Source organism: Diabrotica virgifera, chromosome 8 (assembly GCF_917563875.1).
Source record: "Diabrotica virgifera virgifera chromosome 8, PGI_DIABVI_V3a".
In the NCBI taxonomy this organism is placed as follows: domain Eukaryota; kingdom Metazoa; phylum Arthropoda; class Insecta; order Coleoptera; family Chrysomelidae; genus Diabrotica; species Diabrotica virgifera.
In genome coordinates this window covers 151,022,822-151,094,910 of record NC_065450.1, presented here as the reverse complement: position 1 = coordinate 151,094,910, position 72,089 = coordinate 151,022,822, and the positions used below count along the sequence as shown (strand labels likewise).

The following is a 72,089-nucleotide window of genomic DNA, read 5'->3' as shown; positions in this document are numbered from 1 at the left end:
GTGGCTTTCAAGACGTACGATGTATTTTGCACTTAACTCCACAATCACTTCACTGACGGTTTTGGTTTCCAGATCAATGTAAATATCCCAGTTAGTAACAAACCACGGAGCATCGATTATTGAACGTAACACCTTGGACTGGAATCTCTCAATTATGGATACATTCGACTTGGATGCTGTTCCCCAGAGCTGCAGACCATATGCCCAGACTGATTTGAATATTGTGTTGTAGACTAGCAGTTTATTTCTTATCGTGAGCTTAGACTTACGCCCTACAAGCCAATAATGCTTACTAAATTTTATGTCCAGTTGTTTCCGTTTGTTCCATATATGGGTTCTCCAGGTTAATCCCCTGTCCAAGTGCATACCCAGATATTTTACAGAGGTAACTGAGGGAATTACCTTATTATTTATTGTTACTGTAGGTGATTCACCGTGACATTTTGTAAAAACAATATGGTTTGATTTTTGTTCATTCAATTTAATTCTCCAATTTTGTGCCCATGTATTTATTTGATTTAATACTCTCTGGAGTTTTGCAGCAGCTTCGACGGGATTTTTGTGTACTGCTAGGATTGCAGTATCGTCTGCAAAGGTGGTAGTCGTTATATCACGATTTGTGGGTAAGTAGGCTGTGTAAATCAGATACAGTTGTGGTCCCAGAACACTTCCTTGCGGTACCCCTGATCTGATGGGATATAGTTTTGTATAGGCTGACTCAAACTTCACTCGAAAGTATCTTTCTGATAAATACGACAGGAGTGTATATAGTTCCTCTGGTAAGTTCTTTTTCAGTTTATACAACAGTCCTTGATGCCAAACTTTATCAAAAGCCTGGCTAACATCGAGGAATGCTGCTGAACAGTAACTTTTTTCTTCAAATGTTTTATTTATAACGTTGACCACTCTGTGAACTTGTTCATTTGTGCCATGCTCTTTCCTAAAGCCAAATTGGTGGTCGGGTATCATATTTCTGTCTGTTAGTATTTGTAGACGTATTTTTTGTATTATTTTTTCCATTATCTTAGACATTATTGGCATTAAACTAATTGGTCGATATGAAGTGGGCTCATTTGGAGGTTTTCCTGATTTTTGTATAAGGATAATTTCCGCAATTTTCCATTGCATTGGGAAGTGTTTTAGCCTTAGTACGGCATTACACAATTGAGTTAGCATTTTAATTGCTTTGGTAGGTAGATTTTTAATTACCTCGCCTGTGATTAAGTCATAGCCAGGTGCTTTCTTTTTTATTAGATTATTGTTTTCAACTTCTTTGGGCGAAGCGTGTAGTTTGTTTTCTCCTGTCGGGGTTTGGTTCTGTAGCAAATTGTAGATTTCTTGATCGTTATTTGTTGCAGCAGCTGGTATAGGTTTGAGAACTTCTTCTAGGTATTCGCCGAAAGGTTCTGCCTTTTCATTGTTTGTTCTGGCCCATGTTCCGTTGGATTTTCTAATTGGTGGGATATGACGATGTTGCTGTTTTAATTTTTTTGTAGCCTTCCATAGCGCATAATCTCTGGCATCTGACGGCGTTAAATTTTCTAGGTATTGTTGAACGCTGTTATTTTTTAGTTGTTTTAGTATTTCCTTCAATTGTCGTGCTGCTCTATTGAGCCTTAACTTGTCATCTGGATGTCTAGTTTGCTTCCAAGTTCTACTCAGATACCTTTTTTCAATTATTTTTTCTCTGACATTTATTGGACAATTAATTTTTTGTTTTGCTTTTGTTGGTGGAGGTGTTGATTTCCATGCAGCTTCCTAAATCGTTGTTGTGTAATTTTGGATTTCTTTTTCTAGTTCTTCTGGTGACTTTAGTGATACGTTTAGTTCAATATTTGCTTCAACCCTTTCTCTGAAAGCTTGCCAGTTGGTTTTGTAATTGTGCAACTTGGGCAGAGGCTCTTTTTCTTTAATTCCTGAATGTACAGTTGCTACTACAGGAGTATGATCAGATATGTGATATCAAAATTTGATTCGATACTTAGATATCCCCTTGAGAACCCTTTTGTAACAGAGAAATCTAAACAGTCGGGAACTTTCTGCTGGTCTGATGGCCAGTATGTAGGCTGATACGTAGACAAATGGTCCAAGTGTTGTTCTGATATGATTTGATGTAGTACCCTGCCTCTTCCAGGAGCGCACAGTCTTGAACCCCAACTAGTATGTTTGGCGTTATAGTCTCCACCTGCCAGGAAACGGTTACCAAGTTGGTTAAAGAGATTACTTAAAGAATTTTTGTTAGCTCTATAATTTGGTGGGCAGTATACAGCAGCTATCGAGATTGGTCCGATCCAATCTTCTATTTCAATGGAGACTGCTTGTAGATCTGGTTCTTCAATCTTGTGTAAAATATGGTGTTTTATACCCTTTCTAATGATTATAGCTGCTCCAGCACTGGCTCTTCTTGCTGCGTCTGGACGGGCAGCATTGTACATTAAATAGTTGGATATTCTAAAACTATTTTCTGATGTTAAGTGAGATTCAGATATTAGAATTATATCTAGATTGTGAAATTTTAAAAATGCCTCAATTTCATTCTTCCGATTTATGACCCCATTGGCGTTCCATAAAGCTATTTTAAATATTTGAGCCATTAATTGTTGGATTTAGTGTTTTGCTGTACTAGATCTCTCAAATGTCTTATTTCCTTGGTTAGTTCAAGGATTGCTTGCTGTTGCTTTTCTATTTGTTGTTGAAGTTGAACGTTTTGTTGCAGGAGATAATTATTTTGCTGTTGAAGAAACGTGGTGAATTGATTGTTTGTTGACTGCGGTAATAACTCTACCCTGTTTATATTTTGAACTTGATTTTGATTTGAAGCTGCTTGTGCATATGTTTTTACCTCTGCTGGAGCGTGTGAGCTGCTTATAGTGTTTTGTGATTCTTTTTCTTGTACTTTTGGTCTTGTCACTTGATTTTGTACAGCCACACCATTACTGGAGGGATTCTATTTAAAATTTCAAGGTATACCTGACAACCTTTATAATTTGCAGGATGTGCTCCTCCACATAATGCACATTTTGCTGGATTGCCATCCTCTTTTTTCTTTTTGCAGGTACGGTAGTCGTGATACTCAGCACATTTCACGCAGCGAAATTGTTGAGTGCATTGGTTTCTTGTGTGTCCATAACTTTGGCATCGTTTACATTGCACTATAATTTGCTTTTTGTGGGGTGTTTCGAATCTAACAACTGCATTTAACAGTTTTGAGATTTTAAAGATATCACCGTTATTTCGATTTCTCTCAATGTCAATAAAGAACAAGTTTTTGGGTGATTTTGTTTGTTTGTCATGGACATTCATTATTTGTTTTACCTTGTGACCTTCTTCTGCTAATGCTGCTGTTATGTCTTTTGTGTCTGTGCTGTGGTGTATGTTACGTAAAACTACTCTGTACGATTTTTCTTCTGGTAGTTTATAGGTATGCCTGACGATTTTATTGTCGTCCAGCAGCTTTTTGATTGTTTTGTAATTGTCGATAGTAGTTGTCTGTATTTTTATTTTGTTTTCTGATAACAATTTGTAAGCAAAATCTGACGTAGATGAGCGAATTAATGTTAGAAGACCTGCTCTGTATCATCTTCATTTGATAGTGAAGAAAAACGATTTTGTGTGCTAATAGAATTTTGAACTTCACTTACCTTTAAGGATTTCTTTTTCATTTGTGGGCTGTTGCTATTTCTTCTCCGCTTCTTATATTCAATTTTTTGGAACTCATTTGGTTGAAATACTTCATTATCTGAATTTTCTTGATCCATTTTTTCGTTTTCTGACAGTGAGACATTTCTTATTTGGTTTTGATTACTTGTAGCTGGCTTTACTGCATCATAATAATAATTTAGTCGGTCTTGACGGTCCAGTTAGCTGGGGCTCAGTCGATCGACAAGTTTAGTGGATTTGCGATTTGCGGTCGCTGGTTCGAGCCTCAGCTAGGTCATGAAATTTATAAAAGGCCAACGCCGTAGTATAAAACTCAATAGAGTCTACGGCTTGGTCTGGAATAAACTGGCGTCTGATCGGCCTATGGAGGAGCGGTACGGGAAGGGATAAGGGCTTCCGGCTTGGTGATACTCCTACTTTATTTTGGTGGCTTTGATCGGGAATGGCCTGTGTTGACATCGTGAATGGTGTACATTGCATTTGTTGTTGAGTGAGAAACATCCCCTGTTCGTAGTTGTTATGAGCCGCATAATTTTGTGGTACCATTGAGATGGATTGATTTGCATCAAATGCAGTTGGATACTGAACATTTTGCGTGCCGAAAATGTTTGGGATGGGTTGCATTTGTATATATGGTGTCATTTCCCCTATATTCGTATTTTGATACATTTTTGGTTTAATAATTTTTTCACCTAATTTATTAAGTTACGCCACTGATTAAAATAGTCATACCGATTATTGTGTTTAACTTTTTCACAGTATTAGGTATTAATTGTTATTTGTTTTGTTTCTTAATGATGGTAATTAATAAATAAATAAATACCTTTATACGATCACTGATAACAGCTATCACAAATCCATAAGACACCTGCACCGGTTTTCGCCTTCAGATGCAGGTAACTTCTTTTTATGTAGCGTAAGTTGTTGTTAAGTTTTATTTTTAAAACACAGCACAGTTTAAAACGAAACTATGTGATAAACCAAGACCTCAATGTGCCATCCATAAAAACAGTAATAACAGAATATTACAAAAAATATTCCAAGAGACTAGAATCTCATCCATACGAGTTATCCAGCAACCTCACTGATGACCATAATGGTGTACGACGCCTGAAGCAAGAAGATTCGAATAATCTGTGATAACTAAACTTATGTTAACTTGTTTTAATTTAATTTATGTAAAGAGGGTGATCACTGGATCTCGCTCTACCTGTAAAATTTTCAATGTTTGTCAAATGATTTACCTATTGTTCTTAATTAAGGACAAATTGTAAGCAAAACATTTTCAAAATAAAAAAAAATATCTGTTTTATCGGAAAAGCCGCCGTGAATAATGTTTTCAGGGCTATATGATGTATACTAAATATATATAAATAATCATAAACATTTTACCATTCATTTTCAGTACAATTGATTTTATCTAACAATAAAACACGAAAACGTTTGTTTTCTATACTTCCACAAAATTTATTATATCTAAGTGACTACAGCTGTTTCGGCGGAGTGCCTTTCTCAAGTAATATAGTTTACAATGTGTTTGCCTTTTTAATCTTCAACTGAAGAGGTTGAGGAGTGGGGAGCTGTTTGTCTCGAGTTGGTCATTCAGAATTATATCTGTATTTTTCAGTTTATTAATTTCCATAGATTCTAAAAAAGATAGCTTAAGGCCTTTATTTTGAATATGTAGAATTTGAAACTCTTCATTGAAAGAATGATTATGATCTAGAAGGTGAAGTGCGTATGTAGAAGTGTCTGTTTTTCTATTGTTGAATGCCCTTTTGTGTTCTGCTATCCGTTTGTCAAAAGTTCTGCCAGTTTGACCGATGTACGTTTTCGGACAGTCACCACAAGTTAGTTTGTACACACCACTCTGTAGTTGCTTTCTCTTTCGGCTTTTATTGTTCTTAATATATTTGCTTAAGTTGTTGTTAGTTCTGAAAGCTGGTGTTATTCCTTTCTTTTTTATGTATCTGGCTATTGTTGTTGTTATCTTGCCAGTATATGTGAGAGAGCAGAAGGTACTGGGTTCTTTCTGTGGTGGTGGATACACTAATTTCAGGGCTTTCTTATGGAGTTTTTGGTTTAAAATTTTGTTAACTGTTTGTTCGTTATAGCCGTTGTTTACTGCTATTTGTTTAATGATGTTTAGTTCTATTTCGAAGTTATTTTTTGTCATGGGAATTTCTGTCAGTCTATGTATCATGCTATGGTAGGCTGCTAATTTGTGTTGTGTAGGATGGGATGATGAATTGTGTATAGTTGTGTCAGTATGGGTAGGTTTATGATATATGGAGAACTCATGTTTGTTGTGTAGTCTGGAAATCGTTACATCTAGAAAGTTTATAGAGTTATTCTGTTCTGTTTCTACTGTAAACTCAATATTATTATGAAGTGAATTAATATATGATAGAAATTGGTCAAGTTGTCTGTTAGTTCCTGTAAAGCATACTAGTATATCATCCACGTATCTCCACCAATATAAGAACTGTTTAAATACGGGATGTTTAGAAATTGCTCTCTCACATATACTGGCAAGATAACAACAACAATAGCCAGATACATAAAAAAGAAAGGAATAACACCAGCTTTCAGAACTAACAACAACTTAAGCAAATATATTAAGAACAATAAAAGCCGAAAGAGAAAGCAACTACAGAGTGGTGTGTACAAACTAACTTGTGGTGACTGTCCGAAAACGTACATCGGTCAAACTGGCAGAACTTTTGACAAACGGATAGCAGAACACAAAAGGGCATTCAACAATAGAAAAACAGACACTTCTACATACGCACTTCACCTTCTAGATCATAATCATTCTTTCAATGAAGAGTTTCAAATTCTACATATTCAAAATAAAGGCCTTAAGCTATCTTTTTTAGAATCTATGGAAATTAATAAACTGAAAAATACAGATATAATTCTGAATGATCAACTCGAGACAAACAGCTCCCCACTCCTCAACCTCTTCAGTTGAAGATTAAAAAGGCAAACACATTGTAAACTATATTACTTGAGAAAGGCACTCCGCCGAAACAGCTGTAGTCACTTAGATATAATAAATTTTGTGGAAGTATAGAAAACAAACGTTTTCGTGTTTTATTGTTAGATAAAATGAACTTCCATCAAGTAACGGTCGAATCCATCAACAATTGATTTTGCTTGTATTTGTTTTTTAAATGTTAGTACTTAGTATTAAACCATAACAAGGGCAAATTTGTATACATAATAATGAGATGTATAAAGTAAAAGAACCATTTTGTTTATTGCTTCTAATGAAATGCTTATCAGGCAACAAATTATTTTTGATTAGAAAAGTTTAGAATATTCGATATACTTATAAAACAATGATCAGTAGGAACATACAATAGGTATAACCGTTTAACTTTTTGCTCGTGAAATGCATGAGAACGTTCTTATCCAAAATGCGCCTTAAAATGAATTTAAAGAAGTTGGGAAAACTTTTGTTTGGAGAAATACAATCTTATGAAGGTAAATATATTATGCGTAGAGATATTTAATAAATTAATAAATAATAATTTAAAGTAGGTATAGGTAAACTAAATTGTTCATTCTATAACTTTATAGCTGATAGCATGATATAGCATTATAACGTTAACAAACGGCGTATTTATGTTTTGTAAACCTTATGGGTCTAAGGAAGAAAATGTCATGGCTCCGTAATGTCAAACAATGGACAGTTCTAAGAAACATAGGAGACCTAATACATACTGCAAGGGATAGAGAAAAATTGTCAAACGTGATCGCGAACATGCATTAGTGGATTGCATAAGAAGAAGAAGAAGAAGAAGAAGAACCTTAAGGAAGCATTTGACAGGGTATAATTTAAGGTCGTTATCCATTTGTTATACTCAAGAGAGGTACCTCTAGGAAAAATTAAAACGACTGAAAACATCTTGCAGAACAACACAATAACAGTAAAAGTAGAAGATGAACTAACTTTCCCAATTAAAGTTGGCAATGGGATAAGACAAGGGGATTCTTTGAGTCCTTTATTGTTCAACCTGATTATGGATGAAATAATAAAAATGTTAAGAACTAAAAAGGATACCAAATGGGAGAAAAACAACTTAAAATAATCTGCTATGCAGACGATGCAATACTAATCTCTCAAAGTGAAGATAATTTACAACGTATGCTGCACCAACTTAACATAACCGCCAGAAAATTTAACATGTTTATTTCCCCAAAAAAGACAACATGCATGGTTATAATAGCAAATCCAATAAGATGTAAATTGGAGCTGGAGGGTCAGATAATAGAACAAGTGACGGTGTTTAAATTAGTGTTGCCCAAATGCAAGACCAAGACGAGACTTAGACAGTCTTGGTCTTGGTCTTGCAACAGTACACCTGGTCTTGGTCTTGGTATTACGCTCCAGGTCTTGATCTTGGTCTTGGTCTTGCAGCAAGAGTCTTGCATGTCTCGCAGTTACCCATTAGCCTATTACATATCTTAGAACAACGTAACAGAGTAGGTAAATTTTAAGCTTGAATTATTTATTCGTTAACAATATTGCTGTAATAATATTGTTGCTAGAAGGTAAACTGTCGTTGTACCTATAGGTACCGGATACTGTACCGGTACCAATGAGTGTACCAATCAAACTGTGTTTTTCTCTCAAAGTTCGCATCATCCTGTGGAATATTCTAGCCTTTATAAAATATTGAAATTAAAACCCTACTACGGTCTGATATTTTCTTAACATTCTGTTTTTTTATTCATTCTCTTGGATAACAACAAAGTTAGGTATTATAATAATTAGCCATGTTTTTCATCAATACAGGCTGTTTTGAAATAAGTATGACAAATTTTAAGGGGTAATTCTAAACAATCCGGTTACACGGAGGTATGCGTGCCATTGGTGAATATTAAAATCTTAATTGTATGTCAAACATGCGTAATAACTACCTCTTAAAACCTTCCAAATTTCATTCGCATATCTCAACCGGTTTTAGAGCAATAAATAAATCTTCAGTTTGCAAGAACAATTTTAACATCCTCTATGTCGGAAACGAAGCATTTGTGAACATACTCTTAAAAGCAAACTGTCATTACTTTTTTGTGAAGAGTAATTACTTCTTAAAGTTTGCCATACTTATTTTTTAAAAACACCCTGTATTTATGAAAAACATGGCTAGCTAAAAAGGTATGTACGTAAATATTTATTCTCCAACATATAAGCGAATGAATCAAAAAACAAAATGTTAAGAAACTATGAGGCTATAGTTGGGTTTTAATTTTAATATTTTATAAGCTAGAATATTCCACTACTCCATTTCTTGGAGTAGTGTATATCACCAAACACAAAGAATATTAACAAAAGAACAGCCGATTGATAAAACAAATGACCAATTTAATTTAACTACAGAAAAAACTGCTATAAATGTGCTTTTGTCTTGCATGAATTTCACTGTAAATAATATTTATTTGTTCATTGCCTCACTAGACAGTATCTCGTTATTAATACTTTTAAGTATTAGACTCATTCTTTCAGCAAATTTTGTCTAATAACTGAATGAGGTCATTGCAAAATCAACAGAAAAAATATGCATAATAGTCTTACTATTCTATATACCGATAAGATGTAATAGGTATATTTGTTATCAGCTACATAATTTTAACGACATTATTGTCGGCATCGCAAGGTCGTAACGCAAGAATATTAATTTATGAATAAAGGCCGGCTATTCTCAAAACCTGGACAATTAATTTCAGAGCGAAAGTGGGAAAGAATGTAAAAATATTTTATTTTTGCATTGTAATAATGATCTCTGAGTACCTGTCAAATGTGTCAAGTGTTATTTTAATAGATATTTTGATTCGCTATGTATGTTTGTGGTATTGTTCGTAATGTGCATAAGTCAAATTTTCCAAATTTTTGTTAAAATTTTTTTTGCCCCTCATAGAGTATCTAAGAATATACCCGAACTAATATACTCTCTAAAACGACCCTCAGTTCTAACTGCAAGACGCAAGAGTCTTGCAGGCTTAGTCTTGTTCTAGCTCAAATCTTGCACGGTAAGTCTTGGTCTTGGTCTTGCTCAAATTAGGCGGTCTTGGTCTTGGTCTTGCAAAAACGCAAGAACAAGACCAAGACTGCAAGACCAAGACCGATTTTGGGCAACACTAGTTTAAATATTTAGGCATCACACTATCTAGCTACGGAAGGCTCGAAACAGAAGCAGAAGATCATGTGAATGGAGCAAACAGAGCCGCAGGTTGTCTGAATGACAGAATATGGAGAAATAAAGATATAGGTAAAGAAATATAGACATATACGTCAGAAAAGCGAGACATATGATACAGACAAGACAAAAAGAATGCTGGAAACAGCAGAGATGGAAACTCTTCGAAAAATCGATGTTAAAACTTTATGGGACGGAGCTAGAAGTACAAATATACGACGGAGATGCAAGGTGGACATTAATAACTGGGTAAGAAACAGAAGAATATAATGGAATGACCACATACGCTGAATGACAATAAACAGAGTAGTAACGACATCGAAAGACGGTTCCCCAATAGAAAAACGATCAGTGGAAAGACCACGAAAACGATGGAACGAAAACTTACCAGAGGTACATTGAAAAAACAGACAGTCATGTCTATACAAAAAGAAGAAGAAGAGAAGTTTAGCGTTTATGCTGAAGATAAATATTTATCCCACAAAATTCAGTCATACGTAGTTTTTAGTTTTTTCTTGAAAGTGTAGTGGTAATATTTTTATCTAATTTACACTATTTGCTTTTTACTTACTTACTTACTTAGTCCTAAGCCTTTCTACCTTTAGGTGTAAGGCTTTTTTCTCATTTAACGCGACTTGTTACGATATTTCCGTTATTTTGTTATTCCAAGTCCCTCTTAATCTACCCCTTACTCATATTGTTTTTGCTGCCCTAAATATTTTCCTATTACGTTTGATTTGTCTTTTATTTTAATATATTTGAAGTGAGTACTTCTTATCGTTAGGTATTTTGGCGAGTGTAAAATCGTATTGGGCGTACCTCGAAAATCGTGACGCGAGAGATTACTCCTCGCTATATAGGCACTACTTGACACTAAACTTACATAGGTCTTCTTCTTCTTTTAGTGCCTATTCGTTTCGAATATTGGCGATCATTCTGGATATAATTATTTTATTAACTGATGCTTTAAATTACATAGGTATTTAAACAAATTATATAGGCACGTTATATTAAAATAATATTAGTCCAGGGCGGATCTGTTTTGAGATGGACGTTGAGAGGCGACTCTAATTTTTTTGCAGAAATTGCTTGGAATTAACCCATATAATAATAAATGAGTTATCCTCCCACTCAAAAAGGTCCGAAACATTGTTTAAATAATCAAAATGTCAAAAATGAAGGAAAAATTCGATTTTTTTCTTCGTTTTTTGATTATAACTTTAAAAGTATTCAGTTCCGAGAAAAGTTGCACAAAAATAAAAGTTGCCTAATTAAATTTCCAATAATATTAGATTAGTTAAAAATTTTTAAAATTGTTACCCTTGTTGCAAAATAGCAATAATTGCGAAAAAAACATAAAAAAAAGTATTCGCATTTTACGTTTTTCAACCATTTCTGCTAAACTTAGACCTTCATACTTCACCTAGAAAAACTTTATGATATGATAAAATAACACCGTAAATATTTGGTTAAGATCGGTTCAATAGATTTTGCAAAATAAATTTTGAAATCCAGCTTTGGCAAAAAAATTAATTTTTTCAAAATGTTGCAGGACTGAAAATAAAGCAGATAGCAAGTTAAATTTTTTTTCACAAATAGAAGAATACTGTACCTTTGATTTGCAATTTGCAAAATTAAAATCGGTTAACTACCACGGCGTCAGGAATTTTTTTAATAAACGTTAATTTTTGGTGCTACACGCAGGACAGCGGTGTTCGATTCACACAAGTTGATTTCCAGCAAAATTTCTTCCAATCTTTATCTAATATATTATTTTCTTAGTCTATATTTTGTTGTATGTTCATATTTTAATTCCACAAAAATCGAACTAATTTGATTATTGTTTGTGAAAAATTGTTTAAACAATTGCATATTATGTTTAAAAATAAAACTTTCTTATTTTCTAAGTTAAAATATACGAACAAAGAAAGTTTTTGCTAAAAAAGTGTTATTTCAAAGGACAGAGTATGTGCTTTTATTTTGCAATAAACAAATTTATTTATTTATTTCGAAATGTACTAAAAATTAAAATTTGTGCGTAGCACCAAAAATTAATGTTTATTTAAAAAATTTCAAGATTTTAATCTTGAAAATTGCAAATGAAATCAACAGTATTGTTTTATATGTAAAAAAAATTCAACTTGCTGTCTGTTTTATTTTCAGTGCTGCAACATTTTGAAAAAATGAATTTTTTTGCGAAAGCTGGATTTTAAAATTTATTTTGCAAAATCTATTAAACCGATCTTAATGAAATTTACGGTATTGTTTTATCATATCATATAATTTTTCTGGGTGAAATATGAAGGTCCTAAGTATAGCATAAATGGTTAAAAAACGTAAAATGCGAATACTTGTTTTTTTATGGTTTTTTCGAAATTATTGCTATTTTGCTACAAGGGTGACAATTTTTAAAATTTTCAGTTACTCCTATATTGTAGGAAATTTAATTATGCAACTTTTATGTTAATGCAACTTTTCTCGAAAATGAATACTTTTAAAGTTATAATCAAAAAACCAAGAAAAAAATCGAATTGTTCCTTCATTTTTTGACATTTTGATTATTTAAACAATGTTTCGGACCTTTTTGAGTGGGAGAATAACTCAATTATTTTTATATGTGTTAATTCCAAGCAATTTCTGCAAAAAAAATTAGAGTCACCTATCAACGTCCATCTCAAAAGAGATCCGCCCTGGAATAATATTATTTTAATATAACGTGCCTATATAATTTGTTTAAATACCTATGTAATTTAAAGCATCAGTTAATAAAATAATTATATTTAGGACCTTTTCGGACGTTTTTGAGTGGGAGGATAACTCAAATATTATTATATGAGTTATTTTCAAGCAATTTCTGCAAAAAAATATGAGTCACCTCTCAACATCCAAATGTACTTATATTTTTACAGATGCGCCCATGGTCTATGCGTTTAAAATTGAATAAATTAATTATGTTGTTTTTCTACAACCGATTAATAACATGTTAATTATTCACTATTTTTGAATATATAATAACACCCATTACTTTACCCGTGAGTAATAGTTCATTCCTCACGGGCTGAAGTTACTCATGGGTCATTACTCATGGGCTGAAGTTAGGTTCAAGTGATGAATGCCACTTTTAATAAATAAAATTACTTAAACTTGTTTATTTTATACAATAATTATTGTAATGTATATCAATAATTAACTTCGAAAAATTTTTAATGGATTTTTAACTGTAACAATAGGTCAGTATATTGTTTTACTTTTATACCTTGTTGATTATGAATTTTGACGTTTCATCGTTTTCAATGACAGTGACATTAGCGTATTTGCTGTGTTTATTGGAATTTATTTATAACTTATATTGTATTAAATATATTATAACATATATTATACAGAGTTTTATTATTATATTATAATATACAGTGATGAGCGCGCTAATAACCGGCAAAATAGCATAAAAGATGGAAAACGTATTAAGTTTTGAGATAAAAAGAAATAAAACTAGTTGAGCTGGAAAATTTAGCGATATTAACCTATTAATTTACATCATATTGATTGTTTCCCACCTTTAGACGTATCGGAAGAGTTTGGCAAATACCACTGTCACAGTGACAGCTTTAGTTGACATACTCCTCTGATAGGTGTAAAGCTGGGAAACAATCAATATAATGTAAATAAAATGGTTACTATCGCTAAATTTCCCAGCTCGACTAGTTTCATTTCATTTTATCTCACAACTTATACGTTTTCCATCTTTTGTGCTATTTTGCCGGTTATTAGCGCGCTCATCACTGTATAGTTAAATATAAATGTACATTATAAATTTATAAAATACGCCCACCGACAATAGCCATTTCCTATTTATTAGCTACAGTTGGTTCCTAAAAAACCTTATACGACTCTTAGGGCACGTTGTTCGAAGGCTAATCAAAAATGATCATTATCAAATATTTAATTACTGTCACCAACTGTCAGTGTCAACTTTGATTGGGTTGGTGAAAACATAATTATGGAGTATAATTATGAAATTAGTTCATCAATTGTTATTAATTGTTATGTTAATTGATTAACTTATCTCATATAATTATAATCAATTATGTTTTCAGCAACCCAATCAAAGTTGACATTGACAGTTGGTGACAGTAATTCAATATTTGATATTGATCATCGTTGATTAGCGTTCGAACAACCGGCCCTTAGTAAGATTTGATCATTTTGAGCGGTGTATGTGATTGGTTTGACATTATATTATATTTATTATGACAGACAAATAATAAAATAAACTATCTAACAATAAAACACTGAAAACGTTTGTTTTCTATACTTCCACAAAATTTATTATAACTAACTGACTACAGCTGTTTCGGCAATTTCTAAATATCCCGTATTTAAACAGTTCTTATATTGGTGGAGATACGTGGATGATATACTAGTATGCTTTACAGGAACTAACAGACAACTTGACCAATTTCTATCATATATTAATTCACTTCATAATAATATTGAGTTTACAATAGAAACAGAACAGAATAACTCCATAAACTTTCTAGATGTAACGATTTCCAGACTACACAACAAACATGAGTTCTCCGTATATCATAAACCTACCCATACTGACACAACTATACACAATTCATCATCCCATCCTACACAACACAAATTAGCAGCCTACCATAGCATGATACATAGACTGACAGAAATTCCCATGACAAAAAATAACTTCGAGATAGAACTAAACATCATTAAACAAATAGCAGTAAACAACGGCTATAACGAACAAACAGTTAACAAAATTTTAAACCAAAAACTCCATAAGAAAGCCCTGAAATTAGTGTATCCACCACCACAGAAAGAACCCAGTACCTTCTGCTCTCTCACATATACTGGCAAGATAACAACAAAAATAGCCAGATACATAAAAAAGAAAGGAATAACACGAGCTTTCAGAACTAACAACAACTTAAGCAAATATATTAAGAACAATAAAAGACGAAAGAGAAATCAACTACAGAGTGGTGTGTACAAACTAACTTCTGGTGACTGCCCGAAAACGTACATCGGTCAAACTGGCAGAACTTTTGACAAACGGATAGCAGAACACAAAAGGGCATTCAACAATAGAAAAACAGACACTTCTACATACGCACTTCACCTTCTAGATCATAATCATTCTTTCAATGAAGAGTTTCAAATTCTACATATTCAAAATAAAGGCCTTAAGCTATCTTTTTTAGAAATTAATAAACTGAAAAATACAGATATAATTCTGAATGACAAACTCGAGACAAACAGTTCCCCACTCCTCAACCTCTTCAGTTGAAGACTTAAAAAGGCCAACACATTGTAAACTATATCACTTGAGAAAGACACTCCGCCGAAACAGCTGTAGTCAGTTAGTTATAATAAATTTTGTGGAAGTATAGAAAACAAACGTTTTCAGTGTTTTATTGTTAGATAAAATGAACTTCCATCAAGTAACGGTCGAATCCATCAATTATAATAAAATAAACAAACAAACAACTGATTACATTCTGTTAACTCATAAATTGTAATAATTATTAAGGTCTAAATTTTGATATTATTTTGAATTCTTGCAGTTTTCGCATCTTGAAAAGGATTCTTTTCTAATCTCTCCAAAAGCGCACGATCTTCATGAGCGGTAGATATTTTAGGTCTTCCAGAACCTTGCTTTCTTTCGAGATTTTCTTGTTCTCTCTATCTTTTATTAAAAACTCTTGTTCTGCTTACGTTAATTTCTAATTTATAATCTTCTAATTTCTTTACATTTCTTGCTTTTAGCTCTTTGCTAGAATGTGGAACCATTTTCTGAGGTTGAACAGAATTAGTTATCTGACAAATTTTAAGATTTGGCACATAGAGTTATATATTATCATAGAGAGAGTGTCATTCAGAGCAAAGTGAAGACACCATCTTTTTTATTTGGATTAATGCTGTTTCACTCTTACGATTAGTAAAGCTGCGACAGTTGTCCTCCTCTTCCTTACCTATACTCACACTTAATGTCATCTTAGTTTCTGGATACAATGTGTTAGAAAGAGATGCCGCTAACCAATCCATGACATCTTGTCGTCAGGAAGCGCGGAAGGTAGGCTCACTCTATGTTAATATATACCTCTATGATTTGGCACTGACAGTGACAGTATGTAAATAATATCTAAGTTTTTAGCCTTCACAACACACTGCTCAATTTTCTACAAAATACGCTTTAAAAGTCGTATCAGTTTTTTTAGGAACCAGCTGTACATTGACAGTACGTACCTACAAATTTGTGCTTATAATTTTTTCGGAAACAAATATAACTTGAACTGCCTATTTCTTACAGTATATTTTACAATAGGTACATAAGACAGCATTCGCTAATAGTAGACAACCATTTTCTCTGCCGTGTACTACTGGTAAACACAATTTTTTTTTTCTAAATGGTAATTTTAATCTCCTTCTTCTTCTTTAAGTACCGTGCCCAAATTTTTAGGCGTAGGTAGCTTCCATAACAATTTGCCGATATCGTTCTCGATCTTGTGCGGCATGTAACAATTGATCTGCTGATAAGCCAGTCCATTGACGATGGTTTCGGAGCCATGAATATTTCTTTCGACCAATTCCTCTTTTTCCGTCGATCTTTCCATTGAGTATTAACTGCAGCATCCTGTATCTGCTACCTCTCATTATATGCCCCAGATATTCAAGTTTTCTCTTTTTTATCATCTTCATTAAGTCACCTTCGCCTTGACCTACTCTGTTTAAGACTTCTCTGTTTGAAATGCGTTGAACCCAAGATATTCTGAGCATTCTACGATACGACCACATCTCAAAGGCTTCTAATTTGTTCATCATGTTAACCTTCATGATCCAGGTTTCACATCCATATAGTAATACAGGATACACATAACATTTTAGGAACTTGATTCTTAGTTGTAAGTTCAGCTGAGAGTTGCTCAGAATAGATCTAAGTTTCATAAATGCTCCTCTTGCAATTTCTATACGAGTTTTAATTTCTTCATCCGGATTTAGTGTCTCGTTTATCCAACATCCTAGGTATTTAAAATGGTTAACTTTTGTTATTGATTCATCATTGACAATTAGTTGCATAGGGCCGACGTCTTGTTTACTAACCACAAGTAACTTTGTCTTTGTTGCATTTATGTTAAGTCCGTTATTGGAGCATTATCTAGTGACTCGATCTATAAGGAATTGAAGATCTTCGATATTTTCAGCCATGATCGCGGTGTCGTCTGCATATCTGATGTTGTTAATAGTTTCTCCCCCGATTCGAACTCCACATTGTCCTTCCAAGGCTTCATTAAAAATTATTTCTGAGTATACGTTAAACAAAGTTGGGGATAACACACAACCCTGTCTGACACCTCTTTGAATGCAAATTTTGTCTGTTTATTTGCCGTCTACCAGAATAGAAGCTTCTTGATTCCAATATAGATGTTGTAAAAGTCTCAGATCTTTATCGTCTATTCCAATCATTTCTAGATATTCAAACAACCTATCATGTTGAACTCTATCAAACGCCTTCTCAAAATCTATAAAGCAGACGTAAATTGGTTTCTGTACTTCCCATGATCTTTGAAGTAATGTTAACATTGAGAACAAAGCTTCCCTTGTTCCCAATCCTTCTCTGAAACCGAATTGTTTGTTTCCCATTGTCTCTTCACATTTCTGCTTGATTCTATTAAGAATTATCTTAAGAAGTAGCTTGAGAGAGTGGCTCATGAGACTAATTAGTCTAAAGTCTTTACATGATGATGTATTAGGCTTTTTTGGGAGTGGAATAAATGTAGACTCTAACCATATCTGTGGCATCATGTCAGTCTCGTATATATGGTTATAAATGTTTGTTAGTTGTGAGACATTGTCGTCATCCAGAAGTTTGAGCCAGTCTGATGGTATTTGGTCAGGGCCTGGAGATTTCCCATTTTTGCTCTGTTTGATGGCTTTCTCTACTTCCGCTTTTAAAATACTAGGACCAGTATTCGTATACTTTGTGGTGTTAAGTGGTGGCCTCGTATCCAGGAAGAGCTCTTTTATATAGTTAGTCCATTCTTCCTTTTTTTCATCCAAGTCGAGAATTATTTTACCTTTGGAGTTTCTCATAAAGTGAGGAGTTCTTTTTCTCTGAGTGTAGGTAATTTCTTTAAGCTTTTTATGTATATTAAACTCGTCATGTTTTCTTTGTAGTTCTTCCATTTCACGACATCTTTGTTCCATCCAGTCCTCTTTTGCTCGCTTAACCTCGTATCTTATTTGTCGATATATCTCTCTATACCGAATCTCGTCTTTGTTTTTCCAATTTCTTCTTTGTTGAATAAGGTCTAGTATTTTATCGGTCATCCAATCCTTTTCCTTTATTGGGTCTTTTTCTGGTTTCAAAACTTCGTTTGCTATGGTGACCATGGCGGAATTCATGATATCTAGATTTTGACCGATATTTTCTTGTCCAGATATTTTTAATCTCCAGTAGTTGATAATTATATTTTTTCATAATTAAAATAATAAAAAGGTCGTAGAAAAAGTATCGTATTCTACTCTCATGTAATGATTATTACTCACTCTGATGAATTACGACACTCGCCTACGTCTCTTGTCGCAAACTTGATCATCGTGAGTAATAGCCATCATTACATGCTCGTTGAATAATATAGGTACTAGTAACCAAATTGTTATATTCAAATAATAAATATTATGTTTGTATTTATATTAGCAAAGCATATGTTATTTACGTTAGAGTTTGACAGATGCGTCAATGTCAAACTAAATTTTAAATTAGGTATTAACCCTTAATTGAACGTCCATCCATATGTACAGTCCGTACAATATACATACCGTTGCACGTCATCCGCGTCATAGCACGTGACGTCACATGATACCAACACGAAATATTTAAGTCATAGGTGTGTTCCTTTCTAGAATCGTGTAGCTGAGTACATTGGAATTACGGCCACTAGACATATTTTACTATCTACGCGTAGAAATATTATTGGAAGATTTCTATGAATGTAAAGACACATACTGTAGAAAATTGTCTTTTCTACAATAGTTTTTGTAATTCTAATATTTTAATAATAACTTCTAATATTTTTCTATCCCCCTAAACTAAAACCCTACGCTCTCAGCACACATGGTGTCTTTCTTCCTAATCATATATTCTGCGCTTGTCAGATTTTATTTGCCCAAAATCGTATACCTACCTAACTTCTCTTAGTTCCCTTCGCCCCTAAAACAAAGACTTCATCTCCAACTTCTGACGGAATAGGATGTAAAAATTGTGTTCCTCGCTTCCCCACTGGAAGCACGCTAAATCTGACGCTTTTCCAATGAAAGCAAATTATTATTAATCAAGTTAGTATGTTTAAATTCAGTTATTATGCATCTAAACTCTAAACTGTAAGTACCATACAATTAAACTAGAAGAAGTATCAATTGATCACATACAGAGAGAGTCTGTAATATGGAATAAATTCAATATCTCAAATACTAATTGTTTTTTTGAAAAATGCTCATACCCGTCGATTATTATTTCAAATTGTCCTTTTTGACATACAATAATAATGTATACAGGGTGTCCCAATGTAGAGATATGACGTCATCGTTAATTTTCTTAAATGGCAACACTGTCATTTTGACAGCTATTTTGATAGGGTGTGTAAAGTTATAGTATTTTTACTACAAAAACGTTATTACGTAGGTCAAAATTTTTGACGTAAGAGAACTGTCAAAACAGAATGTGACTTTTCATTATTGCCGTGTTTATTATAAACATAGCAATAATGAAAAGTCACATTCTAATGTTTTGACAGTTCTCTTACGTCAAAAATTTTGACCTACGTAATAACGTTTTTGTAGTAAAAATACTATATATACACCTGCAAAATATCAAATTTTTATTCTCTACCATTTACAAGATAATAGAAAATAACAAAGTTATATCTGTAATTTGGAATAAAATCAATAATTAAAATACTAATTGTTTTTTGAAAAATGCTTAGACCCGTCGATTAGTATTACAAATTGTCATTTTTGACATACAATAGCAATGTATACAGGGTGTCCCAATTTAGACATATGACGTCATCATTGATTTTCTTAAATAGCACCACTGTTAATTTGATACCTATTTTGATAGCATGTGTAAAGTTATGCACAACTGCCAAATTTCAAATTTTTATTCCCTACCATTTACAAAATAATAAAAAATAACAAAGTTATAAAAAACAAGTAGGTAATCAAAAAATAGTAATTGAATTTAATTATTTCAATTAAGCAAATATATGTCCTCATAATGTTGCCCTCAATTATTGTCAAATTGTCAATGGACAACGTTATGAGAATTTGCTTAATTGAAATAATTATATTCAATTATTATTTGATTACTTGTTGTTGTTGTTCATAATTGATATTTTTTATTATCTTGTAACAGAGCTGGGTAGTATCCGGATACTTCTGTATCCGGATACAATATCCTTATACTTTTTATGTATCCGAAAGCTGTATCCGGATACTTTTTAAATTTTGTATCCGGTATCCGTATCCGTGATCAAATTTTAAAGTATCCGGTTTCCTGATACTTTTTTTGATATTCGGATACTTTTAAATATTTATCGTCCGCCGATAATGCACCTAACGTAGACACAACACTGCCATTCCTTCAATCCAGATGTGTCTAATATGTTAAATGTTAAATCCCATTTTTCGTACTCGTCACCGTTATAATATATTATTATATAGCTAATGGAGCTTTGTTTTTACCTAATCAGTTATAAATCTTCATAAGTACGTTGTTTAATTAATTACTTAAATTTATTTTGTATATTTTCTATATCTCTCTTTTCAAGAACCCCTTTTTGTACCCTGTATAATTAGACCCAGTTTAATTTCATTAATTAATAAATATGAGAAACTTCTTGCCCAAACGAAATTAAAATATGGAGAAGAACATCTAGCAAAAATGTGTATTAAAAGCTTAAATACTCGTTTTGCAAAGATTTTAAATTTGGAATTGGAAGATTCAATTATAGCTGCAGTTCTTCTTCCTAAATTTAAGCTCAAGTGGTACAATGTCGTAAAAAATCCCAAAAAAACTATAGAAGATATAAAAAAAATGCATTATAACTGTCGCCAAAACAAAAATGGAATTGGAAAGTTGCAATGAATCAGATGAAAGTGGAGATCAAAATTTGGATGACTTTTTTGATTTTAGCAATTTTCGAGACCAGCAAGTGGACAACAGCTGTACTATTAATTATACACAGAATGAACAGGGTTCCAGCATCAACAATAAAACTTCAAAAGTACAGTTGGAGTTGTTAAGATATTTTTAGGACAAAAGAACCAATTTGAACATCTTAAATGAATACCCAATCTTAAAAAGGGTGTCAATAAAGTACAACACATGCTTACCTTCGTCAGCACCAGTTGAAAGACTTTTTTTTTGCAACTATGATTGATACGCCTAAAAGAAAAGCTTTAAGCGATGAACACTTTGAGGTATTGGTACTTACAAAGACAAATTCAAAGGCACTTCACTTCTGACTTCGTCAGCAATTGGAATACTTTCTGTATTAGTACGTTTTTATTTTAATTTAATGTTTCCTTAGAAGTTTATGTTCTAGTTTTATTATTCATAAGCATTAAACAATTTTTTGAGTACTTTCTGATTTCTTTCTCCATCATTTAATATATTTTTATTATTATATATTACATTAAAAATACATGCACATCACATAGTTCTAATACTAATAATTTATGTCCTTCTTAAAAAAAGTATCCTTTAAAGTATCCTAGAAAGTATCCGAAAAAAATATCCGGATACTTGTATCCGAATACATTTTTAAATGAAAGTATTCGTACTTTTTTAAAAAGTGTCCGGATATATTTTGAGTATCCGTATCCGGTATCCGGATACTTTTTTTCAGTATCCGACCCAACTCTGTCTTGTAAATGGTAGGGAATAAAAATTTGAAATTTTGCAGTTGTGTATAACTTTACACAAGCTATTAAAATAGCTATCAAAATGATAGTGTTGCCATTTAAGAAAATCAACGATGACGTCATATCTCTAAATTAGGACACCCTGTATACATTATTATTATATGTCAAAAATGACAATTTGAAATATTAATTGACGGGTCTGAGCATTTTTCAAGAAAACAAGTAGTATTTTAATTATTGAATTTATTCCAAATTACAGATATAACTTTGTTATTTTATATTATCTTGTAAATGGTAGAGAATAAAAATTTGATATTTTGCAGTTGTGTATAACTTTACACACCCTATCAAAATAGCTATCAAAATGACAGTGTTGCCATTTAAGAAAATCAACGAAGACGTCATATCTCTAAATTGGGACACCCTGTATATATTATTATTGTATGTCAAAAAGGACAGTATGAAATACTAATCGACGTGTCTGAGAATTTTTCAAAAAAATAATTAGTATTTGAGATATTGAATTTATTCCAAATTACAGACTCTCTCTGTATGTACAAAACCAACGGCATCAGGCTCCAGCATTGCAGAGTTGCCGGTTTTATAAATAAACTTTTTTGTTCTACCGCATGTCAATATAGTTAAGAACATTTGTATAAAATTAGGTATAGGTGATTAGTTGGCAAAATAACTTTTATTACTTTTAATTTCTCATTATTTCCTGTTATTGCCCATTTTATTTACTTCATGCAAAAATTTGTGTCTAATACTATTTGTGTCTAATACAAAAATAAACTATTGTCCTTTTCATGATCATTTTTCAGTGCGTAACAAATGATAGGAAAAATGGTAAGTCCGTGATAATACACATTTATGACATTTATTCTAACATGACATTTTAGTTAAATCTGACAGTTGTCACATTTTATTTTCAATTTGGAATAAAAACAAATCAAATGTGTTTCTTGCATTTATAAAATGGTATTTTCTTTGATTTGTATAGTCTTATAAATTATACAGATTATATTTGTAATATTATTATCTAATTAAAAAAAAATTATTTTTTATTATGGCGCCATCTATCGACAACTAGAATAACTAGAATAAATGTTATAAAAATGTCACCGACGAAATGTAATCACCGACGTGCCTTTTTTTCTGTCACATACAATTTAATGCGTTAGAAAGGAATCGAAAAACTATGACGCACTGAAAGATGATCATAAGAAATACTGTATGTCAATTTAAGTTTGATTTATTATTCTTATTATTATCTACTTATTATTCTACTACTAGCTGTTCCCTATTGATACTAACGTATAATTTTGCAATCAATTGGTTGCTGGTCCTTCGTAAGAATAGTCCTATATATTTTGATCTACCAAATGTAGGAAGGTGAGAATATTATTCTTTTTATACTTATTTTATATTTATAAACTTTTAGAACCAGCCCCTCTCACTCCTCTTTCCCCTACACATACCCTAACTCTAACTTGTTTAATTTAATTTGTGTAAGTGGAATATAAATAAAACCGTTTTTATAAAGCATACTTGTTCGGATTACATTCTAACTGCAATCGAACGAAGGTGACATTTTGGCATAAATTGGTAACATTTAATTGACAGTTGCGATATTGACACAGATTTGTTTTTATTTTTTACTGTAAATATTTGTTTTATTATATTTATTATTTACTTTAACGGACCCCCTCCGTGGCTCAGTGGTAAGAGCGCCTGCCTATGGATCGAAAAATCCGAAAAGGTCGTGAGTTCGAATCTCACCAGGGTCAGAAATTTTTCGTTTATTATAAATTAATAAATGAAAATAGTTTCTGTCCTTGTGGGATCGGTATTCACCGGAGGGACCGCAGACGTTCGGATACAATTAGCGTCTCTTTGCAAAGACAATGACGTCGACTTTGCAAAGTAACAAGACACTTGCTCAACACACACACTACACATTACTCCCCTGACTTAGTGATAAGTTATAGTCTAAAAAACAATTATGCAATTGACTGGCCAGTTGGTTGTGAAAACCAGTGCCAATAAGACACAAAACACACACATACTTTTTTGCACGATTGATAATTTTTGACTGTTTACCGTGACAGATTTTACGTCAGTAGGTGACATTTACTAGCAACTCGACGGTAAGTTATCCAACTCGACGGTAAGTACTCCAACTCGACGGTAAGTAATTCACTTACCGTCGAGTTAAAAAATCTCTTAATTTTAATTTATTTTTTGAAAGAATAAAGAAAACTAACGAATTATTTATTAATATTGAAACTTATGGTACAATATGTTAAATTATTTAATGAAATCCCACTTGTTTGGGCTGTGGTTTCACTTCTAACAGAAACTCCTGCAGAATCGCATACATTAGTAGTATTAGGTACTAGTATTGCACAATATTTTTTCGGCAAAATATATTTTATTTTGAAGAGAATCTTCTACATAGCTTTCTGCCACTGTCCATGAACGCCAACCTCCATGACGCTTTAATCCGAGGACATCAACACCTTTATTAGCCAAAAGCGTTGCTGATGTCCTCCTGAACGAATGGCCAGTATAGTTCTCGGGATTAGGGGTAGGTATTTTGATAACGGATTTTGGATTTTTCGGGAATAATTGCGGAATATCCTTCTTCCCAAGCCCGTTCAATTTCTTCAAATTCACTTTCGCTCATATTTTAATTTATTATAATCAAAATTGTACTTAAAATTATTGACAACTAAATAAAAACTCAATTCTCCATTGTTGTTATGCACCCTAGTTACTACCTAACAACCAAAGTATCTATCTTGATAAAATGAATGAAACTAGTCAATATGACGAAAACGTTTAATTTTATAATTTATAATGGTATCAATCGTGCAAAAAACGTTATAAGCATGTCGAACGTTAAGGGTAACCGATCTCAGACAATTGTCTTCAATCGGTATAAAACCCTTACCGTTCTCCATACTATAACGTAAGATTGTAACTTAATTTTTGTTTTCTATTTTTAATGTTTTTATTTATTTACATTGAATATTAATTTGTTTTGTTGTATAATACACTTCGCAATATTTGTATATTATGAATTCAAGAATTTTTTGTAATTGGGTAACAATGTCAACTTACATCTCTGAAATAAATAATGACGTACAATGGTATGTATATTGTACGGACTGTAGGTTCCATGGATTCGCAAGGGTGGGTAAAAAATGTCCACCTGGAAAATATCTAATATATCTATATATTTATTAAGAGTTGTTACAAAAAATGTTAGAAATTAAGTAAACTTAAGAATCTTATTCTTAGTAAACACAGCATTTTCTAAAAACGATGTAAAAAGCTTACAACAAAATTACGATGTAGGTACATCAAAATTAAAATACCAGTGAAAGCCAGTAATTTACATTTGTCCGTTTTTTGTCCACATTCTTCCTTTCTGCCTCCTCATTAGTATGGCGGATAATTATGTCGACTATGTAATTATACATCGAAAATTATGTGGATTTTGTTGCTGCCAACGAGGAATATAAAAATCTTTAGTAACAAGTTTTACCAAGGGTGGACATTTTGTGCCCACCCCATAGATATCTCAAGATATTACTTTTAGTTTCAAAAATATCGGTAGAACCAAATTAACATTCGATAAAGAGCCGTTCTCTTAACAATAACTAGTTTTTGAAATAGTTTGGAACACTTAGTAAATATGCTACAAGGTAATATGCATTAAGTGGACATTTTTACCCCTTCCCCCTCAATTGGGCGTTTAAGGGTTATAAGTATATTTATTATAAAATATATAAGGTGTTTAAAAATACAATTTGAGTATAGTACTTTGAAAGGAATAATTTATTAACAACATTAAAAAGGTTTGTACGCTTTGTGAAACGGTATTCGAATATTATAATTTTTTTATAATAGGGCAGTTTTTATAATATTATAATTGCTGAGGAATTGAAGATATATTATAGACGACAAGATTATATTTAAACGTAAGCAGATCCACAAAGAAACTTGAAAATCTCTGGGTGCTATATGAGGCCATGAGAGCCAGAGTGGCCTAACTGATAACTGATTTAAACATTACTTTACATAATCAAAGAAAATTATCAGAATCTATCATGCAATGTCCGATTATTTTAGTAATTAATTGTATGTTGACCAATAATGATTCTTGGTTATCATAAAACTACTAAAACAATCGGACATTGTTAGCTTCTGATTATTTTCTTTGATTATGTAAAGTAATGTTAAAATCAGTTAGGCCACTCTGGCTCTCATGGCCTCATATAAGAACCAAATCGACCATATACTAATTGAATCAAAATGGAGAAGCTGGCTACAAGAAGTCAGGGCCTTAAGGAGTGCAGATATGGATTCTGACCAAATGCTTATCAGGGCCAAATGAAGGATGAAACTAGCCAGGGAAAATAATCACAAGACTACCAGAAGAAAAAGGGGTCTAGGACGTTTCATCGCCGCCCTGTCGATGCCGCTAACCCAACCTAACACTACATAAATTTGAACTTATATATTTCTACAAAGACCATTTAACACTACAAATTTAGTACTATTTAGTATAAAATTTAGGGGAAGTAGAAATAGAACAGTAAATATAATAATATTTTTTATCTTTTTAATTATTGTCATAAGTTATGAACTGAATTTAACATCGTATCGAGTTATCTCCCATAATACAAAATCAACTGACTAACTGGCGATTAAACGGACGGCGATGAAATGGACTGGCGATGACTCGGCGGCATCGAAACGGCAGCGATGAACCGGCGGTGATGAAATGTCCCATTCCGAAGAAAAAGATACAGTGTAGAAACCCTAAAGCAAGAAAATACAAGGAGAATATTCACTGACAGAGTTACAGTTAACCGAAATACACACCACTGTAATGGAGATTATGTCGAAGATATATGGAAAAACTTCAAAGTAGTCATGATGAAGACAGCAGACGAAAAAATTGGCTAAAAAAATTGAAAATAAAAAATGGATAACTAAAGACACGGTACAGCTTATACAAGAAAGAAAGAAAATCAAGAAAGACATATTGCAAAAGGAAGTGAAAAATGCATCTAGAAAAGATAAAAGGAATTATATAAACGAAATGCTAAAATCAGCAGAGAAACAAGATAATGAACTACGAGCACAACACACGAATGTACGAAACCTAACAGGCAATCGAGTAAGAAATATAAGAGAAATAAACAAGTAAAATTAATTAAATTTGAGAAAGAAATAACTCAGATACAGAATACTCCGAAGAAATATATGCCAAACATGACCGAACCCAAGAACTGGATGATTAAATTGAAATACAAGAATTAGAGGTTAACACTGGGGCAATTACAAGAGAAGAAATTATTAAAGAATGGCAAATCCGCAGGAACAGATAATGTACCTATCGATCTGATAAAATCAGACACCGAACAAGCCATAGATATGCTAGAGAAACTTCTAAATAAAATATGGACCAACGAAGAACTGCCACAAAAATGGAAAGAGGGACTGATAATAAAAATACCAAAGAAGGGAGATCTAAGTACCCATAAAAATTGGCGTGCAATAACTCTATTAAACGCCACATCCAATGTGCTAACAAAAATTCTGCTTGAAAGAATGAAAAAAGAATTCGACAAGGAACTAAGGAGTAACCAAGCAGGCTTTTGTGCTAAACGCTCCACTATAGATCACATAATATGCACCTTAAGAATCATCTTAGAACAAGATAGTGAATGGCAGAAAGACATAAATGTAAGTTTTATCGACTTTAAACCGGCTTTCGACCGAGTCAATAGGGAACAAATGTGGAAAATTGTAAGATAGTATGGACTACCAACAAAAATTATTAACCTGATCAAACTGTTTTAGGATGGGTATAAAGCTAGACTAGAACACGAGGAAGTGATCATAGAATAAATAGCTATTAAAAGCGGTGTGAAACAAGGTTGTATCTTATCTCCTACTTTTTTCCTTATCTTGGTAGACTGAATTATGAGGAAAGTAACAGATGATCGGACAGACATTAGATGGAACCTCTTTAATAAGCTTGAAGATCTTGAATTTGGTGACGACGTCTGCCTGTTAACAGAACACACAACTCACATACAAACTACAAACAAAAGTAGATAAGCTAACACAGTACTCTGACATGATTGGTCCCCGGATAAATGCAGAGAAAACAAAAATCTTAAGAAATGATAACCCGAAAATTAATAAAATAAAAATAAAAGACAAATAAATTGAAGAAGTAGAGAAAGTCACTTATTTGGGACCAATCATGGAAAGAAAAGGAGGATGCATGAAAGACATACAAGCAAGAATAACGAAGGCACAATTTGCCTTCAATGCGTTAAATAAAGTCTGACAAACATGTGAAATATCAGAGTCAACAATAGTTGTTATTTATGAAACAGTTCGTGAAGTATGCTTTTTGCGAACGCACGCGATGTTTAGAGCACGAGCGACAGCAGAGCGAGTGCTATACATCGCGTAAGTTCGCAAAAAGTACTTCACGCACAATTTCATACAATATTTTATCTACGATAAACAAATAAAAAAACTGTAACTCTTCGTCACTGGCATTCATTTCTATTCTACAATTGTTAGAACTTTGATATTTAAAAATTTTAACTTCTTTCAAACCACAAAACTGTCAAAACTTTTGTTGTAATTTATTGCTCACATGTCATCACCATGACAACGCGAAAGTTAAGGATATTTGATTATATGAAAGTGTGTCAAAAACAGTGCGAAAAGTAAATCCCATTTAAAATACATTGTTACTTCACGCACACTTTAAATCCTTCACGCACTGCTATCTATAATGACAGTTTTCACAAACTAAAAACTTGCATACATCACAAACTAAATACTTGCAAAAACATACATAATATGAGATAGAGTAGATAAAAATAAATATATTGAATACTTGTGTAAAGAGCATATTAATCTACGGAGCAGAGCTTGGAAGCACGACGAAAGCACAACAAAGGGGCTACAGACTTTTGTAAATAATCTGTAAATAGTTTTGTAAATAGACTTCAGAAAGATCCTAAAAATTTACTGGCCTAATAAAATAACGAATGAAGAACTATGGAAACGAAACAAACCGGTATAATAACAACAATTAGACAGAAGACATAGAAATGAATCTGCCATACGTTAAGGAAAGATCCTAGTAATATCACAAGACAAGCACTCGAATTTCAACCTGAGGGGACGACCAGATAATACCTGGAAGAGAACAGTAACCAGAGGACACAACAGAATTAGTTTTAGTTAGGGGGAAGTGAAAAACAAAGCATGAAATAGAGGAGAATGGAAGGAACTGGTACGCAGATTAACCAGAGAATAAACACAAGAAGATGCGCTGAGCTGGCCACCAGCCGTCTTACACCATCGGTCGAGAAATGCAGATGCGCCCAGTAATCCAGCCGGAGTGATGGTCCAAGAGAGAGAAAGAGAGAGAGAGAGAGAGAGAGAGAGAGAGAGAGAGAGAGAAAGAGAGAGAGAAAGAGAGAGAGAGACTACAAGATTACTCTGAGAGATATGTTGCAATTGCACATGTTATTCCGATCACAAAATGATTGTGTTGCTACCATCACTTTTTTCTTTAGAAAGAAGAAAATCCAATTATCTCATTGCTAATAGTAGAGCTATGTATATAAAATTAAGTCAAACCAAAATTTAAACCTTTGTAACTCATGTTTATTTTTAGGTGATCCATTTTTTTGGATGCTAAATTTGGGAACTCTGCTTTATCGAACACCAGTTCAGAGATACATATGCGGCATCGTGTTTTGGTATCACAATTACTCTTTGTTTATAGTGGCTACTTTTATATATTTAAAAAAACCTCCTGCTATTGAGCTCATAGAGTATCTGTCTATGGCTGCAATCATATTTTTTGTTAGTATATTTTTGAATTAGAATAAGTAGCCTAGTATTTATTATTCAATTTAATAGTTGCTACATCCAATTTTAATTAATTTTAGATAAAAAAGGTAAATCGAAAAGCAGTTTGTGTTCACAAAAAAATTATCAGTCAGAAAGATATGCTAGGTATCTTAAATAATCTCTTTGTTTCTACTCACGAACAAAAATATTGCATAAGCCTGTCAAATGAAATTTTTTGTGCTGCTATCTTTAGCCCCACAGGATCATACGAATAGGAAATGCTATAAAAGGATTTAAATCTGATCTGGGCTATATTCTGGCCAATATAATTTTTAAATTGAATCTCATCAAGAGTAAGTATTTACTGTCCCAGCAACATGAAAACGTGCTTTAGCACCAATATGTCATATCCAATGTGGCTTGCAAATGGCAAAACATGATCTCCTAAAGTGTTTTCAATGTACATGTCAGTTGACATTCGCCTAATCACCTCCACGTGTTCGATACCGAACTTGTGGAGGTTATTGGGTGAATGACAGCTGATTTGTACATTAAAAACATTTTAGAAGATCATGTTTTGCCATTTGCCAGTCATATCGGATAACAAATTCGTCTTAATGCACCCTAACGGAGGTCTTCATGTAGGTAAAATAGTGAATACTTACTTTGATTAGATTTAGTTTAAAAATTATACTGGCCACCATATTAGTCCTGTCGCCAGGGGGGGTACAACGGCCTCGTTAATTCAGATGGACTTACTCAAGTTTTTTTTATGTATTTTGACCCGTAGAACACGAATTTTTTGGGTAACAGTTGATCCGGATGTCGATAAGATTGTTATATACCAAGAACTTGAGGAATCAAATAACAGCGATTTTTGGCAAAACAAAACAATATTTTGTATTTTGTGGGCCATTTTAAGTAAAAAATATTTCTACAAGTTTTTTCGTAGGATGCACAGTTTTCGAGATAAACGCGGTTGAACTTTAAAAAAATCGAAAAATTGCAATTTTTGAACCCGAATAACTTTTGATTAAAAAGTTTTAAAAAGTTTTAAAAGTTTAAAGTTTAAAGTTTAAGTCAAATTATATCGGTTTTGATTATTTGCATTGGTAAAAATTTATTTTTTTATTGTTTAACAAAGCTATAAACACGTAGGGTTTCCCGTGCTTTTACATGCGTTTTAACGCATGTAACGTAGAAATAGTCTTGATTGCACTAGTACCTATTCTACCTACTCGTTCGATTTTAAATGAGAAATCATAGAAACATCACTCACGCACTAGTTGTTTGTAGCTTTGTTTAACAATAACACAATAAATTTTTAGCAATGCAAATAATCAAAACCGACATAATTTGACTTGAACTTTCAAAGGCGCTAAGCAGAATTGCTATTTTATTTTTTAATCAAAAGTTATTCGGGTTTAAAAATTGCAGTTTTTCGATTTTTTGAAAGTTCAACCGCGTTTATCTCGAAAACTGTGCATCCTACGAAAAAACTTGTAGAAATATTTTTTGCTTAAAATGACCCAAAAAATACAAAATATTGTTTTGTTTTGCCAAAAATCGCTGTTATTTGATTCCTCAAGTTCTTGGTCTATAACAATCTTATCGACATCCGGATCAACTGTTACCCAAAAAATTCGTGTTCTACGGGTCAAAATACATAAAAAAAACTTGGGTAAGTCCATCTGAATTAACGAGGCCGTTGTACCCCCCCTGGCGACAGGACTATATAGCCCATATCAAATTTAAATTTGATTGTACCATTTACATGCTACTTTAAAACATGGCATTCGGAAAAGAAATCCTATTTCTGTGACACTGGGAGCAGCACAAAAAATTTCATACATTAATTTCAAAGTATGCAATATTTTTATCCGTAAATGTATAAAACAAAAATAACCTTTAGCTCATTAAAATTTATTATTTACTAACAGTGCTGCTATGTTAAGTAGAAAAGTTGAATTGACTATTTGAGTGTAATTAGAACAAATTCCCACTAATTTCTTCAAAAACTAAATCCAGATAAAATAATATTGCCACTCCGTCGGAGATACTACAATCGTCAAAAAAAATGGATGCACTCCCTCATACTTGAAAATTGTATTTGTATCTATGTATGTATAAGTGGGGGTCCTACAGCTTCTGGTCCTATAGTCCTGGGGGTCCTACAGGTGTCTTTTCTATCTGTCCAGGTGTCTTCATCAACGCCTCTGTCATTCATGGTTTCAAAACACCTTTTACCCAAGACTCGGCTGGTCTTTCTTGTTTCCTTCTATTTCTTGGATTATATTCCATAGCTCTTTTTTTTTATTAACTCCTAAAGAGATCTGCAACACGCCTATTAGGCAATAAGCGTTTTTCCTGACAATGAAGCTGATGACATGTATATGTAGCTGATGAGTATCATTTCAATGAATAATTTCTTTTAAATATATCTAAACCTAAATTAAACATTGTTGGTACTAATTTCATTCATTTGGTAAAATTCATTCCTGAATACAAACACACATGATAAACGTAATGCTAAACGAAACCACAATCGAAGCGGTTAATGATTATATCTATTTGGGACAGATAATAAAAATAAATAAGGAAAACCAAACAGCGGAGGTAAAAAGAGGGGTCAGATTAGCCTGAGCAGGATTTGGGAAATTAAAATGGGCCTTAAAGAATAAAAAAATACAACAATACTTAAAAACAAGAGTGTTTGACCAGTGCATATTACCAATTTTCACATATGCATGCCAACCATGAACCTTGACCAAAGCACATGGGCAAAATAATGAAGACCCAAAGAGCCAAGGAGAGAGCAATGTTATGAGTAAAATTAACAGACAAAGAGCAAAATAACTGGGTAAGAAATAAAACAAACGTCAAAGACGCAGGACAACATATAGCCAGGCTAAAATGGAGCTTCGCAGGTCATAATGCCAGATAAATGGACAATAGGTGGAGTACCACGATACAACAATGGAGACCATGGACAGGAAAGAAAGCGAGAGGACGACCGCAGATGAGATGGGAAGATGACACTAGAAAGATAGGAGGAACTCACTGGAAACAGAAAGCACTAAACAGAAGCGAATGGAGGAAACTGGGGGAAGGAAGCCTATGTTCAAAATTGGACCAATTAAAGGACAAAAGATGGTTACTAATTTATAAGCATTTGCCTTACAAACTAAACTACAGTCTGTGTGATGTAGATAGGTCGGATGGCAGTAGACTTTTAGCCTACTGATTTCATTGGCATCGCACGTTTAGTTGGGCGGTTAACCGATTTGGGTGCACTGACACTCTTTCACTATAGTTGACACTAAAATGATGTATGGCATCTTTGATGTATTCTAAAGGGATTCTCATTACTGGCGTAGTAGGAACTATCAACAATAGTTCGCAATACTTTATTTTGGAACCTCTGCAAGGTGGATATGTTGGATTGCTAGCAGTACCCCACAGCTCGATGCCGTAGGTCCACAAAAGTTTTAAAATTATTTTGTATAATAATATTTTATTGTTTATTGATATGAGAGCTTAGGCCAAGTTGTTTGCGCTTAGTGAATATGTGTTTGGTCCAAGTCAGTCGTCGATTCAGGTGCATGCCGAGGTATTTGGCGCTTATTTGGAGGGTAAATGTTGGAGTGTTGATTTCAGTCCATTTGCTTTAATACGCCATCTTTTTAGCCAGTTTCTGACCTTGTTTATACTAGTTTGTAGTTTCCTAGAAACTTATGTTGGATCAGTGTGGGATGCCAAAATGGCCGAGCCGTAGCATCAGCAAATGTCGAAACAGTGGGAAGTTGTGTTGATGGTACGTCTAAAGTATACAATAAGTACAGGATCGGTCCAAGCACGCTACCTTGTAGGACTCCTGAATTTATTTGATGCAACTCTGTATATTCACTTCTATGTTTTGTTTGGACGTGCCTATCTGTCAGGTATGAGTTTAGAAGTTTAGATTTACCACTTTATGAACTTGCTTTATTGTCCCGTGTTTATTGCGGAATCCGAATTGGTGATCTGGAATTATCTTCTTTTCGTCTATTATTGATTTTAGCCTTTTAACATATAGCTTCTCACAAACCTTGGAAAGAATTGGCAGTAGACTTATCGGTCTGTAGGAAGACAACTTTTATTTTCTTCCGACGTTTTAGCTCGATCAAATCTGACCCAAAAAAAAATAAAGGAAGGATGAAAATTTGAGAGTAGGTAGTTGAAATTGTCTATTATTATATAAGAAAAAGTTTACAATTCTACATCCCCTCCATTTTAAAAAAATCACACTTCAGTCAATACTTTTCGAGTTATTTGCGAATGAATATGTTCATGATTAACAGAATAAAATATGTTTTTGGACGGTTTTTCGGAGATAACTCAAAAAGTAAGTATTTTAATATTAAAAATATAGCCCATACAAAATTGAAAAAAATGCTGTATACATGAGGTGTGTAGAGCCAGCAGAAGCAGAGTTGCAGCTAATGAAAAGTAGGTTCTTCTTCGTCAAATTCCAAATCAAATACTTCAATGTGAAATAACCCAAAAACGGAGCACTTTTAGGGGAAAATTCATTTTAACTTTTTTAAAGTGTTTAAAAAAGTTTACTTTTGTTTTTAAAAAAAACTTGTTATATTAAAAGTAAGTGAATTACGCTCAAAATATTCTTGGTCCCTTTAATTTTTTGGTAAAAAAATCGCGAAAATCACCCCCTAATTAGCATCACATATAAATTTTAACATTACCACTTCACAAGTTACTTTGTCTATGTATTATTTATATGATCTGTAAGTTTCATCGGTTCAAAGTGCTTCGTTTTGAAAAAGCTGTAGTTAAAATGGCTTGAACGAGTAACTAATCATGAGTTTAGGCAAATTTTAAACAGCCATATCATAACCAATTTTTGTCTAACAAGAAAACAAAAAATAAACAATATTCAGAAAAGCAAAACATACATTTTATTAGTCTTTGAGATTTTTGGTATTCCTAATTGTTTTTAAGTTAATTCCATAAACAATTACGATTTTTTTCAAAATAAAAAAAAATGTTTTATTCTAAACCCAATTTTTGTCAAAAGTGAGCACATTGAACCAATGAAACTTATAGATAATATAAACAATACATAAGTAAAGTAACTTGTAAAGCGGTAACGATTAATTTTATTTGAGAAGCTAATTAAGGGGTGATTTTCGCCATTTTTTTACCAAAAAATAAAAGGGACCAACAATATTTTGAGCGTAACTCACTTATTTTTAATGTTAGAAGTTTAAAAAAAAAACAATAATAAACCTTTTTTAAACACGTTAAAAAAGTTGTAATTAATTTTCTTCGAAAAGTGCTCCGTTTTTTATTTATTTCACATTGAAATATTCGGTTTGGAATTTGACGAAGAAGAACCTACATTTCATTAGCTGCAACTCTGCTTCTACTGGGTCTGCAGACGTCACGTATACACCATTTTTTTAAATTTTTTATAAGCTATATTTTTACTAAGAATATTTTCACATTCACTCGCAAATAACTCAAAAAATATTGACTTAGTAAAAAAACTCTATAGAACTAAAGTTACTAACAATTAGTCATTTTATCCAATTCCGGACTTATTTTGAACGTATATTTTTTCACCTCCGAGAAAAAAAATTTCACCCTGTATTTTCCAATTTTTGAAAAATGGAGGGGATGTAGAATTGTAAACTTTTTCTTATATAATAATAGACAATTTCAACTACCTATTCCCAAATTTTCATCCTTCCTTTATTTTTTTGGAGGTTTTCGTAAAATTTTGCGTTCCCTGATCGGGCTACTTAGGTATCATAACGATCTGGGTTTTCCAGAGGCTAGGGAATAATTTAGTCGTAGTCAAGAGTTAAATATGTAAGTAATAAGTCTATAGCACTTTTCGAATATTTCTTAAAGAATATTTTCAGATACCAAATCGAAACCAGGAGCTTTTTTCATGTTAATTTCTTCCTTGTTAATTTTTTAGTTGTTTGTTTGACTGCCCTAATAGGGAATTTGTTATGAAGCCGATCCGTTTGGAAGGGTACATTCAGATAGTCGGTAATTTTGTGTTCTTCTTTAGCAGATAATTCTGAAGGAAAGGGCATGAAGACTTTTCAGATATTTACCAAAAGTTTCAGATTTTTGTTTATCATTTCTAGCTCAGATGTTATCATTTCTGATTGATGGATTAGACAAGTAATGCCTTTTTAATTTTTTCGTTGTTTTCCACAGCGAATAATATGTAGCCTCTGTAGGTGTAAGGCTTTTCTGGTTACATTTCATTCTCTGATAGTATAGTGTTAGTAGGAAATAGTGAAAGGGACATAGAACAAAAACTGGAACAGTGGAAACAAGCTCTAGAGGAAAAGGTTTAAAACTTGGTAGGACAAAAACAGAGTATTTGGAATGTTCATTTAAAGATGGAGTTTCTGCAAATAAAATGGTATCTTTGGATGGTAAAATAATTGTGAAAAGCAATAGTTTGAAGTATCTAGGATCGGTATTACAGAGTTATGGAGAAATATATCGATATGCATGCAGTAGAGTTAGGACTGGATGGATGAAGTGAAAGGAAGCGAGTTTTGTGTTATGTAACAGAAAAATTCCAATGAAGCTGAAGGGAAAATTCAATCAAACAGCCATAAGACCGGCTATGAGTGGATGAGTGGAGTGACAAAAAAGGATAAAATTAGAAATGAGTATATTAGGGGAAGTCTAGGTGTGGCACCATTTGATGCAAAAATGGGAGAGCATAGGTTAAGATTGTTTGGTCATGTTGAACGTCAAGACGTTAATCACCCAATATGAAGAATAGCTAAAGTGTAGATTCCTAGAAGGAGTAGAAGAGGAAACCAAAGAAGACCTGGGGGAGACGATAAGGCAGGACATGTTGGTAAAGGGGATTAACATTGATATGACCTAAGATAGTATTATGTGGAGAAATGCAATTAGGGAAGCCAACCCCGCATAGGGATAAGGCAAAGAGAATGATGATGAATGTTCTCGATATCTCTCTAGTAGGTATATAATATATATTTTATATTTAACTTTTTTGTTTTTAGTTTTCAGTATTTTATGGATCATTCATGAGAAATATCAAAAAAGTAAGAGAACTCACAAAAAATTTAAGTGAGCTCTGCAATATATATGCAAGACCAGCAAGTCAGAAAGTCAGCAAAAAAGTGTACCAACGCAGTTACAAACTTAAACGATATTTCATGTTATTCCTACCCACTTTTACAGTATTTTATTGCATTAGTATCTGGTTTATCTACGATACCAAAAATAACATTTCGATTGTTATACTAAAATCGCTTCCATTAAGCACACAATTATTTTATTTTACATTTGGTTTTATTCAACCACACAGTGCATTTTTTTCCATGGCAATGGTGGTATTAATGTGTTACGCTATTTTTCATTTTATATTTAATTTAGATAATCTCAACGAAGAACTAATTACATTTCTAAATAAAAAGAATAACCACATCAAGAAATCTGATCAACTTAACTGTCTCCATTGTCAGAGGGAGATTTTTCAAGAGATGGTCTACTTATTTACCCAGTATATCAGAATTAAACAGTAAGTATGTATGTTCAGAAATTATAATATCCAGATTTAGCCATACAGCTTTCACTCCTTCTAAGGGGAAAACTCATCCCAGATAGCTATGGTATCGAAAGGATTGAGCTCTTGTGGGACTATTTTCGTGTTATCGAGCACTAGGCGACTTAGTATGCTGGAGTATCACCCCAAAATTTTCGTACACATGGGGCCTTCGAGAATAGTACAGCTTTCTACAATTTAGACCTAGCTTTTTTGTTTTCTAGGAGGTTCTTCGGAATGACTCCAGTAGTAGATAAAATAATAGGTATTGTCTGGGTACTTTACATTCTCCATTGTCTCCATATTGGAATTTCCAGATCTCTGTAATTCGCGATCTTTTCAGTAAAAATTTAGTACGTAGATTATTGTTGTTAGTCGAGGAAATGAAGCTGGAAAAATGGCAAAACCTCGCAATTTTTTCGTCCAGAATCGATTTGTACAAAAATTTGGGATTAGGCTCATTTTACTGTCTAGTTCATTTTCTATATTGAGCCGTTGTACGCTTTTGGTTTTTTAAGGGTGAAAACCACCCCTGATTGTAAAAAATTATAAAATAACATTTAAAACTTTAATATTGTCAACATTTGCTTCTTATTAGTTACATAATGATTGTTTTATGCTTTAAGATATAATATCATAATATTTCAACCCTTAAAACCACCCTTGTTGGTGCTATATATAAAAAGTTTACTTATCGTAAAATAATAATTTCGGCTTGCATAAATTTACATAAAAATTTGGGGTTAGTATCATCTTACCCTGTACTTCATATCCTATATCATGTTCAAGGGCGTTGATTATTTTTAGGGGTGTAAACTACCCCTTATTGTCAAAAATTATATAAAAACATTGTAAATTTTAATATGGGTAAAATTTGGTTTTGACTGGTTAAATAATGATTGTTTTATGCTTTAGGATATAATATCATAATATTTCAACCCTTAAAAACCACCCTTAATAACATCGCAATTTTTATAAGTAGATAATTTAATAGATCTATACAGAAAATATAATACAAATAAAAATAAAAATAAAAATAATACAAAAAAAAAGTAGAATTAAAGAATTACAAAACACTTATTTACACAAAAGTACGAATTTACAAATATGTAAAAATACACATACAAATAGTTTTTTAGTCATCATCCAGTATACGAACTGGTTCTGTGGTATTATATACAGTGAAAATGCTCTATATAAGGGGACTATTCGAATTTTTCAAAAAATATAAACATAGCTCCTTCATTTTTGGCGATAAAAAGTTTTTTCAATAATGGTTTTGTAGGATTTTTGAAGAGTTATAAGACTATGTAAATTAATTTTCGTAAGATCCCTTAATTTTTAATTGAGGTGGGTTTAAAGGGCTCGAATAAGGAGGTGTTTGCTCGTAAATAGATGTTTTAAACAGCTATATCTCGCTAACTGTTTACTATAATGAAAATAGACAATAGACATAAATAGACAATAAAGTTTCAAATTTTTTGCCGATACTTTTCATGTTTGTACATCATATGTTTTATACATATATTTTAATAAACATGACGATATAATTTAATGTTTGAAAAGTGTAAGACTAAAAAGTAAAAAATAAAAAAATTTGAAAAATTTTTTTAAAAAACGCTTTGCTTTAGTTACGAGTGACTAAAATTAAAAATATTTTTAAAAAATCAACTAAAAAGCAAAAAATAAAAAAAATCAAACTCGAAGGATTATTCGAAAAAAACTATTAGACAGATTAAATATAAAAAAGTCTCACATATGCTTTAAAAAATTGAAAAAATCTAACACATTCGTTAAAGAAAAGCGTGAGGCGAAAACCGTTTATTCAATGAAGACGCGCCCCACGCTTTTCTTTAACAAATGTGTTAGATTTGTCAATTTTTTAACGAATGTGTGAGACTTTTCTATATTTAATCTATCTAACAGTTTTTTTTTAATATTCCTTCGAGTTTATTTTTTTTTAATTTTTGCTTTTTAGCTGATTTTTTTATAATATTTTTAATGTTAGTCACTCGTAACTAAAGAAAAGCGTTTCTTAAAATTTATTTTCATATTTCTTATTAGATGAATACCATTTCAAAAGAATAATAAATTATTTTAATAATTTCAGGTTTATAGATGAATATAATGATTTTATCAAATGGAGAGCACTTGCATTAGTAGTTGGATGTAGTGGAGTTACTGGAACATCTCTAGTATTTATAATCGTATGTCTTAATTGTTTTGGTAACTTATGGAGATCAAATAACAATACATAAAATATCATTTTATAGTTTCATTATGTTTTAGGCTGTAACAAGTGAAGAATCCTTATTGTGTTATTGCTTTTTTATTACAACAATTTTAGCTTATTGCATAATGGCGGAAGCCGGAGAAAACGTTATATCAAAGGTAACTAAATAGCTAAATACTATAGCTACATATATCTGCGTGTCTACTGGCGCAGAGTTCCTATAGAGACTATCGCAAAGCTAAGTAGGCAAATAATTGTTTATTTGCCAAGTATACTACACAAGATGTATAGCAAAATCTGTCGATTGCTCTTAGCCGAGCCGATCGCTCTATGCCGATTCAGTGCGCGGCCTGCTTTAGGAGTAAGAGGCGGATAGAAGCCTTTGAGATATGGGTGTTTTTCGAAGGATGGTGAAGAGGGAACCAAGATAAAATTTAGGGGACTTTTAAATATTGTAAGAAGTTTAAAAACAGGTTAGTTTGGACATATGTATCTACAAAGAAAAAATAAACTTTGAGTGGAAGTGGAAAGAAAAAAGATCCGACAGGAAGAAGATGCTCATGGCTGAAAAATGTAAGAGCCTGGACATCCATTTATTATTAAGAACTGCTTAAGATAGCAATTTGCTGTAATTATCGTCAACCGTCAGTAATGGAGAAGGTACTTTAAGAAGAAGGATACTTTAAACTTGATAAATTCATTTAGCTTTTATTTCTTCATTTTTTATCAATCAAATACAGTCGTTTTATTGCGATAGCCTTCGTTCCAAGCAGAAATATTTTTATAACCGGGATATTCTACTAACCGATCATTGGTAGCTAGCCGTAATAAGTGTACCTAGTGTTGCCCAAAATCGATCTTGGTCTTGCAGTCTTGGTCTTGTTCTTACGTTTTCGCAAGACCAAGACCAAGACCGCCTAATTTTAGTAAGACCAAGACCAAGACTTACCGTGCAAGACTTGAGCAAGAACAAGACTAAGCCTGCGAGACTCTTGCGTATTGCAGTTAGAACTGAGGGTCAAAGTCAAAGTCAAATTTATTCATCACATGCGACATTGTACAAAGTACATGTATGAGACAAGTCAAAGTTACAGACATACATCTTAAAAGTATATAAATTAATAAATAGGTACGACAAAACATACTTAACCCAGATATGCCCAACGTCCTACATATAGAACGCCTGAAGCAAGTCCGATCCTGTCTCATTCTTGCCCAGTAACTAAATGCCGACAACAGGTAATCGATCTCTAGGAACCAACCGATGTAATAAAATATAAAACGACTATTTAGTTACACCATAATATTTGTGTAATTAACATCAAAAACTGTGTAAATTTGAAAATGTCGGAGTATAGTGTTTCGTTCGCAGGGTAAGCAAAATTTGTATTTTTAAAACTATATAAATAATATTTTAATATGTGCATTTTAACGTAAAAAGAAGTATATTTAGCAATATAGGATCAACAGTAATGTACAAATATGTTATAATATATTTTTGAACCTCTTTTCCACAGCGTCCTACATGTAGGACGTTGGGCACATAACAGTACTACATACATAACTTTATTTTTGCTTAAATTACATGCTTTTATACAAAATATATCAGTATTTCAGCATATGTCATGTATATTTACACTTCCAGGGGTTTTTCTTTAAATGATGCACTGGCTATGCTGGAGGAGGAGGAAGATATGATAGAGCACGTTGAATCATTGACTATTTCTCCGCCAGAAAATGCTACGGATTCTCAAACTGATGAAGATTCTGGTGACGAAGACACGCTTACCATAAATGATCTACCTGCTAAACAGCTTAGAGCGCCTGCTGAAATAAATTTTCATAAATATAATACAAGGCAAAACATTTCCTCTAATTCCGAAGATGACAAAAATGCCCCATCAGTGGAAGAATATGAAACGCCATCAAAGAGAACAAAAATAATAAAGAGAAAAAAGATTTATAAATGGGAAACCGAAGATTTTGTGTATGATGGTGAAGAATTTAGTAACGATGAAGAAGAAATGCCTCTGCAAACCCCTTTAGATATGTTTTCTTTATTTTTTGATGACAAAATATTGGAACTAATAGTTGTCGAATCAAATCGATATGCAGGGCAACAAAATCATTGCCTGAAAATAGAAAAACGTGAGATAAAAGCATTCATTGGAGTGTTATTACTCAGTGGATATGTGCCAGTACCGAGGCGGAGAATGTTCTGGGAAAACGAAAGAGACAGTCACAATGTACTGGTTTCTGAAGCTTTGTCAACAAATAAATTTGAATATATTTTATCTCACTTTCACTTAACTGACAACGTCACTATAAATACATCCGACAAATTTGCCAAAGTTAGGCCATTGTTCGATCACCTCAATGCTGCATTTTTGAAATTTGGTAAATGTGAGGAAATGCACTGTGTTGACGAAGCCATGGTACCATATTACGACCGCTATGGCTGCAAAAAATTTATTCACAATAAGCCAATTCGCTATGGCTACGAACTTTGGGTAGGAGCAAGTAGATTAGGCTACGTAAATTGGATGGAACCTTACCAAGGTGCTACCACAAATATTAGCGAAAAATATATTGATTATGGAGTAGGGCCATCTGTTGTTTTGGAGTATGCTGACGTTTTAAGAACTAGGTGGCCTAATAAACGGATGCACCTATTTTTTGATAATTCCTTTTCCACGTTGTCTTTGTTAGAATTGCTATGAGAGAAAACTTTCAACGCTACCGGAACAATACGTGAAAATCGCATACCTAATGGGCCACTGACAAACTCAAAAGAAATAAAAAAGGAAGCTCGAGGCGTTTTCGATTTCAAAAAACAGAAAACCAGAACATTATTATCGTGAAGTGGCATGACAACAGCATTGTCACCCTGTGCTCAAATGCAGTAGGCGTAAACCCCCTGCATAGGGTGAAAAGATTTTCACGAAAAGAACGGACAAATATTCAGGTAAGTTATAGTTTTTTAGATTATTATTACAAACGCATTTATTTTTTATTTTCAACAACATGCTTAGTTTCATGACATTTTATAATATTTTAGGTGTCGCAGCCACATCTGATAAACTTGTACAATGCAAACATGGGCGGAGTAGACAGATGTGACCAAAATTTGAGCCTTTATAGAATTTCACTGAGGAGCAAGAAATGGTATTTCCCGCTAGTGGCACACTGTATTGATGTAGCTCTGCAAAATTCTTGGCAGTTGCATTGCATAGACAAAGAGGTGGGGACCTTGATCAGTTAAGGTTCCGAAGACGAGTAGCCACTACGCTATTATTACAAAATAAAAAAAAAAGAAACACATTCGAAAGGTCATAAGTTATCTACCGAAGGTTTAGACATTAGGTTTGATCGTATGGATCATTTGGTAATTCCTCAAAATAAGCAAACACACTGTGCACATTGCCATGAAAAAACAACCACCAGATGGTCAAAATGCGACAAAGGACTCCACGTCAAATGTATTTTGGTATACCGTACAAAAAGTGTATAGTTAATGTAGGTACCCTTAAGTGCCCATCGTCCTACATATAGGACGCCCAAAATTTTGTATATTTATCAAAAAAATTAATTTTATTTTCGTCTAATATATTTTAGTTTACCCTAAATTAAACAATTATAAGAAAAAAAATAATTAAAATCATAAGTAGACATAATGGGCATATCTGGGTTAAAAGTTATTTTTAGAATATGGCTCTAGCTCACAAATATATTGATGTACACACACCTCCGAAAGTTTGGCTGATGTAAATTCATTCGTATATCTATTGGCAATTTGCTAAAGAAACTTATGGCTGCATAATGTGTGCTACCTTCCAACAAAACAGAACGATGTTATGGAAGTATAAAGTGATTGTCTCTGAATCTTGTTGAATAAACATGGTTAAATTGAAATTTATTGAATTCATAAATTTTGCAATGTAAATACATTATACACGAAAATATATACAGACCAGGAATTGTAAGAATATTGTTTCGTCTAAAGATGCCGGGTCGTTTTAGTGAGTATATAAGTTCGGCTATATTCTTAGATTCTCTATGAGAAACAAAAAAAATTGTAACAAAAATTTTGAAAATTTGACTTATGCGCATTACGAACAATACCATAAACATACATAGCGAATTAAAATATTTATTAAAAGAACACTCGACACATTTGACATGTACTCAGAGGTCATTATTATAATGTAAAAATAATTTTTTTAAGTACATTATTTCTCAGCAGCCGACTTCCCTGGTTTTGAGAATAGTCGTCTTCTAATCATATTCATATAACACAACATTCCTGCGTTGCGACGCCTACAGTAATATCGAATATCGATTCCAAACTTTTTAAAAATATGTCACCTTAGCACTTATATAAATTTACATAAATAATTTTTTCCATTATTAGTTTTCTAGGAATCTAAACACCAGAAATCTTATCAGTATACATTATTATAGTAAGACTATTATGTATTGTTTCTGCTGACTGTGTCCTGTGTTATGAGGTCACTCGGCTAAACAAAATTTGTCGAAACAGCGCGACTATTATTTATAAGTATCATAACCAGAAAAAAGTATAGAGATAATGCCGGATATCGTGTAAACATAATACCGAAATATTATTTTAACGATATGCACTTCTCCAAGAAATTAACGCACCACCTTAAAAACGGGTCATTTTTAATGTCTCAAATTTCCTAAACCTATTGTCAAATTTAAGTATTTTTTTTTAATATTTCGTCTTATTCTTTATAAATATCGCAGTAATAATAGATATTGTTGCTAGACTGGTCAATTATTGTCAGTGTATACCGGGTGTACCAATACAAACTGTGTTTTTTTTCACTCTGTGGAATATTCTAGCATTATGCTAACTTATTATTCTAGCATGCAATAGCATACTGAAATTAAAGCCTAACTATAGTCTCATATTTTCTTAACATTATGCTTTTTTATTCATTCACTTATACACCTATTGGATAATAAAAAGTTAGGTACTTTTTTAACTAGCCATGCTTTTCATCAATACAGAATGTTTTTAAATAAATATGGCAAACTTTAATGGGTAATTCTGCACGAAAAAGTAATGACAGTTTGCTTCATAAACGTTTTCTTTATAAATGCTTTGTTTACCAAATAGGGGGGTTGAAATTTTTCTTACAAACTGACGATTTATTTATTGCTCTAAAACCGGTTGAGATATGCAAATGAAATTTTGTGGGTTGTAAGAGATAGTTTTAACTTTAGTTAGTTAGAACATAGGCAGGGATCACTTAGATCGTGGGTTCAAACCCCACCCGGTGTCAATTGTTTAGATATTTAGATATTAATTTGGCTAGTCTTTACTATGGCTATGATATTCAAGCTTAAAATGCACCTCTCTGTTACGTTGTTCTAACATATGCAATAGGCTAATGGGCAACTGCGACACCTGCAAGACTCTTGCTGCAAGACCAAGACCAAGACCAAGACCGGGAGCGCAATACCTAGACCAAGACCAAGACCAGGTGTACTGGCGCAAGCAGGCACGTAGCCAAAAGGGGGGTCCATGAGGTCCGGAACCCTCCCAAAACTGTCTCGGCTTTGGTACCAAAGCAGAAAGTTTATCCTAAAGTAATTATTATTATTTTTGAAAAAGTAAACGAAATTATTATTATTTTTTACTAGGATTATTTGTTTTTATTCAGTGTACGTTTCAACATATATCCAGTTTAAAAATCAGATTTACCACGAGGAAAAGTATTCTATCAACATTTTAAATTCTTTTACCTGGATTTGCCTCTAGAGAAAAAGCAAAATTGCTAGAAAATTTGTCTGCCTATTACTCCCACGACATTTCTCTTACAGCAATAAAAGCTGAATATATGTTATGGTATAACTGTAACATAATATCATCTTTGGAACCAACTACCGAAAGTCTCCGCGTAATGAACATTGTAATAAAAAAATTTTTCCAAAAATTTAAAAATTCCTTACAATTTTAGCAACTATCCCTGTCACAACGGCCAGTGTAAAATAGGTCTGGATCCGGCGTATGGAAAAAAAGTTGATTAATAGCAAGCTGAAAATTTGTTAATAGCTTAAGGGTGTCTACTCGGATAAACTTTGATATATGGGAACACTGTAACAGGGGCAGTTTTAATTGTGGAACAGGTTAAAAATTTGGAACGGTCGGGCCACGAATACGGCACATTTATTTTGTCCGACAGAATAGACTTAAACTCTCCGAACAGAGATTAAACTCTCATGCAAAAATCAGACTACTATTTATCACCTGTCATAATTCCTGTCATTTGACATATTCTACATGTTCCACTCATTAAAACTCCCATTTAGTGATAAATAGCAGTCTGATTTTTGCATGAGAGTTTAATCTCTGTCCGGAGAGTTTAAGTCTGTTCTGTCGGACAAAATACATGTGCCGTTTTCGTGGTCTGACCGTTCCAAATTTTTAACCTGTTCCATAATTAAAACTTCCCCTGTTCCAGTGTTCCCATATATCAAAGTTTATCCGACTAGACACCCTTAAGCTATTAACAAATTTTCAGCTTGCTATTAATCAACTTTTTTTTCATACGCGGGATCCAGACCTAAAACGTTCATTCTCAACAATGAATCGAGTAAAAACTTCACCCCGAAACAAGATGGGAAACGAAAGCGAAAGACTCATTTTATTGGCTCTTTGGTCCGTTCATTGGAATGTTGAGTTAAAGCCAAGTACATTTTTTATCAAATAACCAAAAATTACTGGGTCGACATCTGAATAGAAGACCAGATGTACTCTTTTCTATGGAATCCTATATTTCGTTATATATAGTAGTCTCTAACATCATCTTCTTCTTCTTCATTAGCCCATTTCTATCCAGCTTTGAACATAGGTCTTCCCCAAATCTTTCCATATAATCTGTCCTTGGCTGCGCTTTTCTAGAGTGTTCCTGTAGCTTATACAATATCGTCCTTTCATCGCATCTGAGGTCTTCCTCTTCCTCTTCTTCCTATCACGGCCTCCAGTTTTGTATTGTAGCATTCGATCTTTTATCTTCCTGTCCCGCATTGTGACCCGCAAATCTCCACTTTAACCCTGTTATATGTGATGACGATGACTAACATCATCAGAGATGCTAAAATGATATTAAAGATACAATGGTGAAATTAGGTGAAATTTGAAAAATTTTACCGACTAATTTAACAAAAAAAAAAACAAGAGCAGTCTTATTTTAGTTAGTTCAGAGAGCGCCAAAAGTGCTCTAACTAGTTTCGAGTCTTGTTAGAGTCTATTCAGAGAACACATATTTGATTCTCTCTGAACCACTAAAATTTTGGCTGTCAGCCTCTACCCACACACTAAAGATTATGATGATATGGTTGCCGTGGTGGCATCTGCTAAAGACGAACGAAAGTTTTACTTCTAATATTAACAATATTAAAAATAAAACTTTATCAGAACTAATCTTCTGGTTACACCATTCGTGGCTTCTAAAATTGGCAAGCCAACGAATCGCCGGAGTAAAGAGGGATATCTATCAAGGTACATCTCACTACCCGCATGTCCAGCACGGCAAAATTCAAACAAAGATTAGTTCCCAATACTCAGAATAGGAGTAGAACTAATAAAAATAATAAATAATCATTTCGTTGTGAATCGAAACAAGAGCAGTGTTATTTTAGTTAGTTCAGAGAGCGCCAAAATTTGAGTTGTGTTTGGACCCCCCCTCAAGCACATTTCCTGGACACGTGCCTGGGCGCAAGACCAAGACCAAGACCAAGTCTCGTCTTGGTCTTGCATTTGGGCAACACTAATGCCTGGTTGCACCAACAGATCTTAAGCTCCAACTTATCTAAGATCTACTTATAAATAGGGCCTCCTTGAGTATCACTTACGTTGCACCATAATTTTAGATTCTTACCTTATTATCTATTATATCTATTATTATATTGTGTTATTCTTATTGTAATATATTATAATTATATTATATTAATTCTTATGATATTCTCGACTTAAGCTGAAGATTTGTTGGTGCAACCGGGCATAAGTGTACCGAATATACGTAATAATAGTACCTACATACAACTATGTACTATGTTAATATGTATATGTGGTAGGTATATGGTTTTAGGTCTTTTTTTGTCAATAATACAATAGCGTTAACTTTTTTATTAAAAAATCAAATTACATTATTCGCCGGTCCAGAATAAGAGTAACTGCAAATTTTGTCAATTCCTGTTTATTTATAATTAATTTCTAAAATACTGTGTACAGATAATACAAAAGCGACAGAACTGTAACTATAAGTGTAGTTGCTTCTCGTTATTGAAATATGCACCATTTTAGACCTTGTTTCAGATTAATAATGACGCAAATGTAAATAGGGTTGAAAATGGGGGGACTAAATTAAGGTAATGGTATTCGGACCAAATAAGGATGAAAATAAAAACCATCGCTGTAAGAATAGACGGCATACTAAATATTTCAAAAATTGTACAGAATTGTATTTGTACAGAAAAATTTAAGATCAGGAATGACATAACTGTGGATAGGGTTGAAAATGGGGGGATTAAATTAAGAATGGAATTCGAACCAATTGATGAAACTAAAAGCCATAATTGTAAGAATAAACGCCATACCGATACTCCGGACGGTTACTCTTTATTTAATCACTATTTTAAATATTTAAAAAATTTTAGATGAAGAATGACGCAACTGTAAAAAGGAATGAAAATGGGGGGATTAAAAGATAATGATATTCAAACCAATGGGGATAAAAATAAAAGCATCATTGAAAAGAATAAACGCCATACCGATGTTTATCGACGATTACTCCTCATTTAATCCCTATTTTAAATAATAGTGCAGTCACTGAAGGTGAAAATTGGTGAGTAGTTAGAAGATACTTCAAGGAACAAAGGTGACATGATGCCAACTTGCGCTTTTACCCTGGGGGTGGATGCCACCCTTCCTCGGGGTGAAAATTATTTTATTGAAAATAACCCCATAATTCGATAGAGGGACAAATTATAAGCAAAATTTGTTATATAAAGTTATTAAAATAAATCAAAACTTTTTGAGTTATTAAAGATCACAGATTTTAATTTTTCGTGAGAAAAATTCATGTTTTTAACCGATTTTTCATAAATAACTGAAAAACTATAAGTTTTTACAAAAAAGTTATTGTTTTCGAAATTGAGGCCAATAAAAAATCAAATAAACTTCTTACTAGAAAAACCTTTCAATGTTAACTAAAAGTGAGTAATAGGTAATTGAATGTATATTTCTTTCGTCGAGTACACAAATCTAAGTATTCAAGCTTAAATACCGGGAAAATGATGCATTTTATAACATAAACTTATTAAACATTTGTCAAAGTTCATAGAAATATCTATTAAATAAGCCCTCGAACAAGTTGATAGCATTAAAATTTATGCACCAAAGATGTTTCAAAATGTACCTTTTAAAATTTTTTCCAAAAAATGTTACTGTTTTTTTGTAAATAACTCCGTTAATTTTTAAGATATCAGGTTCAACTAAAAAATAGTTAAAAGATAATTCTAAGAGCTATTAAAAAACGTAGAAACTAGTCTTTTAAACCTCTTAGTTTTTTTTAAAAATAAAAGGTTAAATTGCCCCAGTTACATGGTTCTCGCAGCAAAACTGTTTAAACGTTTCGATATCGGTTATTTTTTACTCTACGGAAGTAGCAAAATCGGTAAAGTATTTGGAACAGAAAATACTAAAATTTAATTATATATCATTTTTTACGTATATTGAGTATTTTTGGAGTTATTATCAAAAGAAAATGAAAAGTACGATAATTTTAAAATTCTGATTTTTTTAAATTATATCTTTTTTTTCAAAAATATGCATTCTAAACCGGTCAAAATTGTGGAAATCATTAACTATGTTAAGCTAAAAAAAATTCTTGTGAGGATTACTACAAATTTTAATTTTTGTGGAAATTGCGTATGTTTTAATTTTCACTTTTTCCTAAAAAAATCGAAAGGGTTCTCTTATTTTCATCATAACTTGCTTAATTTTGACGCTATTAACTTCTACTTGAGCTCATTTGATAGGTATTCCCAGAGTGCGTCCAGGGAGAGTGTAGCCAAGCCCGGAAACCAGAGCAAAATATGGCCGCCCTCAGTGATCACTGGTTGCCCTAGTCGCACACAAAAATATAAATTTTACATAACTGTCAGTTGTAAAAAGAAGATTGAGGTTATATAGAAACATTGCAAAAAATGAAAAAATGCAATATTTTGATTAAATTAATGTTATGTTCTTTTATTAGAACTGCTTGTTTTGAGAAAGTCTGAAGTGCCTATAGATAGCGCAGTATTGATTCTGAGAAAAAAGATGTTAATTCATAACAGAAACTAAATGAATCTGAACCAAATCATTGTAAACAAAATTCTGGTCTCATTATGGATGGGCTGCAGTGGAGCTTGCAATAATTGGTTTCACACTGATTGTGTAAAAATATCATTTGCTTCTTAAAAAGCTAAAACGGTATTGTGATAATTCTATAGAAAAGGTGAGAGTATGAGTTTAAGTCATTTAGGTTCGGATGTGTGGAAGATACTGGGAATAAGATAAGAAGCTGGTCAAAATAGTAAAGCAGAATACATAGCGTGGAAGGAGTTAGTATGGTTATTGTTAATGAAAAGTATAAGCATTTATCAGTTATTCTGCAGGTGGATTCTCCCAGGCATAAACTGTTGCTAGAAAAGGGGGAAGATCAGATGAGGATGCTGGAGCTAAACTGGTCTGTTCCTTACAAGATTAGTTTTTGTGATAATTTGCAAAATGTGTTTAGGTGCCTCTTTTAATACTAGTGACATAACCAGTGTATAAACATGGATTAAAAAATAGTGTGTGTACTTTTATGTATGTAAGTTATACTTACAGTAGACGCCCTCTTAACCGACCGACCCTACACCTTTTTGGATGATACTATTTTTAGATTAGAGGTCATACAAGTTTCATAATTTGTCTTGTGAGTGATATTGTTAATTACATATGTATATACACATCGACATTCGTTTCACTTTATATTTTGACTTAATTTGTTTGAAAATGAATCGTGACCCATGGGAAAAGTTATAGCGGACAGACTATATGTACATACTACTTTTTTGTTTATAGATCATAAAATATATATATTTTTAATAGAGTTACATATGTAATGTCTTTCTGAGGGTGGTTTTAAAGATTTTCGGTTTAACCAACTTTTTGATTATCCGACCTATGGGCAGCTCCCGTCATGGTCGGTTAAGAGAGCGTCTACTGTATATATGATTTCAACTATTTCAAGGAAATAAATAGATTCAAAACAAACAGTTTATTTGTAATTTATTTAAATATTAAATTAAATTTTAATACTTACTACTTTCCAAAAAATTTCATTAAAAGAATAGCACAAATTAAAAAATTATAAAACATATATTTACTAAAAACACCAATATATTTTGTTCACACTTTATTTCCACCGATACGTAACTTGAAAGATTTAGCAACTAACTTTATATTGTGTGTGTGCACAATAGTGCATACTGTTAGTTTTATAAAAAACTCACAACATTTTTCCCAATCGCACCTAATAACTTCAAAAATAGAATCAAGCTAGAAACATAAAGCATAAACGAACTTATAGGTGTTTAATTCAAAATGACAAAAAACATATAAACGTTTTTTGGACAGAAAAGTAATAGACCACTTAGTGCATTTAGATTTGTCAATTTTAATCAAAAGCTAAGTAATGACTGCTAGGTCTGTATGAATTTTTAAGTCTGTATTACTCATTATTCATCACGAATAGCTGGTAATCTATCCACTGGAAATGTATCAGAAATTTCAACACCTCTTCTTGGTTAATGTGGAAGAGACATAAAATTAATGGAACATTGCTGGAATAAAGCTTATGTTAAGCGATAGTCCATATTCTCCACTTACTGCGGTCACTTTATTAAGTAAGCAGTATCTGTAGGTTTTCATGTGATTCGGCTAAAAGAACTGTATCATCAGCATATCTCAGGTTATTTATGATCATGCCATTAATTCTAATGCCTATGTTTATTTCATCCATTGTCTTACTTAATATGTCTTCCGAGTACCTATATATTAAATAATATTGGTGAAAGTATACACCCTTGTCGAACACCTTTTTTTTTTCATTTCTATTTCTTCTGATGTTATGTCTTCTATTCTCACTACCGCTTTTTGGCCATAGTATAAGTATATAGCGAGCCTATAAGGGTCCGTTTTTCCTTTAGAAGTATGGAAACCTAAAAACTGTTAATTGTAATAAAATGAATTATTCTATACCTATACAATATTGTGACAATCAATTGATATCGACCCTGGACAGATAACGAAGTACAGGCATATTTGTGCTCTTCACAATTTGTTAGTTCTTGAGTGGTGAATCAATATCTATGAAAGATTTTTTAATTTTTGCATACTGGTAAACAAAAGTATGTTACATCTCCTACTGTAAGTAAAACTGTAAACAATTTAAAATGATTGATTTAACATGTAGTGTTACCACTTTAAATTCTTAACCTGTCCAAATCAACCGGAAACAAAAAGCTGACAAGTTTCTTTGCTAGTGACATGTGAGCGACTTTACTAATTTGATTTTTAGGCATTAATATTTATTTTGAATTGACTTTATTTATTTTTAAATAAGAACACTTATATTAATTTAAATACACAGACTTACTTCATATTATTTATTTACCACACTAACTTACAAGAACAATAAACACTTAATAGTATTTAATTTATTAGGAAATACTACACATTATCAAATCTAATTTATATTGTACTTAACAAAATTTATCTAATCAAAAATACCTCCAAATCGTACGCTCTAATACAGTATCTCGTCGTGGCTTTATTAGACTTCTCACTCATTCACAATCGTTGCCTTAAATACTATTTACAGTTTTTCTAGAACAAAAAGAATGATAGCGTCATTTACCTGTTAAAAGAGTCTCCCTTTGATTCTAGAATGAAAATAATATTTACATAAAATAAAGTAACGTTTACATGTATCCAGAAACTGGTGCCAGTCTCACTGGAATGCCAGTGGCATGAAAAATAGACCACCTTTCTATTCAAGACAGCGCTGGCAGACAGCTCTGGACTGGCGCAAAAAAGTGTTTACACTTGAACAAAACCCTATACAAGATGACTCTGCCACATCCTTGGTAGAGGAAGAAATTAGAATAATCACAAGAAACTTCCTTGATGGACAACGGATCATCCAAGTAACGAATCGAGACTGCTAAATACCCCTCCTGGATTTGAAAGGTGACTGAAGAAACCATGGCCAACAGACTTAATAAATTAACTATTTATGTGAACTAATATAAAATATATTATACAGGAGAGTTGCCACATGGCAGCTTCTCCCTCATGTGTTCAACATTCACACCATTTACTTATAGCTTCATGATCAGATGGTAAATTAAATTGTGTATTAAATAAAAAAAAAATGTCAAAATATTTTTTATACCTAAAGGTGGAGCAGAATCTATTTCCTGAATTTCAGTTATACAATTTTGATCGCTTATGGAAGATGTTTGTTGTCCTTTATATACTTTCTTATTTTGTACACCAGGGTTGGCATAGAATTTCCCCATCTTATAAAACCCAGCGGGTGTTTTCGGGTTTTTTCAATTGATAAAACCCACTATTATTGGGTTTTTTGGGGTTTTTTCAAAAATAGCAAATTTTCAGTTGAATGAACGTCATATTTATTTCTGAATAAAAACAAAAACTAGCATAAATACCATGAAGTAAGTAGTAGGTGAATACAAAACGAGAGAAACTGAAACTAAACTAATAAAACACTTATTTTAAATATGGTATATAGACAAATAAAAAAATAAACAAGTTTCTTGTTAAACAAAGCATCAGCAAAGCATATTAGTTATCAGGAATATAAGAATCTGTCACAGTATTTGTCACATTCCCAATTCCCATTCGTTATTCGTTAGACTCGGTTCTTAAATGATAATATATTTTTACCAAGTTTGCAGCTCTATCGGCACCTAATCTGTTGCGAAGCTTAGTCCATATTAATCCATATGAAGAAAAAATCCGCTCAATAGATGCAGATGAAGCTGGACATGAGAACAAAGATAACATATAAATACAAAATTTATATGGTTTTTTATTTGTTTTTTTATTTTTTATTGATATCAGCTTCCACCATTTCTTTGTTGAGAATTTTTTAACAAGTTCTTCTTTGAAAAGTGTTGCGGGGAACATATCTGTATCCTTAATCTTGAATGATAACATCACTGCCAAAAACTCATCAGAAAATAAAAAACTGAAAATTCCCAAAAAAACCCGAAAAAACCCTAAAAACCCAAAAAAACCCGTCGGGTTGGGCTTTTAATAAAAAACCCGGGTTTTTTCCAACCCTGTTGTACACCAATCCTTTTTCTCGGCGATTCCAAATTCAATTCTTGTTCTGCATTACTTCCAATCATTGCAGGAAGTATTTGTATTGTACGATGACCTGATACTAAAGATATAGGAAAAGTCAAACAATGAGGAATGCACATAACTTTCCCCTTGTTGCCATATTCTAAATTTGAAAAAATATATAGAGAATAGTCAGATTTTTTTGATATGCCATTCCTATTACAGCAAGCATTTCATTGGCTAGAATTAGTGACGAGTATAATATATGATGTCATGGTAACTGACGTCTGTCATAATATTGGAGGTTACATTTATAATGTCAAATTATTGTTTTCAATTTATATTTTATTTATTTAGTTTATATTTTAACAACAGTTTATTTTTTAAATAACTTTACTTTCCCTTCCGTATCCTTGATTGGTCGTTTAGGTTCGTAATGGTTTTCTTGTATGGTAGGTTTAGTTAGGCATTAATTTTAAGAAATGTTGCTGGCTAAATGGGCACAGCTTCCAAAGGCCACAAAAGAAGAAGAAAAAATAAACAAACAAAAATCTTACATAACCTTCTGTCTAAGCCTTCTATACTATAGGAAAACATGACTGACACTGGGTGCTTTCGAATGACCACAGCGGCTGGACAGCTGAGCCAGCAGTAGCTGTCAGACGTCACCGCTGGAAGTCAGCCGCTGAGAGATTTACTAAGCTTTCCCTATCACAGCTGGATACAACCACTCAGCCGATTTCTGCTGACAGTCAGCCGCTATGGTCGTCCAAACGCACCCACTTATACGCTCTGAGCTTCGCTGGTGTCGCTCCTAGCGGATTACTAATTCAACTGTCACCAGTAATTTTTAAATTTATTATTTAATTTTATCGCTTAATATTTACAACGCAAAAAAGTAATTAAATTGTAATCGATTTTTTAAAAATTTTGCTAACTGTTTTAACGTTCTCTTAATGAAATATTAATTTCTTACTTCAGATACATTCACAATTATCGTGTAGATGGCGCTTAGATGATTTATATCTAATTATAATTAGATATTACAAAATATTAAAAAAACTTAATTCAGTATTTAAACCGTAAGTATACTTAAGATAAAAATATATACCACAGCTTTGACCAACGTAATATTTTTTCTAATTAATGTTTTTAATTTCAATTTTAAATTATTCACTTTGACATTTATGTCAAATTTCCAGTAAAGGTTTACAGACTTGTCACTACTGGCTCTCGCGATTTTTTAATTATCCCCTCTACCTACGAGCTCAGCGTATATAGGGCTTTTCATTCACAGTCATTTGTTTCGAGCTTCTGTCATGTGTCACATAATATTAATATATCTACGTCATACGTTATTGGTAATACCAATGATACAAATCAAAGACGTATGTCGTAGATATATTAATATTATGTGACACATGACAGAAGCTCGAAACAAATGACAATCGATGAAAAGCCCTATTACAGATACAGTTGGAAAAATGAAAGAATACCCATGAACGATCACATCAATCACTTAATTTATGTTTGTTGTCTTTTTCTATAAATAATAAATGTTTGTTATAGAAAAAGATAGGAAACACAAAATAAGTGATCGATGTGATCGTTCATGGGTATTCTTTATTTTTCCCACTGTAGTTATCTTTGTTTCACACTCTTAAAGACAAAGAGAAACAGTGTCACCTGTAGTTGCTGTGGTAAATACATACCGTCGAAAAAATGAAAGAATACCCATGAACGATCACATCAATCACATATTATTCAGATTATTAATAATCTATCTCTCTCATTTATTATTTATGAAAAAAAAAAACAGCAAATACAAAATATGTGATTGATGTGATCGTTCATGGGTATTCTTTCATTTTTCCGACTGTATATGTTTTTATTTGGCAACAGCGCTTGTTTCCAAAACGGTAGTGAAAAACTAATAAATGAGGAAAAATTTGTTGCATTTGCTTGCCGTCAAGTTTGTACAAGTACCAGTGGGTTATATTTCATTAAATATAATATGAAGTGCATGCCTAATTGTTTAACTTTTAGTTTATCATACTTTAACAATGAATTGGGTGGCTCTCTGATCCAATATAAGTACTGTTATTATTTCCACTAAAAATGGTTACAGGAACAATTTTTGAAATTTTTTGATTTGATTGATATGACACATTTTTAAAATTCTGATCAGTCTGACGTAGAGGACATTTTGTTTGAATAATAGGTTTGTTCTAGCAAACAGTCGAACTAGTCAGCAAACAGTTGGTCAGTGAGAGAACATAATACAGTTACGAGTGCTATCCCCTCTACTCGTGCTGGTCCACTATTCGCTAATGGTTTCAGACCGTTTGAAACTCGTGCTAGAACAAACCGATTGTCTGTAAGAAACAAATCACAATAACTGAATAAAACAGATTTTCCCACCTACTCTATCCAAAGTATACATTTACTGGCCTCATTGTAGGGAGCATAGTCATATTTTTTTCTCCCTAGGGAAACAAAGTACTTTTAATCCCTAGGGAGTAAAAGTAAAAGTGATGTTGACGTCATACTATGTCATAGCATAGATGAAATAACTTATTGACACCCTATACTATTACTCTATTTTCTATTAGGTAAGTATCCATACATTTTAAATTTTATTTATAGATGTTGCAAAATGGTAAAAACAGTAAATTGTTATTTTGATTTAAAAATTTTTCATTAATAATTTGATAGTTATACTGTACCTACTTGTTAGTTTTAGTTCTCTAATAAATTTTGTTAGTTCTATTGTTGATTGAATACACAAATTCCTGTATTCAATTATGATTCATGTATTCAATCAACAGTTATATAAATATTTTAAAAATGAAAAAATGACTTATTTGAGGGAGGTGGAAAAATGTATAACATGGGAGAAGTGCCTTTTCCTCCCTTGAATGATTACTGTAGTAAACTATTAAACTTTATTCTTGGGAGGAAAAGGTGCACTTCGCTCTCTTGTTATACAAATATCTATAGGTGTTAAATTGGTGAATAAACAAAAAACCAATATAAATAATTAAATACTTCCGCTTTCTTCTCTAAATATTGTTGGTACAGCATTGCATTTTAATTTTCTGCTGCCATCTTGTCTAACTTTTTTCCACATGTCAGAAGTAGTGTTCCTAAACATTCAAAAATTGAATACAATATTTTTTAATGATATAAATATTATAAAGAGAATGCATCAAATGCAAATACTCAATTAATTTTACTTGAAGAACTTACTTCACAAACAACAGCATATTTGTTTGGATCTTGTTTTAACCCTATATTTTTAATCCATACTTTCTGTCGTTCAGATTCTTTTGGGAAAGAATTCATTTTCACATTATTTTTCCCCAATCGACTTCGCAACCTTTTACCTTAGAGGAAGGCATTTTTCAACCTGGATAATAGTAATGTAATAGTAATAGTAATTTAATATTTCTCGATCTATCTAGTTAAGTGAGGTTAAATTAGAGTAAACGAAAAATAAACAACTGATCATCTGTTTACCCCTTCCAAATTAATCCGGAAATCTGAGCAAAAGATGGCGGAGCCAATCAGCTTTTAGCGTATACGATGGCAACACTCTTCCAAGACGCACACTGGGTATTCCAAAGTACTTTGACAAGTGCTTAACAAGTTTATTCTATAAAATGCATCGTTTTCCCGTTATGTAAGCTTGAATACTTCGATTTGAGTACTCGTCGAAAAAAATATACATTCAATTACCCATAACTCACTTTTAAATAACATCAGTTTAGTTCTTTAAGTAGGGAGTGTATTAAATTTTTTATTATATTTAATTTTGGTAATAATAGCTTTTTTACAAAAGCTTCTAGTTTTTGAGTAATACGTGAAAAACAGCTTTAAAACATGCATTTTTTAAGAAAAAATAAAATCTTTGATATTTAATAACTCAAAAAGCATTGATTTATGTTAATAACTTTATATAACAAATTTTGCTTAGAAGTTACCCCTATCGATTTCAGGTATTATTTTTAATAAAAAAAATTTCACCCCGAGAAGGGTTGGCTTCCACCCCCAGGGTAAAAGCGCAAGTTGGCATCATGTCACCTTTGTTCCTTGAAGTATCTTCTAACTACTTAACAATTTTCATGAAAATCGATGGAGGTTCAACGAAATCGGAGGTGAAAACCTTCAGTGACTCCACTATAATTAAAAATCGTTTTTTTTTTTGTTCTAATGAGAAATTTTTATTTTTACACTCACGTCATTCTTATTCCAGACCGGCGATATTATGTGGATGCATACAGTAATTAATATTAAATGTATGCAATATATAGATTATGTAGATATTATCGAATTAAAATACATATCTACATATAAGGAAATTAGTTATTTAGTCTTGAATAATAATCGGTAATCGTAGCTTGTTTTTTGTTACATAAAATTCGAGTCAGTTGTTGCTCTAAATTATAAAAATTAGAAATATGTACATTGGTTTGGTCATCCAGAAAACGTCTTATAACGTTACAGGCGATTAGGATGGGCGAATTGTTTCTTAAAAATTTTATAACAGGCAAGTGGATGGCAATATGTAGGTATAGTTTGTAGACAAAGGAAATTATTTTATGACGTGTGAATTTCTCGTCGAACGATTGAATTGGTACTCATAACAGAGTAATAAAATGTTTATTACCTGACAAACCATAGTAATATATCGGCCTTCGAGGCCCTTGGCGAGAAACCATAATACAAGACATACATTTTTAGGAAATTGTAGGTAGAAATTTATTCGCTGAGCTGAAAAATATTAGATTAAGCGGTATTATTTCATTAATACGTATTTCTATAAATGGATAAATATATTAAGGAGTAAACGGAAACGTTTCGGGACCTCGAATTTATATTCCATAAAGCGTAATATTCCTATAACCGGTACTCTAATAAGCGGGTTCGACTGTATATTAATATTAATATTAATAATATTAATTCCCTATAAACGCTTCCTCCGTCCCAAAAAACAATTTAGTAATAATCTCTACTACATCAATGTATAGAACCATCATTTTAAAGGTCATCGTTAATGATGATGATGAAGATGATGCTGATGATAACGATTATAAGTTTGGCATAGAAAGTAGTCCATTTGCCACAGATATTTAAATGATTCATGTTATATTTCAGAACTGAAACTTGATCACACGTCAGCTCGCATGTGTTACGGTTTAACTCAGTACTATTAAGCCCAGTGGCGGATCTACGGGGAGGGAAAAAAGGGGAAATCCCCCATAACAGGATCTAAAATTAAAGAAAACAATAATTGTTGAAACATAAAAATATAAGAATATAAAAAGCAAGAGCTTCGTTCACTAGCATGAAACAAATTTTCCTCAAACCTCAAATGGAAACAGTATATGCCTTCGAAATGTGGGATTACCGACGTATATTGCGTATATCCTGGACCGAGCACGTGACCAGCGAGGAGGTATTATGCGGGTTAGGTAAAGAGAGAGAGAGAGAGTAAAGTACCCAAGTAGTACAATAAAAACATTTTATCAGAAATGAATAACCATTTTCAATTTTGTTGCAATACGAAACTACAGCCGCATCATCATTCCAGTTCAATCAGAGAGTGCAGCCAGCACCTCTACCGGTTTCGAAACTTATTAGTCTCTCATCAGGAGGCACGTATGCTGCTCTCTCTGACTTAACTAGGACAAACCCCGGCGTGCAGTCACGGATTGCAACGAACGAAATGGCAGGGATTCCCTAGCGGCAACTGCTATCAAAAAACTAAGTTTTCAATCTAATAGCACATAAAACAGAGAGCAGCATATGTGCCCCTGATGAGAGACTAATAAGTTTCAAAACCGGTAGAGGTGCTTGCTTCACTCTCTGATTGAACTGGAATGATGATGCGGCTGTAGTTTCGTATTACAACAAAATTGAAAATGGTTATTCATTTTTTATTTACATATTTACTCCGACTGGAGTACGAAGGGAACCATTCTCGTTGGAACTTTACCGCGCTGAGCAGATGAGACGTGAATTGTAAATTGTAAAATTCCCTCATCTTCCTTAGTCTCGGCATCCGTTATGGCTTGCAAATTGTAGAAGCCTCGGAGGTGTTACCAGAGAACGTTCCCATTGTTTTCAGTCTGGTAGGGTGTGGAATAACATCTTTGGATGTTGTTTTATGTGATATTAGATTGAAAACTTAGTTTTTTAAAAACATTTTAGTTTTATTTAAGGTTTATAAAGGTTTTATTGTGGTAAATAAGAAGATAATGGTTTTAAAGTTAACACTGCCAGAACTCTAAACCGTTAAGCATTTGTCACTAGTTTTAAAGTATCTAATAAAAGTATGAAATAAGACTAATTTAATCTTAATAGATAATTTGTCTTATTGTAGTTTTAAAATGGTTTATTTGCAGTTCACTTTAAAACTAATCAGTTTTATAAAGAACTTCCGGACTGTTTGGTTTTATTAGACTCTAGTTTGTGACCTTTTAGTTTTATTGCAATTTTAAAGGTACTCCTAATATGACTAATAAAACCTTTTATTAAAACTACTGGATCTCAAGTCTATTATGTCAGTAAAACATATGCCTTAAAACTATTTTTTAGTTTTTTTTTAAAGTTGGTTCTTTAAAAGCAATTAGTAGGCTATATTAAAACCAAAGGCTCTTAACTGAATCCATTTGGTTATCGTAAAGACTAAACTATTATGTTAGAAACAATAAAACTAAACTCATCCCCTCTTGTTTCATTTCCAAAAGGGTCGGCCATTTGTGTTAGAGCAAAACAGTGGTGTAGTGTATTGTAAAAAGTGGAAGTACAGTTGGTATGGAAGAAATAAGTCGCAAGTACTTAAAATATAAACGAACTGGTCATTTTAACAGAAAAATACAACACACACAGCACTACGACGCCTCGATTTTAGGTTAGATTCACATTAAGACCTAGTGGCATTATTAACAGCAACAATAAAACTAAACGGTTTTAATTCCAAGGCCACCTTGCTTTTATGTAGGATATGCTCTTGGAAAGGTATAAAATAAAACCATTTGATCCTAACAATTCTCTGTCGATAGACTAAATAGTTATATTTGGATTTCAGCCATATTGCTTTCTGGAGATGCTGAAAGCCATGATAGATTACAATAATATAAGGCTTACATAAAAATTATAAATAAGCGACTTAAAGATATCAATTCGATTTATTTTTACATTTAAACATTAAAATTGTAGATAAAATTATTTTTCTTTCAAATTAATATTTTTCGGATTTAGATTTTTTTATTACTTTTATTTTTTAATTGCCAAAAGTCACAAATTTTAGGGCGCGTGGGTTATTTAGACCTATTTTTGTTAACATTATCAGTAAAGTTGGGTGCGCAAGTGTTTTTCTACCTTGAGAGTCCGAAAAAACCAAGTACTTTTTATTCTTTTATGGTTACAAATACGTATCTACCTATCATAACATGTAAAAATTTGTTGGCCTATATGGAGTATATGGGTTTAAAGAATCATTTAATATGGTAAATTGTCTTTAAAAGTGTCCATTTAAGAAACCTTTTTAAGTTTGCTATAAAACTGCCTGTCCTTAAAGTGTCTTTTAACATGGTTTTAAAAGCACCTTCACAGCAGCTTTAAAACCAGTTGCTTAAGAAAACAAAGTTTTAAGAAGGTTTTTATTTTTGGTTTTATTGACCTCTTTCAGAGTGGGCCCTTTTATGCTGAAAGCGGTTTTATTGCAACCTTAAGGTTTACTTAAAAACCAAATGGTTTTCATTTTAGTTTTATTCTACTGTTTTAAAGCATCCTTAAAAGACTTAATAAACCCGTTCGGTGGTACTTGGGTAGGAATAACTATAAAGAAAAAAAGTTGGAATACTTGGGTTACATTATGAGGCACAATAAATATAGAGTACTACAGCTAATGATCCAAGGAAAGATAGACAGCAAAAAGAGTGCGGGGAGGAGGAGTCAATCGTGGCTATTAAACTTGCGGCAATGGTTCGGATTGTCATCTACAGAACTATTATCTGCCATAAACAAAATCAGAATAGCCACGTTAATTTTTCCAACGCTCGGAACGGATAAGGCACATGAAGAAGAACAAAGAGTAAGAAGGTCGCAAAGATTCTGGCCATACCAGAAGGCCGTTTTAACTTGGTTCATCTCTGCGGCGTTGTGCTGAAGTGTTTTTTAGGAAGATCAAGTGACTAGTTGAGATCATATGAAGAATGTCATCAAGAAAAGGGTTCTTTTCTAAGTTGTTCGAGTTTTTACCTTTAACGATTTTGTTTAACGCTTAGAGTTTAACTCTAGCTATTGCCTCAACTAGGGCCGGTCTCCTTGTACAACAATACATGTCGTGTTGTAGTATAGTATTCCTAGGATATAGTAAAAAAACCGTATATTATTTTTTAATAACACAATAAACTTTTTCGTTTTAGTCTGAGATGTTTTTCATTAAAGCACAACAGCTTAACTGGTACAATTGGAATAAAGAAAACAAAAATCTTCTATTGATGTTCTTATTGGTAACACAAAAACCTTTAGAGTTGAATTACCACAATTTTTTGGTTCAAAATCGGAAAATGCTTCTCAAGGTTATATTTTTTCTTTTAATAACACACTATTTTATAATATTCGTCAGTTTACCAATGATATCTTAGTAGTTATCCATATTAACTTTGATCTTAAGAAACATGTTAAATATCGAAATGGAAAACGTATAAGAATAAATATACAATTGTCTCTTAAATAGTACCACAAAGCCGTTTCTTGTCCCTTTCCTAATCTCTTCCATTATTTTATTCCTTTTGTATTCAAACTCGTTCACCGCTACGTTCGGAGAACTATAGCAGCAAATTATGAGACTCACTTTCTTCAATTTTACATATATAGACCATATGGGCTTTAATCTCTCTCGCTCTTTGGATTTCGGATCAACATAGCGACGCAATCTCGGCCATCCACAAACTAGTCACGGTTCCTGACCAAGGGGGATTTGGCTCCGCTGCCACGAGAATGTCAAATATTGCCTCAACGGAGGAAACCACGAAGAGATCGCGCTACATTTACGCCGTAATCACGTAGATCTGGATGACCTTTAATTCAAGATACCAATTTCTGGCCATTCTGAGCAGGCGGCCCCCGTCGATCACGCCGTTTTTGCGGATCTACTCCTGGCCTCATGTACAACCCTTAATTTTCTTCTATGGCTTGAACTCCGCTTCTATAGGTGCCCAAATTTCTGGCATCTATTAGATAGCACCTCACGATGGAGACCCTTACCTTTACCGGGCAGGGCATTATTTCCACCCAAAATCTCCTTCCGAATTATTTCGTTGGGCACTATCGATTCGGCCTTCACCTTGTCAAGCTTTCCAGCGTGTGCAGGCAGAACCTCGCACTCACATTTTCTTCCCACATCAACCACGTCTTTCTCCATGGTTAGTTCATCCATTCTCATCAGAAAGATCTGTTATCGACTCCATTTAATTTAAGTAATTCCCCGCCAATCTTTTAAAAATTTTTTAGTTCATTGGGGATTGCTCTGACCTTATCTTCACCTCCAAACTCTTTCTCTTTCTGGTGCTTACTGGATACTGACTGATCTTTTTAGATCGAGAGAAGAACTCTCCTTCTTCGCAACCAAAATCTTCTTCTTCTTCATGTGCCGTGCTCGATTATCGAACGTTGGCTATCAAATTGGCTATAGTAATTTTGTTAACGGCAGCTCGGAAAAGGGATGCAGAGGATCTGTTATACCATTCTCTCAGGTTTTTAAGCCATGACGTTCTTCTTCGACCTGGCCCTCTTCTTCCGTCTACCTTGCCTTGTATTATTAAATGGAGTATATTATATCTCTCTGGGTGCCGCATAACATGGCCAAAATATTCAAGTTTTCGATTTTTAACTGTTCTGACGACTTCTGTGACTTTTCCCATCCGGTGCAAAACAACTTCGTTACGAACTCTATCCACCCAACTTATTCGTAGGATTCTTCGGTATACCCAAATTTCAAAGGCTTCCAATTTCTTGAGAAGAGTATCTGTTAAAGTCCAACCTTCGACACCGTACAAAAGAGTAGAGAACACATAACATCTCACTAATCTAATTTTAAGATTCAAAGTAATGTTGTTTCCACATAAAAGTTTCTTTATCTTAAAGAATGCAGCTCTGGCCTTCTCTATACGTATTCTAATTTCTTTGCTCATGTCCCAGTTCTCATTTAGATTACAACCAAGGTAGGTGATACTGTTAGTTCTTTCTAATTGTTCACCATAAGCTGTTACTACTTCCGGTTGTATTGGCGTCTTACTGACAACCATCACCTTGGTCTTTGCGGTGTTTAGCTTGAGTCCATATTCATCACACGTTGTGGTAATCCTATTAATCAGATGTTGAAGTTCTTCATAATAGCTCGCAATTAACACCGTGTCATCCGCATATCTCAAATTATTAATATTGACGCCATTCATTTTGATACCACATTGAGCATTATTCACTGCTTTATTGAAAACAAACTCAGAATAGATGTTAAATATTAGTGGGGACAAAATTCAGCCCTGCCTTACTCCTCTTCGTATTTGAAGTTCTTCAGACGTGTCCCAGCCAATCCTGATGTTTGCACGTTGATGCCAGTAAAGATTTTTGATAATGCGTAGGTCTTTATCACCAATACTCACTTTCTGAAGAATAGCAATCATTTCCGTATGTTTTACCCGATCAAAGGCCTTCTCAAAGTCAATTAAACACATATAAACCGGATGTCCGACATCTCTGCATCTCTGTACCATAACCTGAATACTAAACAGTGCTTCTCTGGTCCCAAGGTTATTGCGGAATCCAAACTGTGTATCACCAAGCTGTTCTTCTATTTTTTGGTACATCCTAGAGTGCAAAATTCGTAGAAATATCTTTAAAACATGACTCATCAAGCTAATGGTTCGGTAGTCACTACATCTTTTCGCGTTTGCTTTTTTAGGTATCGTCACAAAAGTCGACAGCAGCCAATCCGTTGGTATATAGCCAGTTTGATAAACTTTATTAAAAAGATGAAGGAGAGATATTTTACCTGAATTTTCAAAGAGCTTTATTATTTCATTCGGTATTTCGTCTGGTCCCGTCGCTTTTCTGGTCTTTGCTAATCTTATTGCTTGTTCAATTTCGTCTATAGTTATGTCAGGTCCTGTAACTACTTCGTTAATTTCAAGCTCGGGCCTTTCATCATTAAACAGTTCCTCAATGTATTCTTTCCATCTGTCTATTTTATCCAAATCAGTGATAATCAGTTTTCCGTCTCTATCAACGATGTTATTTGCATGTTTTTTGTTCTGACCGGTGAGTTCTTTTATTTTTTTATACATATTAAATGAATCATGTTTTCTCTGCAACTCTTCAATTTCTAAACATTTTTTTTCAAAGTATGTTTCTTTTGCTGCTCGTATTTTAGTCCTTATCTCTTTAATAATGCGTTTATACATTTCGATGTTTTGATTCTTAAATTTGCGTCTTTTTTCCATCAAATTCAAAATATCATCGTTCATCCACTGTTGCTTCTTTTGATTTTTCTCTTTGAAGTTTGGAGTTGAGTTGCTTATAATCGTTTTGATTTGGTTCCAATGATCCTCGATGGATTCTTGTTGTTCGATATTCTCAAAATTGCTCTCTAAATTGTTTGAAATCCCCTGACTGTTGTTTCTAATAAAATCGGTATCCAGTTTGTTAGAGGATCGTGGTTGTTTTATCCGTTTAAGTTTTAATTTTATTTCGGCTAACAATAGATTGTGATCAGATGGCACATCGGCGCCAGGATAGGTTTTTACAGACTTTACTGCATTTCTGTAACGCTCACTGATGGTTATGTAGTCAATTTGGTTTCTTACGATATTATTGGGGGTATCTGCTGGAGATTTCCACGTATATAATCTCCTTTTAGGTAATTTGAAAAAGGTATTCATTATACATAGATTATATTCTTTGCAAAAATCTGCGAAATAGTCTCCCCTTCCATTTCTATCGCCCAGTCCATAACAGCCAATAATATTACTTTGTCTGCCTTTTCCTATCTTAGCATTAAGGTCACCCATCAGAATGGTGAGATCTCTAGTCTTGAGTTGGTCGGTAACAGTTTTTACATCGGCGTAGAACTTGTCAAGTTCTTCCAGGTCACTTTCCACTGTCGGTGCATATATATATATATATATATATATATATATATATATATATATACGTTTTTTGATGGAATGTGTCTAAAGATATTCAACCTCTCATCTTTACCGATGAGCCCACGGAGGTTGAAGAGGGCGAAACACATTTCTAAGAACTGGTGTTTGGATCTTTGATTCTATTCGAAAAATTTTTCCCAGCCAGAAATAGTGGATGTGTGAGTTATTCGTAAGGGGATTTTTCCACATTCTCTGTTTCATTTGTTTGATTTCGTACGAGTGGTCGTTAAACCAGTACCTATGGATCTTTTGATCACTGAGTGTGTTTCAAGGATCTACATCTTTTGTTTTTTCATAAATATATATATATATATATATATATATATATATATATATATACAAGCTGTACGCTCCCGAGGAAGCTGAACCTGTTTTCACTTGAAGATCCTTTTTGTGGGGGATCATCTCATTCTGACTTTGGTTTTACAATTGCTGGTGTGACTTCGCTGTTTCCACTACCTTTCTCCATTCTTCTCGCTGTCGGTGCATACACTTGTATTAAATTTATGTTTCTGGGTTTCGCGTTCAACTGAATCATTATGACTCGTTCAGATACCTGGCATACCGCTCTAACACATTTGCTAACCTCGTTTGAGACTATGAATCCTACACCATGACGATGGTAATTACTCTCTTCTCCTGCATAATATACTTCATGATCATCCACATGGCATTGGCCAGATCCGGGCCATCGCATTTCACTGATACCCAGAATTGATATTTGCAGCCTTTTCATCTCATTTATGGCATTGTGTGTTTTTCCTGGTTCATATAAACTCCGCACATTCCATGTGCCTATTCTACAACTTCTCTGTATATCAAATTTGGCCAAGCGGGAGATTCTTCGCACCCCTGCCCCATTTAAGAAGCGCCCGTACTCGGGGACATCGTTTATTTCCTCAGCCATATTGATTAACCTGGGAAAAATAGTGTAGTAGTCATTCCCTTGGCTTTCTACACCGCTGTGTACACGCTGTTTAAGTGACCGTTTATTGACCGTTCTGGCCTAAATGACTTCCGCTCAATACAGATACTGAAAAACCAGCTGCCGATTTCCAGGTTCGATTTTATACAAGCCCTAAAACCAGGGGGCTGCCACCTCCGTCCTCCAGACCGTTGTGAAGACCTTCTTCTCCGCCCTGGATGCCGTTGTGGGCTTCATCCGTGACCCTGGACAGGGGACCCTTAGCAGGTACTAGTTTCCCGGGTCAGGAAACACCTGGAATCTGCAGAAGGCAGGGATTGATTCAATTTCCCTGATAGGACTACCCAAAAGGAGTTCCTACCTGCTACCGTGTAGTACGCCACTGACATATTTCAAATCAACAATCACTCCCGAATTCCTAGCTCAACCTGCAACAAAAAAAAAATCACAGCGTTTTTTCTTAAACATTTTTTTCTATACTACATCTCACGAACCGAGACGAAATAATTTTGCGAGAAATCCTCCACAGGGTGGTTAGTATCCAATCACGGAGACCGTCTAATTCTTGGTAATTCACCACTTTGTCACAAACTTCTTAACACCGTGTCTTCTTCTTTTTCTTTAAGTTCCGTCTCCCGATCGGAGGTTGGATATCATCATCACTATCTTTATTCTATCTACTGCTGTTCTGAAGTGTTGTACAGTGGTACCTCGACATACGAGGGTAATTCGTTCCGTAACCTTGCTCGTATGTCAAATTGCTCGTATTTCAAAGCAATTTTCCCCATTGAAATTAACTGAAATGTCATTAATCCGTTCCAGCCCCAAAAAAATCACTTTAGTTGTTTTTCTTAAGTGTTTTTAAATAAGAAAAATGTTTTTACAAGAAGAAACGTTTATTTATAAATAACAAAAAATACATACATATTCTGTAAAAACATAAGAAAAAGTGAGGTGTTTACGGAAGCGCTTAATTTTCGTCAGTGGTCTTCGCTTTTTTCGTCACACTTTGCTCATTTTCATCTGCAGCTCGTTTAAAAAAAAACTGCCCAAAGAGGTTTGTTTCTTCCTCCCTTTCATAAATCGCTAGTGCCTTCTCACATGATGATGCTTTGTGTTAAGGTTCCTCCTTGAAGCTGCTTCTGTCACCCACACCATCATTAGTTTCTCCATATTTCCATGGAGAGAGGTCCGGAGCTTGGAAATTATTGTAACGACCTTAGCTGGCATTATACCCTTTATCACCTCCTTCAAGTTAGAAGTAGGTAGTCAGAAAGAGGCATGGATTTAAATGAAAAGCTGTTGCTCGTATCTCAAATTTTGCTCTCATCTCAAAGCAAAACATCGTTCGCTCGGCGGCTCGTATCTCAAAACACTCGTATATTAGGGCGCTCGTATATCGAGGTACCACTGTATATAACTGCATTTAAACCAGACTCTTAAATTCTTCAACCATGACATTCTCCTTTTTCCTATACACCTTCCGCCTCTTATCTTTCCCTGTATTATGTCTTAGCATTTCATATCGCTGTCCCCTCATTGGGTCCGAATTCCATCCTACTACATCGATTTACTTGATATTTTCACAATAAGTAGAGAATAGCTCAAGAAACTAAGTCTACCCTATGTCGATGTACGCTTTTATCTTGGGGGTGGTTCCCACCCTTCTCGGGGGTGTAAAATTTTTTGGTTGAAATAACCACGGAAGTGGCTAGAGAACCTAATTCTAAGCAAAAACTGTTCAATAATTTTTTTTTGAAAACTCAATAATTTTTGAGTTATTCGTGGTTGAAAATTGGCCGTTTTCAGTGAAAAATGACACCTTTTCTAGCGGTTTTTTCCGAATACCTTAAAATTTATGCATCTAACGAAAAAAACTATATAAAACATTTTTGTAATTTATATAAAAAACAAATAGATTCGTTCCTTCATATATCTTCTAGTTATAACACAAAAGCGATATGGTAGGTGAGAAGAGTTTGTTTTTTTTTGGTGCATGCTGAAATCGGTGTATTCAACTTCAAACGGTCGATTTTAGTTGTATAATTCTACCACTACATTTTGTAGTGATTGAAAAGACCTTTAGAATGAGCAACATTAAATGTCGATTACATTCAAAGCAAGCGAGATATGCTGCAAAAAAAATTGATGACTAATGGAATTTAAAAAAAAATGTAAAGTACATTTAACCCCTCATCCATCAGAATTTAAATGCATCGTTTTCCTTTTACAATACTTTTTATTATAGTGTTATTTCTATGTTCAAAAAGTTGGGCGGGTTTAAAATGAATAGTTTTTGAAAAAAATATGACCAAATTTTATATATAGAGCGCATTTTTAAATTTTCTTAAAACTCTTCCTTTTTTCCATGTAACTCGAAAATGATAAGAGATACGAAGAAAACGTACCATACAAAAATGTAGGATTTTGTTGAATAAAAATTTTGTTTTGTGTTTCATGATTATACCTCTTGTCATTTTCAAGTTACATGTAGAAAAGGAGATTTTTAAGGAAATCTAAAAATGCGCTCTCTAAATCTTATTTTTTTTTCAAAAACCATTCATTTTAAACCCGTCCATAATACTATAATAAAAGGTATTGTAGAAGTAAAATGGTGCATTAAAATTCTGGTGGATGAGAGGTTAAGTATACTTCTCATTTTTTCTTAAAATACATTAATCATCAAATTTTTTGCAGCATATCTCGCTTAGTTTGAATGCAATATACCTTTAATATTGCTCATTTTAAAATCTTTTTAAGCACTACAAAATGTGTTGGTAACATTATACACCTAAAATCGACCGATTGTCTGTTATTTCAAGTTTAATACAACGATTTGAGCATGCACCCAAAATACAAAATATTTTCACCTACCATATCTCTTTTTTTTTATGAAGGAACTAGTCTCTTTGGTTTTTTATAAGCTACAAAAATGTTTTATATAGTTTTTTATTTAGATGCATAATTTTTACGATATTTGCAAAAAACCGTTCGAAAAGGTGTTCTGTTTCAATGAAAATGGCCAATTTTCAACCACGAAACTCAAAAAATATCGAGTTTTCAAAAAAAACATATAGAACGATTTTTGCTTACAATTAAGTTCTGTAACCACTCCCGTGGTTATTTTAACCAAGAAATTTTCTGCCCGGGTGGGAACCACCCCCAAAATAAAAGCACACATAGGCATAGGGTAGACGTTGAATTAGGAGATAAGTAGAGGCTATTTTTAAAATTTCATTAAAATCCATGCAGTAGGATGGAATTCGGAGGTAATACCCTATTTTTGCTCCCATTGACTGGCGTAATTGTAACTTTCTTATTTTTATTTTGTTTATTATTTCGCATTCTTTGCCCATTTTTAGCAATACTTCCGTGTTCGTTCTCTCCTGTGTCTATGCTATTCTAAACATCCTTCTGTAACACCACATTTCAAATGACTGTAGCTTATTTATGTGTTCTTGCTTCAATGTCCAGCTTTGAAGTCCATATTGCAGTATCGAGAACACGTGGCATCTCAAAGCTCTTATTCTCAGTTCAAATCTAAGATATTTGTTGCAGATATTTTTTTTTTATTTTTACAAACGCATTTCTTGCTATTTCTATCCTGGTCCTTATTTCTGTTGTTTAATAATTTTTCTCTGAAATCCAGTTTCCTAGGTATTTGTATTTATCAACCCTTGTAAATTTTCCAAATGTTTGCTTGTTTGTATGTTTGTTTTCTTAGTTATTATCATGTATTTGGTCTTTTTTATTTTCATTTTTAGTCCATGCTCTTCACAGAAACTGTTTGTTTTGTTTATACTCTGGGCTAATTAGCAAAATTCATGGAAAAGTTATTTACCAGCAATTTTATTGATGAAATCGAATTATAAGATCCTCCATATTAATAATATAGGTATGCAAAGTCCGCAGATAGTGTGCTACTTTTTTTATAAACAAAATGGCGCCGACAAATCGTATTTTTTTCAATTATTGCTCTATAACTCCGAAGATTTTAAATTTACAACAAAAACACTCAAATAAAAATTCACTGCAATTAAATTCTGCATAGAGATATGTTTTTCACGATTTGCTGGGACGAAAATTTTCCTCGGAAAATGCAGGTATTCCTAACAAAAACTCTAATTTTCAAATAAAGTTTTAGGTAAGTAATTATTAATCAATAATTAAATAACTTAGTGACATCAAAGCTTTCTTGGTATAGATTGTAATTCCAGAAGCCGGTGAAAATTAAACGAATATTTTAGCAACAATTCAATTGTTAATTAACAATTTATGATCGCAATAAAAACCAAAATAATCATGATACATTGATCAAACTTATAAAGATTATAAAGATGAGATGCTTATTTAATATTTTATCGACAAAATATAAATTTTTCTTTTTTTTGCATAATCTTTAAATTTTGAAAAAAAATAGTTTATAACACGCTGGTCTAATTAGTAAAGTACAAAGAAAGGTTATTTACCAGCAATTTTATTGCTGGAATCGAATTATAAGATCCTATATATTATTAATATAGGTCTGCAAAGTCCGCAGATAGTGTGCTACTTTTTTTTTATAAACAAAGTGGCGCCGACAAATCGTATTTTTTTCAATTATTGCTCTATAACTCCGAAGATTTTAACTTTACACCAAAAACACTCAAATAAAAATTCACCCCAATTTAATTCTACATAGAGGCATGCTTTTCCCGATTAGCTCCGACGAAAATTTTCCTTGAAAAATGTGGGTTTTCCCAACAAAATCTAGAATTTTCAAATATTTTGTTTGGGCCAGTAATTATTTATTAATAATTATATAGCTTAGTGAAATAAAAGCTTTCTTGGTATACATTATAAATTCAGAAGCCGGTGAAAATGAAACAAATATTTTAGCAACAATTCTATTGTTAATTAACAATTTACAGTCGCAATAACAACCAAAATAATCATGAGACATTGATCAAACTT

General features: G+C 32.9%; 1 protein-coding gene and 1 long non-coding RNA gene across 3 annotated transcripts; one reads left to right on the top strand and one right to left on the bottom strand.

Moving 5' to 3' along the window:
• Positions 1-37,084: 37,084 nt before the first annotated feature.
• Positions 37,085-39,584, top strand: LOC114332040 (uncharacterized). Its single transcript, XM_028281746.2, has 2 exons — positions 37,085-37,302; positions 39,437-39,584. Exons 1-2 carry the CDS (start codon positions 37,103-37,105, stop codon positions 39,582-39,584), a joined length of 348 nt encoding a protein of 115 aa, XP_028137547.2. The 5' UTR covers positions 37,085-37,102.
• A 12,690-nt stretch (positions 39,585-52,274) lies between these two features.
• Positions 52,275-57,401, bottom strand: LOC126889898 (uncharacterized). 2 transcript variants are annotated; one of them, XR_007700214.1, is made up of 2 exons: positions 57,243-57,401; positions 52,275-52,508 (listed from the first exon to the last, which is right to left on the bottom strand). It is a non-coding gene; the product is annotated as an uncharacterized LOC126889898 (long non-coding RNA). The 2 variants fall into 2 exon arrangements; XR_007700213.1 differs by lacking the exon at positions 57,243-57,401 and adding an exon at positions 53,077-53,418.
• Positions 57,402-72,089: the final 14,688 nt, after the last annotated feature.

Bases quoted from the DNA above. Each gene is read 5' to 3' on its own strand.
- LOC114332040 (XM_028281746.2), top strand. From the start codon at position 37,103: ATGGCAATGGTGGTATTAATGTGTTACGCTATTTTTCATTTTATATTT. The intron at 37,303-39,436 runs GTAAGTATGTAT...TAATAATTTCAG, and splicing joins CAGTATATCAGAATTAAACA to GTTTATAGATGAATATAATG.